This window comes from Stylophora pistillata, chromosome 4 (genome assembly GCF_964205215.1).
Source record: "Stylophora pistillata chromosome 4, jaStyPist1.2, whole genome shotgun sequence".
Lineage (NCBI taxonomy): Eukaryota > Metazoa > Cnidaria > Anthozoa > Scleractinia > Pocilloporidae > Stylophora > Stylophora pistillata.
In genome coordinates this window covers 10,101,782-10,172,591 of record NC_142522.1, presented here as the reverse complement: position 1 = coordinate 10,172,591, position 70,810 = coordinate 10,101,782, and the positions used below count along the sequence as shown (strand labels likewise).

Below are 70,810 nucleotides of genomic sequence, written 5' to 3'. Positions count from 1 at the left end.
TACCGGATTCCTTCGCCTTAGGAGAGGAATAAACAGAAAGCTAATATTTTTTTTCGAATTGTGCATTTAATATCCTTTGTAATGATGTATATAGTGTGTGGTTGTTTCTTGAATATCAGACGCGTGGGAAGTTTTTTTCATATAGGAGCCCGCGAAAATGTGTGGGGGTCAAAGATTCCCTAATGTGTCGGTACGGACTGAAGACTAGTCATTATTTACCGTCTAAGGAGGGGGGGGGGGGGGTTTGGAGCATTTCTTTGCAGGGTTTCTATGGGAACGGAGGAGTATCAGTCGTCACTAACAAAGCATAAAGGATGGACTAAAGAAAATTGAGTGTTTCTTGTGTTTCATTCATCGTCGATCAGGTTAATGTTTAGATTTCTATGCAGTCTATTGGGGGGATCATGTAAAAATCTCATTGTGACACGACAAAATCCTCCCTGCCCCCCTTAAACTCATTCAAAATCGCTCAAAAATCACTTTTAAGGCAAAAGGACGACTGTACACCACAGATAAGGTGATTCAACGTTTATTTATCATGGATTTTTATACATAGTTAGCAATATATCGCTATAGATAAGGCAAACGGTGAATCTGGTAATTTACTATAAAATTACAATCGGCTACACAAACAGAATGTGTGGACCCCCTGTAATTAAATTCAGGAAATTCGCACAAAATTGCGTTTAGCGGCTATTCGAGATCAGTCGAGGCACGTAATTACCGCTCAGATCGAACCCAAATAGGTCAAATAGGAAAAACCGAAAATTAAACCGCACCGGATATCATACCCGAAAACCCGTCGGTATTTTTCGGGAAAACCGAAAACCAAATGCTAAAAAACGGAAAATCTGCAAGCCGCAATGAACATCAAAACCGAAAAATCGAAATTTTTTAGCACAAAAATCGAAAAACCGATCTAAAAAAATAGCTAAAACCGCAAAACCGAAAAATCCTGATGCCCCCCTCTCATTTGTATCTCAAGCCCATGACCAGGCTGAAAGAACATCACACATCTTTTCATGTTTACTTTTGTGAAACCTAAAATCTCCTCTTTAATTTGTGGCTTGAATTGTGCCCTATTTTTTAACCAATGATGTTCTTTCTTTTTTAACCATGATTTGTTATTTTTTTTTCACGGAAGATTAGAATACTAGCAGGAGAGGTTTATAGTGATCAGAACATAAAAGGCTGAGCCTCCCGGTTAATTAGCTCAATTGGTTAGAGCGCCGGATTGTGTTGTGCGGGAGGTCGAGGGTTCGTGCACCGGCCGGATCAATACTCATGGTCTTAAAATAAGTGAGGAAAATTTGCTACCTTTCTATAATCAAGAAATGGATAAACATTTTAGTTTTCTCGGATAAGGACGAATAAACGGAAGGCCCCGTCTCCTGCAGGGCTAGGGGTAGGAGACGTTAATTTCCCACGCACGAGATTACTGTGTCGTGGATGTCCTCCCCTGGGGTGGGATGGGGGGTGTTGGTCCTGAAAAGCCTCTATGGGTAGTAGTCAATCGACCTATGTATGTATGTATGTATGTATGTATGTAGGTATGTATGTATGTATGTATGTTGAGCTACAGTCGTGGTAAGTGTAAATTCCATTACAGATTCGTCATTCATGACTGGCGTTCATGACTGGCGTTCATGAAAATTTTAACCCAGATTATCACTGAAAGCTTTGGTTTCTTGAAAAAAAAAAATTGAGGCTATTGATACTTCTGGTCCTGTGAGTTACTTTGTGTTAGCACAATGTATACTTTATTGCAGTATTTTGTTTCCCAATTGTGGATTCCCAACGATGCATCATTTATTTGCTGCTCTTGAACATAACTGATGATAAATATCATCAAATTTACTGAGGCCACTTTGTAGAGACTATTTCAGAAATGTTCTAGGTAGCTACAAAAACGAAGACCCCGAAAACGAAGACCTCCTACGACAACGAAGACCCATTAAGAAAAGAAAGATCTAGACCCAATACCTGTGCCTGAACCGTCATGCAAAAAAAATTGAGGCTATTGATACTTCTGGTCCTGTGAGTTACTTTGTGTTAGCACAATGTATACTCTATTGCAGTATTTTGTTTCCCAATTGTGGATTCCCAACGATGCATCATTTATTTGCTGCTCTTGAACACAACTGATGATAAATATCATCAAATTTACTGAGGCCACTTTGTAGAGACTATTTCAGAAATGTTCTAGGTAGTTACAAAAACGAAGACCCCGAAAACGAAGACCTCCTACGACAACGAAGACCCATTAAGAAAAGAAAGATCTAGACCCAATACCTGTGCCTGAACCGTCATGCAACATATCTACCTCGCCGCAATTTCCGGGTGCATTCTTTTCTGCTTGTCGATACAAAATAACTGACTAGAAAATCAAGAGAACTAAAACGTCCTGTTTTTATTGGGTCTTCGTTTTCGTAATGGTCTGCGTTTTTGTAATGGGTCTTCGTTTTCGTAGGGGGTCTTAGGTCTTCGTTTTCGTAACTACCAATGTTCTACACTGTATAAGGTATGCAAGTTAAAATAAACCATTTGATGATAGATCCTACTTTTGATACTCATCCCTAATTTTATCCTTACAAATGGTCTTGTTTGAGTTTAAGTAGCCTTTATACTGTTCCAAAAATAAAAAGCAATTGTCAAATTGTTTTCGTATTTTTCAAGGTCCATCAGTTTTTTTAACTTGATTCTGTGGTGGAAATCATGGAAAAAGATGGACAACCATCTTATTCAGAATGACAAGGTGAGAAATTTATTAAGTAATAGATCACTTTTGCATTATTATCAACCAATGCTTGACTGTTTACATTGGAAAACAACAAAAATGTCGTGGAAAAGGTGGTGAATCATGATGTTTAAATTAGTTAGAAAGATTATACCCCTTGTTCAAACACACAGTTGAAAGCCTGTTATGACTATGCATATTCAGTCATAATCCACCGATGTTTACTTTTGAAGACCACTTTGATACTGAGGCTTTCATTTAATGAAATCGCAGTTCCTAACTCTGTTGCCAAAATCCTACTCCCTGTACTCATGATCTTTTTGATCTTCTCTCCCAAGTGTCTTCTAAAGAACCAAGGGCACAAAAGCTGTGTAACTTGTGAGTCTTGCACTCAAGACTTTGGATGTGATTTCTACTAGTATACTGAGTAATTCACAGTAGTGATAAAATGTTCTAAAGAGTCTTTGTATGGGTTACTTGCTTGTGTATTGTTGACAGTAGTGTAAGACCTGTTTGTATTACAACTGTGCTAATTTTCCATTGTCCCAACTTTTATATCTGTTGTCAAAAGGGGAAGAAAGCAAGGGCTTCTGCATACTTGGGTCTTAGGTGAAACAGCTCATGCGGGCACTAATTCCAGAACCTGAATTTATTTTTCATTAGCTTCAACATTTACCACTTGACATTGCAAGCTGAATAACGATCTACTAACCATGACAGAATGCACAGATACAAAACTATCATAAATTACACCATACTTACAATTGCTATTTTAAAATACCGGTAGTTCACTGTATTGATCTTTGCATTACACTCAAGACAGTGAAGAATGTGTTGCATCAAGAAAAATACATCTACTTGTACGACAATGCTCTCTGTCCGAGTTACTTTCACTAACTTTCTAAAGTAATTTATTACCAGATACAGCATTACTATTTGTAACAAAAAAAAAAAAATTCTTTTGATCATGCTGCTTAACACATCAAAGCTATGGAAATGTTCTACATGTGAATGTCAAAGTCTGATCAAAGATTCTTCATCAAAGCCCATGTGGTTGGCTATTGAAAAGTCCAAAATTTAAGAGTTATTGGCTTTTGGCTGGTTGTTTAATAGCACCACCTAGTAAATAAAGTCTTGATAAATATTAAATATCCACCCCAATTAATTACTCTCTACCCTAAAGATTTACAAGAAACATAACCCAGTCATTGTCGTGATGATTTACAATGATTGATTAATTTAATGTGAACATTACTTACTATACCATATTCTGTTACCTTTTTTTTTCTTTTTTGGCATTGTTGTATGTAAATTCTTTTGTTTTGCTTTGTTTTGTTTTTTTGTTTGTAATTGCTTTGTTTAGCATTTTGTATCTTTATTTTTTGGTTTGTTCTCCCCCTTTACTTTTGTGGTTTTTGTTGTTATGAAGTGTAAAACTGTAATATGAAACATGCCAATAAGAGAAAATCAATATTGAGCATATGTCTCCTCTAAAAGAAAATTGGAAAAAGCAGCATAATATCATGCAGGGCAATGTTTGCTCTGTGAAATATAACATTGCCATTTGCAAGTCAGAGTGTGACTGTTTTTGACTTGTCTTTAAAAACTGGGAGGATGTAATAATTTTAAAGGTTTGCCTACAACCTTGTTTTGTTGTAAATGTCATACACTATCAATGGCTTTAAGCATACCATGTCAATGAAAATTAATCACTTCATTTTCTGTGGCTTTAACCATACTGAGATACAAGAAGTCTGTGCAGAAGTTATATGTTACTGTCTCATAAGCTGTGGTCATTAGTATGACCTGCTTCTTGTGTTTCCCTTGCACAAATATACTGCAGTAGGCTAGCTAAGGTTATAATATGTAAATTACTACATTTCTGTACAATTTTTTTTTTCCTGGCAGTCAAAAGACCAAAATATTCGGGATAGCTAGCTCTTTGCTTAATGATTTGCTGTTCCAAGCTTACTGCATAATTTTCCCTCATTGTACTGTCCGTAGATCCCATGGCCAGTTACAAATATTGTTAGCCACATCATACCTGTTACAAGCAACAAGAGCTTCTACAAAGCCTCTCATTGAGGGTACTGTTGAAAAGGTGCTTAGTATACCAACAAGACTCTCTGTAGGACTTCTTCCTGCTTTGTAGTCAGTTTCTATCAGGTCCAAATCTTCTCCTGAAACATTGAAGATTTGCCCAACAGAGTGCCAATTTCTTTTGCTCTGTTTCTCCAAGTGATCCAGCTTCTTCTGGACATGATGCAACAGTATTTGGTTTTCATGGTTATGAAGCTGTGACATTTCAGAGACTTTACAATCTAAGAGTTCAATGGAAAAATGAGTCAGTTAATAGTAAGAGTAATGGCAATTGAGCTAGAGTTGTAACATGAATTGTTTATTTTTTGTTTTTGGAAAAAGGCATACTGTAGTGTTTCACGGTCTGTGAAACATTCGGATTCAACCACACAAAACAGATTCAACTCGACCATGTGCTCTTTTTAATTAATTCCCCCTAATCCCTTTCGGCCATATACAATTACATGCATAGATACTACACATACCCTAATTGACAAGAATTCCTAAGAAATGCTAAGCCTAGATTGGGAATTTGCTTATTCTTTAGAGTACAATGTTTGGCAGTGAAGGAAACTTAGTCTTGATTGAGTAGGAAAATTACATGAATTGAGGGGATGAAATTTCTCCCAATTTACCACTTGTTCATGACACTACAATAGTGCATTTCATCACATCAAACACCAAGCTTAGAGGAGGAGAGTGCATTTAAGAGAAGAAATGCAGCATCAGAATGACTAATGGCACACTTATTCCATGAACTGTGTTGTGTAACAACAAGAATAAACATGTTCTGAACTTTGTTTACCAAAAGGCAGGATGTACAGTGAGGTCCTCACCTGATGGAATCAGATCAATTTTTGGCTGATCTTGTCTAAGGTCACCTGTGAAAGACTCATGCTCAGCAGCCTCCAGCACATCTGAGAGAGAAAAAAAAACCACTTGGTTGTCCTTTAATATGATATAATGCCTTTATTTAATATATAACATCTATTTACATCCAGCAAATTGGTAATTAGAATATTATGTAAGGTCCCAAATTCTGAGAATATCATGGTCACTACACTTGATCTTTAATCAAATTTGACTGAGAAAATAAATGATTTAAATTGACAACTGTACAACTAAAGAAAAGGTTTTTAGCATTTATTGGATAACCCTATTCTAGGAAAGGATCGAGAGTTGTAGTTTGGAAGTGTCAGCCAAGCGCATTCAAGTGGTTTAATTTAAAAATTTCCAGGTCTCACTGTTGTAAATAGCAAATACAAAGGTCTGCTAAGCCTGGGTCAAGACGTTATTTTATATACTTATAAAATGATCTATTGGTGATTGTGATAACAACTAAAAAGCTACATAAATAGACAATGTGTCGGTAAAACGTTCAGTAGCCAGCGCTGAAAATTGTCTCATTTTCAAGGCTACAGAAAATGGGAGTAATTTTCTTTTCTTCTTTCTTCCTTTTTTTTTTTTTTTTTAAATTCAATATAGATATGAAGAAGGAAGGAATGACTGACTCTTCACCTAATGGAATTAGTCCATTATTTGGCCTGTTATTCATAGCTTGTCTAACGGGAGACTGCTCCTGCTCATCTGCTCCATTATCTGCAAAAAAAGGACAGTGATTAGTCATTTATAAGTTCTGAAAATAACTGACCCTCTCTCTTTTCGGCTTAGCTCTCAAACACTAGCTTCAGGAAGGTCCTGCCAGTAACTATAAATGGTGCCTAACAAAACCAATAAATGCTGGGAATTTCTAACGAAAATTGAGAGGCTCTTTACATCTGCACCATGCCAGAACATGATAAGTCAAGAATGTGCACTTCTATGCTAAATATGGAAAAACTTGAGCGGGTTTCTTCTTTAGTGTGAATGCCTCTCCAGCACTAACTGAGCTCTCACCACTATCAACTAAGTACCATGGCCAAGTTGTGAAAGTAAGTCCAACCAGCCATACCTTGAACAGTTCCACCATTGTCCTCTCTTTCCTCAGGTCTTATCACGCATAGTGGCACATGTTCAGGTGAACCTACGACTGACAATATATATGTCGACTTATCACTATAAATAGCTGGTTTGCCAATTGGTAAAATGGTGTAATACCACAATTTTAATTTAATTTAAATTTAATTTAGTCCTTTAATGTTCACTGCATTAAGTTTTGCAGTGGGGAAGGACTGGAAAGGAACATAGGAACCATTTGTGCTAATCCACCCTCCCACCCATCCCACCCCAGGGGAGGACATCCATCACACAGTAATCTCGTGTGTGGGAAATTAACGTCTCCTACCCCAGCCCTGCAGGAGACAGGACCTCCATTTATTCGTTGCTATCTGAGAAGACTAGAATATCTAACCATTTCTTGATGTTATAGAAAGGTAGTAAATTCTTCTCAATTATTTTAAGACCCTGAGTGTTGGTCCGGCCGGGCTCGAACCCTCGACCTCCCGCACAACAGTCCAGTGCTATCCATTGAGCTAACCGGGAGGTGGTGTGATTTGTACTGATAGCTAAGATCCCTATAGCTAGAGTAAATCTGAGAAGTAGTTTTGTTTTATCACTTAAACATGGTTCAATTATCCCTAGTTAATAAGGGGTGCTAGTTGATATATGCCATCACCCTTCAAGAGATCGGTTCTTTAGATTACCCTTGAAGCATCTCTCCAAGAACATTCTATTCATTGGTTTCTTTTCGTTTTTGTTTTGTTTTGTTTTTTTTGTTTTTGTGTGTTTGAGAGAGAGAGAGAGTTTGAAATAACAAGGGGTTTTAGTTTAAATGTGTGAGTCTCACATCCATTTCTCAGATTAAATCGCATTACCTCTCACATACAATCTGCCTTGGATTTTCCAAACCAGTTTTTATTCAGGGTGGGTCTATTTTAGAAACTCAAATTTTATCTTTGAATTTATCATTAGTAATTAAACTTTCAACTCATGACAGTGTACTGAATAAATTTCCCTTTAACCTGGAAATAAGTCAAATGTTTTCAAAACAAAAAATCGTTGTGTTTTCCACTGACAACTGAGGAATCATTACTGCATGGACATGACTTATCAGGTTACTACAATGTGATGTTGTGTTGCAAATTATTAAAAGGAATTCAGTGCCTAAGTTCATGCTCTAAGAAAAAAAGCTAAAAACAGAGTTTAAATAAGACTCCCTCTTACCTTCAGATTGCACTGGTGAACTATTCCTATGTGTGATGTATCTTTTAACTCCAAATACAACAGCAAAAATAAGCACTAGGGTAATCACTATGATTATTCCACCTATTATTTTTCGCTCCCTTGCAATATTTTCAGATGACGACGTAGGTCTCCTAATATTATCACTTGAAGTACTGTCTGTTTGATTTGCTGCAAAATTGTGACCAGGAAGAAGAGGATCTGCAGGTGACGTAGCATAAGTTCTAACAACACTAGCTTCTGTAGAAGTTTCTAAGGCTTTTTTGCAGAGTTTGTTTCGGTGGTTCTTGGGACACTGCCAGTCCTCTCCCATTCCAATTTCTTTACATTTCTTCATTCTTCCAGTTTTTTCGACATTGGGACAACAAAAATAGCATTCTTGACAGAAACCATTGTCATCGAGGAAATGTCTTTTTGGGCACTTGGTTCCGCATTTACGATTTTGCGATGGGGTGCACTGCCGGATGACGTTCCTTAACCCACAGTCATGGCAGGACCTGCAACTCTCAATGCCATGTTTGTCTGAATATGTCTTGTTCTGTTGGCACAGTTTGCATTTAATAGTGGTGTAGTTAGTGATCTTGGTACCACATTGTGGTATGAGTCCTAATCCTACCGGGCATTCAGGACAGGCTATACACTCCATTTCAGCCCCTGGATCATCTGGGTAATACATCAGGAAGTTTCGCGCCAGAGAACATCTTGTGGGACCCCCGGTTACAAATTGTGGCCACAAGACTGATACCAGGATTAGCTGAAATAAGGGAAAAACATGATGAGAAACACAATTAAGAGATTATGCCATTAAATGCAGCATAAAATTACTTTTTGCCTTGAGTCATAAAAACATTTTGGAAAAAAAATTTTGATTTAAATATGCTTTATTCCAACCACATCTGCCCATCAAGGTGTAGCCTGAAGAACAGGCATATGTTGTATTTTACAGGCGAATGGAGTCAACAATGTTGAAATCAATACCTTCCTTTAGCTTCCATTTGCATGAAAGCATATGGTATGTTATACATATAACTGGCATTTCTTGAGAGAAAATGTTGCTTTGTCATAATAGTCATATCTAATTTAAGTCCTTCATGTGGATTGTAGTCTGCGTCGTTCTCCACTGTTGTCTTCATGGCTTGATTGCCACACTAAAATTAAGGCATTCTCTGTACACAGGAATAAAAGAATAGACTACAATAATAACAGGGCTGGACACTAATGGTAGCCCACTAGCCACAGACTAGTAGAAATTCAGTTTTGGCTAGTGGTTTTCAATTTTCACTAGCCAGTTTGGCTAGTAAACAGACTGAAATTGTCGTAACATCTAAAAACGTCTAAGATGTCACTAGCCACTTGGCTAGTAAGTTGAAAAGTTATTGTCGAGCCCTAAATAATCTAGAAACAGTGAAGTCAATGTGAAATTTAAAGCATATCCTAGAGAATCAGAAAGAAAGTGATCACTTTTAGCCAACAAATCATAATGCACCTATAAGAGTTCAATTTGAATTGTTCTTAATCATTTTATATTAAACAATTTTATCCACGTATTTCCATATAATAATTATGAACCTCTGCACCAACTTGTAAACAGTTTTGTTTGGCGCGAATTGTAAAAAGGTTTTTATTAAAATTTTGTACCTTCTAGAGAAGAAAAGAATAGAAAGAGAAACGCTCCTGAAAAAAATACAATTTTGAGAGAATTTGCAAAACTTTTTTGGCTCGGCATCTAGCATCTCAAACAACAACAGATTGCGCTGTGCGAAACCTGCCCCTTGAGGGACCTGGCACAAAGTTGGCCAATCTCAACATTAATTTGGACGCATTATTATTAAAGTTGTGTTAGCAGACATTTCAGACTCATACGGTTTTGTCAAACACTAATTTTGAATACTGATTGTTGACTGCTAACAAGAATAGGACAATCACAAGACTTTTGGAGGGTATATATACAGCTTATTTGTGGCCTGAGCAGCATCATTTGCACCCAAGTGGAGCGAGGGTGCAAATGATGCTACGACAAAAGTCTTGTGCACATGCCCGACAAAAGTCATGTGATTATTATTATTATCAATACACAAGCCTCCCAGTTATCTCAACTGGCTAGAGCACTGGACTGTTGTGCGGAGCAACTTGTGGCTAAGCCTATCAGATGGAGTAGCTCAAGTAACGAATCGTCACCGGACACTAATTTTATACCAGAGCCCCGCACGGAAACATTACCGACATCAAAATATGCTGATGACTGCCAACTGCACACATCTGACGTAGACCCAGTAGCCTTGGAACAGCGGATCAATCATGATGTACAAATAGCAAACAAATGGTTCGAAGACCATGGGATGAAAGCCAACCCCGCTAAACACCAAGGGATGGTTCTTGGCAAAACCGATTACCCTTTCTCCTTCTCAACCACAAGATGCCAAACACTTTTTTGGAATAATTCTTGATAATGAACTTAACTTCAAGGAACACATATCCTCTGTATGTAAAAAAATAAATAATCAGTTCAGTGTCCTCAAAAGATTTGGCAAACTTATTTCTACCGAAATTATGCTTCGCCGTTATAAAACGTTTGTTACCCCATTTTCACTACTGTTCTATGATATGGCACTTTTGTAACTCAGAGGACTCTGTTAAACTGGACACCTTAAATAGACGTCTTTTAAGATTTGTTTTAAAGGACTGGGACTCGAACTACGATGATCTTTTAGACAAGGCAGGTGTGTGTGGTTTAGCCAACAGGAGGATACAAAATATGATGATTTGTATATTCAACTGTCTCCATCTTGGTAAATATCCGTGCTATCTGACACAACTAATCAAGCTAAGATCTACTGCTTACTCCCTAAGGGGCACGAATATTTTATCACTTCCTAAGCCGTTTACAACCACATACGGTCTAAATTCTTTTAGCTATTCATCCGTTAAGTATTGGAACTCCCTCCCTGACCACTTTAGAAAAACTGTAGACTATAGCGAATTTAAGAGCAAACTGTCAGCGCACAATTTCTGTTAATATTACATTTATATCACATATTATTATATTAACGATTATTATATTATTATATAATGAATTATTTTTATCTTTTAACCTGTTCTTGCTGTAATTTTAATTAGGATCGGAGACACTAGCTTATAAGCTAATCTAAAATCCGAGGATAAATAAAGTTTATGTATGTATGTACCGTATTTCTTCACCTATAAGCCGAGCGATTTTTTCAGTTTTCGACCCAAAATTTTGGGAGATTTTTCACGGAGAACGGGGTTCGGCTTATAGCCGAGGGTTTTACATTTTAAAAATATACAGTTGCTGAATAACTTTACCCCCCCGGCTTGTAGTCAAGTTAGCAATGAAGCAGAAGTAATAAAACACAACAAAAATAACTTCTGAATATTGGTTATTCACTTTTATGAAATTGGTGGCTCCTAAAGGAGCCGTTTGACGGATACGTGCAAGGGCTTTCAACCCAATGGTTTACTCGCCATCCGTTTCGTTTTCGCTGTCTGTGTCGAACTCGTTCTCTTCTATGTATTCATCATCTACTTCTGGGGTTTCGTCAGAGTAGACCACGTCGTCCTCTGTTCCGTCCAAGGCATTGGAAATACCGCAGGTCTTGAAGGATTTGACAACCATCTCTTCGGGTATCTCTGCCCATGCTTCCTTGATCCACCTGAGGACAAGATTTCTGCTTGGCGCCTTCTTCTTCCCAGCTGGGGTAAACTCAAATGGCCCAGATGTCATCCACGCCAAGTACTTTCGGCGCACATTATCTTTAAATGGCTTGTTTAGGCACTTATCCAAGGGCTGTACAACCGGGGTTAGGCCACCAGGGATAACTGCGACGTCAATGTTTCGCTGCTTCAGGTCATCTTTCACGGAATCGGTCAAGTGAGCTCGGAATGAGTCCCACACCAAAAGGGAACGCTCGGCACGGGGCAAACTCTGTCGAATCCATTCTCGGATGCCCTGTTCATCCATCCACCCTTTCTTATGGAAGGAAACACGAAGAGGATGCGGCACAACCAGATCTCTCGGTGTACGGACGCCTTTGAAGATGACTTTCGGTGGCACCTTTGCTCCATCGGCAGCAACAGCAAGAACGACGGTGAAGCTCCGCTTTTCCGCTCCGCAAGATTTTACTGGCACTGTTCGGCTTCCACTGAATTCCAGTGTTCGGTTCGATGGCAGCTCAAAACGCATGGGTGTCTCATCCATGTTGTAGATGCGGGATAAAGGGTAGTCGGCGCGTCTTCTTGCTGCAATGACGAAGCGATGAAAGCACACAATGTTCTCTTCGAGATCGGCGGGCAATCGCTGGGCCAGAGTTGTTTTGGTTCGCATGCTGACCGAGTGGCGTCGTTTCCATTTCTCGTACCATCCACGGGAAGCTTTGAAAGCAGGATCATCGGAGAGCTCTTTAGCTTTAAGGCGAAGGATCAATCCACTCACCGCAATACCTACGAAAAATAAAATAACAATCTTATTTTGCTGCGAGATAACCGTAGATTCGTGACTGCAGCACTCTTTTCGTGACATGTTATGAAATTGTCATGACAACAACATATTTCTGACCAATCAAAGTCTCTGTTTCCCACGCACTGAAAGACGATATCATTCAACTCTTCAAAAACTCTTAAAATTTTAGACAGAAAAGTAAATACCAACCTTGTTCTCTTTGCTGTGAAAACCACTCCATCACTTGCTGGTCTAGTTCGGGATATTTCGGAGTGAAACGGCCCATCGTCGCACGTTTTGCAGACATCTTCAGCTCTCCGGAAAGAATAGTCGCCTGGTCTCTTCTCCAGCATCGTACCATGGACTCGCTTAGTCCATATTCTCGAGCGATTTCCGAGTTGTTTTCTACCGCTTCAGCTTCCGCGATAACTTTTATCTTGAAAGCCATACTATACGAGGAACGGCGTGCTTTAGGCATGATGATAAAAAGTGACAGCGACGAAAGGTATACTCGATAGATTGATACTTTGAAACGTTTAACTGAGATTATTATTGTTGTTGTGGTTAATCTGTTGTCGCGTGGTAGTATTTATACAGTTCGTTGGATCAATTGATATTCATATCTCTTGATTGGTTCGCTTTTTTTCTTTTGTGTTTATTGTAATTCATTAGGTTTTGTGTTTAGTGAGTCAATTTCTTATGTTTTCCGTGAGGTTCGCTTGCTCAAATGGCCAGTTACAATCAATAATTTCGCTCTCGGCTTATAGCCGATGGTTTTACCTTTTTTTTTGGGCAGCTTGAGTGTAGCGTAAAGACCCTGAAAGTCAGGGTCTCGGCTTATAGCCGAGATCGGCTTATAGGTGAAGAAATACGGTATGTATCAAAATATGGACGAAAGCAGGCACAGGTCGAGAGAGACAATTTACGTTAGTTGGGACAAGATAGTTTTTTGACATAATATTTCGACATCTGTTTAAAATGATGTAGATTGATGTAGACTGGTAGCTTTGGTTGTATATATAAGTTTTAGGCTTCTATACACTTCGCATGTTTGGTAACAAATAATTAAAAGTCAACTAACCGACATGGAGTAGTTTTTTCCTTGCCAAAAAAAAAACAAAAACTGTGACCCTCCCCCGGCTGTGTATAAAACAGGTTTGACCCTCCCCAATTTGTAAAATATTTACTAATGACCCTCCCCTCCGAAGCCCCGGCTCACCCCCCCCCCCCCCCAATAAAAAACGTACCTTCCCTAAGAGCAACAGATATTGGGCTCCGCAAGTATCGTCAAGAAATCTGAATCGGATAAACCGAATCACCTCATAACAAGATTGCGAAAAGGGTCACAGCTGTTTGTACCACTGAGAAACAGGGAACAGATATTGAGAAATACTCACGTTGATGGCGCTCTTCATAGTCTTCGTGGCGCCAGGGTTGTTCCCGCTTCGTTCATTGCCCTGTGCAAAGAAAATAGCACTCATGCTAAGCCAATCTATGCTGAAAGTCTGCCAGTTGAGAGTTATTATGCTGAATACGCAATTGTAAAATTCAAGGAGCGAGCACTCGCTAACTTACCATTGTGTACTACTAAGCTTGCGCCTTTTCCTAATCTGAGTCTTGAAAATTATGGCAATCTCGGAGGCAGATGGTTTCGTTGATAAAAACCTCTTCACCGTAAGGCGAGAACCTACAATATATTGCCGTTGGACCTTGATAACAGTCTTAATTAAATGATTGTGAATGGTTTCACCATGTTCCTTCATGCGAAGTTGCAATAAAACAATGACGTCAGAAGTGATTAGGAAGATTCCACGGCCGTTGTCATATGTCACGTCCGCAGTGTAAGTTCCGCTTTGAGTCAAGTCGCAAGTTGACGGAAGTATCCTATTGTCCTTGTCCTGAATCCACAATTCTTCATCAGGAATAAATTGTAAACACTCTGATTTCTATTCCTTACGATTCGCATCAGATCATCGAAGGTTGACTCCGGACATATGTAAATGATGTGGACGGGTATTCTGAAGTTGCTCCGACACCCCAATTTCGTCCGTTGTGATTAGTTCGCATCGGTCTTACGGAAAAGAAATATTGTAGAACACTTTTAGCTGGATCATGTCGTAGTACTAAACGAAATCGAATAAACGACGACATGTACAGGCAGCAAAAGCGCGCAAACAAATACAAAGTAAGCTTAACACGTACGCTTGCCTTTTCTTCTTTCAACTGCTTTTTTAGTCACATGACCAAAACGATCGCCTTTGTCGCTAACGGCAACTGTTGCGCACGTGTTTTGGCAGTTCATACTTTCAGAGTAACGTCATACATCCTGGGAGAAGACAAAACATATTGCAACTAACTAAATGTGATGAACACTGTGGCTTTTAGAAAATACACAACAGTTTTGCTTTTAAAAATATGCTTGTTCGACAGTTCTTATGTCATCTTCAGTACTAGTTGTAATTTACATTAGGGCATCACTACGGCTGGCGCTGCTACGGCTATCGTGGTTGACGAGGCTTGGGGAGAGTACGTCGCCGAAGCCCGCCAAAATTCAACTTTTAAGCAACGCGAACTACAAACCTAGTACGGCTGAGAAGTTTAAAACCAATAAATTAAGCGTCTTCGCGGTAGTTTTTGCACGTCTAAAAACTCAAAATGACTTCGTTTAAAGGAACGAGGGATTCTAACGTTTGGAAAAAAAAATTGTAAGCGTTCCTGTGCACAGTGAATGAGTGAATTAAAATATTTAGCTTACGTGTCGTAAAATTGCCAGTTTGGAGCTTATAAACACCAAAGCAAAGTTTCTTCACGGTCCCTCATAACCCTCGTCATTCCTCGGCTTCAGCTATTTGAATTTCAAGTAGTCTTTGAGGTTTGAAAAGGAAAAGTTAGACTTTCTCCCTACACATTTCTCCTTGCGTTCGCTGCGTTCTCCATATGCACACTGCTTCGATTCTTCGACAAACCCGGCGGCAAAAATAAAGGCAGATTCACTCGGTAAGGGACAGCAAGCTTGATAAATAAACCCGATAAGCTATTTTTAAAGATGTTAAGTGTATTTCAATAATTAAAATTGCTCAGGAGAAAGTATAAAGCGAAGAAAGAAGCGAGATAAGTTCACGTACCACAGACTACGCCGAAACCTTCCCACTCGCGTAGAAGGATTTCCCGCTACGGCTGGATGGGAACCACTGACATGCGCAATGACTCGTTTCTGGACAATTTTACTTCCGGTAGCCGTAGCAGCGCCAGCCGTAGTAATTTGCTTAAACTCCCTATTAAGTGCAAAGTTGCAGACAAAATGCTAATTGGACATAACAGCAAAGGAAATATGAGAATGTAAGCAATAAGAGAGAAAGTTCTAAATTAACATGATAAAGTTGATGATTTCAAGTGGGTTCCTTCCCACAGAATGTAAATAGCATTTTTTATTTTACATTGGAAAGTGGTGGATGCGTTGGTCGAAGATGCTAAAGCAGTCACTAGAACCTTAAGTTCGGCATTTCTGAGAATTTGTTAATGTCTGGAGATGTGAGGTCCTATCACTGACCAAACTCTCACGCATGCCTGTGGAGAAATGCTGAGGGATTTCGCCGAGACAGCAGGCATTACAGCCCGCACCGAAAGACTTGTAAGCCACACACGGACGGAGCCCACGAAGGATAAGATCTTTCACCCCAAACATATTACCAGTTTCAAAAGATGAGAAAAACTAACTATGTTGTTACAATATTCAGTTTGAGCAAATTAAAACATGCTGCTTCATCCGATCAAGATGGAGGCCATATCGCCAATGTATTCGGACTCGCAGTGAGCTTTTGGAATTCAGAGTGAAGTTTAAGAATTCGGAGTGAGATTTTAAAATTCGAAGTGAGTTTCAAGTAGAATTAGTGGGAGTGAGTTTTTAGAATTAGTCGGAGTGAGTTTTTAGAATTAGTCGGAGTGAGTTTTTAGAATTCGGAGTCAGCTTTTAGAATTCGGAGTGAGCATTTAGAATTCGGAGTGAGCTTTTAAGAATTCGGAGTGAGGTTTAGAATTGGGAGTGTAGTTTGGAATTCGGAATACACTTCAAGGCCACCGTAACTACACCCTTTGAACTATCAAATTTTGACTATTTGGGTAATTTCAATTTCAGATTTTTATATGTTATGTTCAAATGTTTTAGGGGTGTTTCAGACCGTAAAGTAAATTAACGTGAAGCGAACCAACCGCATTCAAATATTTATAAATTGCGATGACGCTGAAACTATTCGGTATCGATCGTAACTACGCTTTCACGCATTAGTCTCTTAACCTCTTTTGAGACAGCTTTATAATAAAGAAATATTCCCTGAAGGAAAAATACTTCTAACAATGCAAACAGATCGATGATTGCAAAGAGGCACCCGTTTCATTATTTTGCACACTCGTACTCACCTCACGATAAGCGTGTTCTCAAACAGAAAAAAAATATCGTGTTTATCAGCTGTTTCAGCCCTCTTTTGCATGATGTCGAACGGTTTTGATCACTTTATGACACTAGAGGCTCACAATACCAAATATTGGTGAGTTGATGCTGTTATTAGTTGTTTTTTTTTTTTTTTTATCTCGTCTGTTATAGTTATGATAACGGTAAACCTGGGTAGGATGGTTATGCAACTCAATAGGATCAGTACTGCATTTTTACCGGCTTCCTAACATTCTTGCTGGAGTTTTTTTTTTTTTTTTTTTTTTTTTTTGCCCCTTGTGGTTAGCATATATATCATAAATATTGCACGTGATGCCTTCAAAGACAACTTCGAGTAACTACTCCGTCAAACAAATATCGACCCTGGTTTTAGGTCGTTTTTATGTTAAAATAAAAAAGTGTTTTGAATAATCCAGGGCTAATAACCTATGCCGAAGCCTGTTTTCAAGCGTTCTGTCGGTAAAAGGGATCGAAATAGCAGGGGGCGGAGGATTGATTTTGGTCAGTCGGATCAGGTACACGAGCCGACCCAGACCTCTCCCGCTTTTCACTCCTCTGCTGCTATAGCCCAGTGTATATTGTCGCAATTCATTTTTATCACTGAACGCCTGAGAACAGGCTACCTATTTTGAAACAAAATTTTTCAGAGATTTCAGCTTATCGAATAAGTCACTGATATGGCAAGGCACTGCTCCATCGAGAACTCTGTAGAATAGTAAAATAATTTTATAGACCATACGATAACGGACCGGAAGCCAGTGGAGCTATTTTAGTATGAGGTTCATACGATCAAATTTCCTGGAATACGTATCATTTCGAAATGCTTGAATGGATTGAAATATTGAAAGTAAACGTGTACATAGACCATATAGCAGTGAGTTGCAGTTATCTAATTTCGAAGTAATAAAGGCATGAACAACAATTCTAGCACTCTCTTCATCAATTTACCCTCTGACTTTGGCGATATTTCTTATTAGATAATGAGAGGACTTACAGATTGATTTTATGTGCACCTCGAGGCATGTCAAGGCTAAAACAACTGTAAAAAAATGACGCCAAGATTATGTGCCGAGATGGTACAACGGTCATGTTGCCAATCGAAGAGACTCTAAAGTGAACCTTGGACGATATCTTGGGCTGAAAAGAACAACTTTAGTCTTGTTTTGATTTAATTTGAGCTTGTTGTTACCACAGAATAAAAAAATATGATAATGAGCTTCTTGCTCAGTATGGTGCAGCGGAATGAAAGACTGATACATCATTACGTCTAGCACTAATGTATACTTCAGAATTTTCAAAACTTTAACACTGTTCTGAATAACTTTGTAAGATTATGATATATTGCAGATGAATATAAAACACTTATCTTTTAAATCATGACATTACTTCGACACAACGAGCGCTCTGATTGGTCAAAAATCTATCGTTCCATAGAAAACTGAAACATCTTCCCGTCCTGTCGAACCGAGCATCGAAATAAAGGCCTAAAACGTGGGAGCAATCAGTTAGTTTGTAGTTAACCTGCATTTTGAATGCGCTTCGTGGTTTACAAACTTTTCTCGTGTTCTCCTTACATCCCGCGTGGTTTATCAGCCAGTAAACTGATACAAAGTGTGTTTTTATCGCAAAATTAAGCAGTTTCTAGCACAGTTTGACATTGTAAAATTTGCATTGACAAGGAATCAAATTACATGTAAACTAGTTTGATATTATGCTGTAAGCAATGAAATGATTAAAAAAAATGCACTTTGTAGTAATCATTGAAACAGGCAAATAATACAAAAACATAAATCATCCAAATAGCTCAGACAGTGAGGGAAAAATATATGAAATACTTCTTAACACATTAATTGGTGTCCACGTTGTTAATTGTTCATTCGCCAAACTGACCATCGAAATTCGAAAAGTGAAGTTGTTTCAGCTTTGTTTTCTTATTCCATTTTGTTTGTTTTTGTTGTGAGCTTGTGTGTGTGTGTATGTGTTTATGTGTATGTGTGTGTGTGTATGTGTGTGTGTGTATGTGTGTGTGTGTATGTGTGTGTGTATGTGTGTGTGTGTGTGTGTTTGTGTGTGTGTTTTCAATAAATAGAAGCACTCGAGGCTGTCTAACGGGTATGCCGCGACAAGGAATGACATTTTAGAAGCGTGTGACGTCTACTATGTGAGGCTAGTTTTGGGATGTCACGAAACGCATAGGGGTAGGGATAGGCTAGTTTTGGAATGTCACGAAACGCATAGGGGTGGGGATAGGCTAGTTTTGGGATGTCACGAAACGCATAGGGGTAGCGTCGTGAGACATGCAAATGAACGGTTAGGGAGAAGACTATCCTCAGGCTGGTTGATGGGCCATTTCTGGTTGCTCCAGTTCTGTACAGTTGTTTCGATAAATAACCAGGCTTTGTTACATTAAAGCTGTGACATGAGAATACGGTGAATATTATCTAAGGTCCTAAATTCTTAGAATACCATGGACACTAGATCTTTTATCAAATTTGACTGAGGAAATAGATTTTCGAAATTGGCAATTGTCCAATTTAAAAAAGATTTTTAGCACTGATTGGATAACTCTTTTCCAGGGTATGATCGAGAGTTGCATTTCGTGAGTGTTAGCGGAGCGCATTCAGGTGGTTTAAGTTAAACATTTACAGGTATCACTGTCGTAAATAGCAAATGCAAAGGTCTGCTAAGGGTCAAGACGTTATTTTGTATACTTTTAAAACGGCGATCTATTAGCGATTACGATAACGACTAAAAAGCTACATAATAGACAAAGTGTTGGTAAAACATTCAGTAACCGCCGCTTAAAATTGTCTCACTTAAAATGCCATAAAAATGGGAGTAATTTTTCCTCTTTTTTTTTTCTAAATTCAAGATAAATATACAGAAGGAAGGACTGACTCTTCACCTGATGGAATTAGTCCAATATTTGGCCTGTTATTGATGGCTTGCCGTCTAACGGGAGACTGCTCCTGCCCATCTGTTCGATTATCTGTCAAAAAAAAAAAAAATTAATAATGATCAATTACTCATAAGTTCCGAAAATAACTGACCTTTACCTCTTTTCCGAGCTTAGCTCTCAAACACTAGTTTAACTAAAGAAGAAAACAGTCACGCCAGTAACTATAAATGGTGCCCAACAAATACCAATAAATGTGAGAATTTCTAACGAAATTGAGAGGCTCTTTACATCTGCGCCATACCAGAACGTGATAAATCAAAACTGTGCACTTCTAAGCCAAATAAGGAATGACTTAAGCTGGGTTTTTTTCAGTGTAAATACCTCCCCAGCACTAACTGAACTATCACCACTGTCAACTAGGTACCATGTCGAAAGTTGTGAAAGTAAGTATTACCAACCTTACCTTGAACAATTCCGCCATTTTCCTCTCTTTCCTCAGATCTTATCTCATATAGTGGCACATGTTCAGGTGAACCTACGGCTGGCAGTATATATGTCGAGTTATCACTATAAATTGCTTGTTTGTTAAATGATAAAATGGTGTAATACCACAATATCAAGTGATTTGTACGATTAGCCAAGATCACCATAGAGTAGATCTGAAAAGTAGTTGTGTTTTATCACTTTAATAAGGTTCAATTGTCTCTGGTTAATGAGGGGTGTTAGTTAGTCTGTGCCATCACCCTTCAAGATATTGTTTCTTTAGTTTACCCCCAAAGGATCTCTCCAGAACCGTTCTATTCATTGTTTTTTCGCTTTTTTCTTTTTTTTTTGTGCGTGTTTGAGAGAGTGTGTGTGGGAGAGAGAGAGAGAGAGAGAGAGAGAGAGAGAGAGAGAGAGAGAGAGAGAGAGAGAGAGAGAGAGAGAGAGAGAGAGAGAGAGAGAGAGAGAGAGAGAGAGAGAGAGAGAGAGAGAGAGAGAGAGTGAAATAAGGGGTTTTAGTTCAAATTTGAGTCTAACATATTTTCCCAGAATGAATTGCATCACCAATCAAATACAAACTACCTCGCATTTTCCAGACCGGTTTTCTTTTTAGGGTGCGTTTATTTGATAAATTCAAATTTTATCTTTGTATTTATCACTAGCATTTAAACTTTCATGACAGCGTATTGAATAAATTTCACTTCAATCTCGAAATAAGTCAAAAGTTTTCAAAACAAAAACCCATTTGTATTGTCCACTGACAACGGAGGAGACATCACTTCATGGACATAACTTATCGGTTACTACACTGTCATGATGTGTCGCAAATTGTTAATAGGAATTCAGTGCCTAAGATACTGTCTTCAAAAAGTTAAAACAGTGTTGTCAAATATGGTTATCTCTTACCATGAGATTGTTCTCCTGAACCATTCCTATTCGTAATGATTCTTCTAACTCCGTATACAACACCAACAGTAACTAGGGTAGTCAGGATGATTATCATTACTATGGTTGAGGATGATATGTTTGCCTTCTTTTCATTTGTTAGCAGTAAAGGCAACGCAGTGTTTTCAGATGATGATGTAGTTTTAGGATGTTATCACTTGAAGTACTTTCTGTTCTATTTGCTTCAAAATTGTGACTGGGAAGATAAGTCCCAGGCGGAGCATAAGTCGTATCAACGCAGGCTTCTGTAGAATTTTCAAAAGCTTCTTTGCACAGTTTTGTTGGTTCTTGGGATACTGCCAGTCTTCTCCCATTCCAATTTCTCTACATTTCTTCATTCTTCCAGTTTCTCCGACATTGGGACAACAAAAGTAGCATTCTTGACAGAAACCATTGTCGTCAAGGAAATGTCTTTCAGGGCACTTGACGCCACATTTACGATTTTGAGACGGGGTACACTGCTGAGTGATGTCCCTTAACCCGCAGTCATGACAGAACCTGCAACTCTCAATGCCGTGTTTGTCTGAATATGTCTTGTTCTGTTGGCACGGTTCACATTTAATAGTGATGTAGTTAGTGATCTTGGTACCACATTGGGGTACGAGTCCTAATCCTAGCGGGCATTCAGGGCACGCTTTACACTCCATTTCGGCTCCTGGATCATCGGGGTAGTATATCAGGAAGTTTCGCACCGGAGAACATCTTCTGGGACTCCCAATTACAAATTGTGACCACAAGACTGATACCAGGATTAGCTGGAAAAAGGGAGGAAAAACATTATGAGAAACAAAATTAGAGGCGCGGCAGTAAATTTAAGTGCTTTGTTCAATTACTGCGCAGTAATGCTTTGCTTCCGTGGCGGCATGAGGACACAAGTTCATAACGTTTATTAAGTGATGATAATTCAGGTCGGCAGGTGATGAGTAAAATTTTTTTTTTAAGCAGATGTTGCATCTTTTACTTGCGCTGTTGTAGGGTGATTTTGATCAAAGGATGCCCCATGAAATAAAGTGGGCAACGTTATTTTCTTCAAGAGTCCAAATATGTTTGCTGAGTTCAGTAAAATTTCTGTGTTTCACATGTCGGAATGATGCGATGTGGTTAACAATCTAGTTTTAAAGCCGTTTTCTGTGAGTCCGATGTATGTTTCAGTAGTGCTGTTGTCCTTACTGACGTGCAACGGTGGCTAATTCGCTCCAAGTTAACACTTGTCAAGCACTTTACAAGAATCCGCGATGGAAAAGTTCAATATTGGCTACTCCACAGCATCCGTAATCGACTGAGTGGTTTAAAGCCATTAAAAACCAACAATAGCACAGTTTAATTTGCTTTGACATCGAAGAATTCTACCCCTCCATCAGCCAGGACCTCCAAAACAGAGCACTCGACTTTGCCTCAGCCTTCGACAACATCACCGACAGCGAAAGAAACATCATAACAACTGCTAAAAAGGCTCGATCCTTACGCATAAACAGCAACCTTGGTAAAAGAAGGGCGACACAACATTTGACGTCACAATGGGCAGCTCCGACGGCCCTGAAGCATGCGAGTTAGTGGGAAGTTGCCTTCATTCCCACACAAAAAACACAGAAACTCCACCGAACTCAGCCAACATATCTGGACTCTTAAAGAAAGCAACGTTTACCACTTTATTTCATGGCGCATCCTTTCATCAAGATCACCCTACAACAGCGGAAGTAAAAGATAGAACCTCTGCCTGAAAGAAAAGCTACTCATTATCTGCCGACCTGAATTATCATCACTTAATAAACGTTATGAACTTGTGTCCTCATGCCGCCACAGAAGCAAAGCGATACTGCGCGATAGGGACCTTAAGCAGTCAGGACGGCAACGCCAAGGAAGAATCCGATTAAAAAATGAATTTCTACTCTTAGTTAGAATTTCTAACATGGCTGCAGGAGCTTACTGTCTCATATGGCGCCACAGCTCAACTTCAGCATGACGTATAAAAGTAGCGTTGAGTTCCAAATGAAAATTAAAATAGTTTGCCGTCGCGGTTTCGGTTCGCAGACGACGCAAATTTTGGCGATTTCACGTTGTTGTTTTGCATAGGACGGCTAAGAAATGTACAAAGTTTCAAAACGCACGTGCTGAGCTATTGTTCTGCAATTAGATCTCTTGTTTTTCCACGTCCTCGTTGCCGTCGCCGTCGTGGTTGCTTAAGGTCCCTAATAATTGAACAAAGCACTTAAATTTACTGCTACGCCTCTTATGCAAATCTGTATAGTGTATAAACGATGGTTACGAATATTCTTGTCAATAAAATCCCCTGATGGGTGAGCAATCACGAAACAGTTTTGTTTATCAGGACTTTATTTACTAGGTGGTGCTATTTAACAACCAGCCAAAAGCCAATAACACTTCCAATTTTGGACTTTTCAATAGCCAACCACAAAGGCTTTGATTAAGAATCTTTGATCAGACTTTGACGCTTACATGTAGATTATTTCCATAGCTTTGGTGTGTCAAGTGGCATGATCAAAATAATTATTTTTCTGTTATAAATGGTAATGCTTTATCTGGTAATAAATTACTTTAGAAAGTAACTGAAAGTAACTTGGACAGAGATCTTTATTATACAAGTGGATGTATTTTTCTTGATGCAACATATTTCTCACTGTCTTGCGTGTAATGCATAGATCAATACAATGAACAATTTATTCTATTTAAGTATAATTATTTGGGGTGTACAGGGGCAGGGTTTCCCTCGTGTACAGAATTTGTTTAATTGAAATTAGCCTGTATCCGTAATTGGATCCTCCTTTGTCATCCGCTAAGTTGACTTCGGTCGTGTATCTTTAATAGATCCATAGTTGGGTTTCATATCGGGTTATAGGCTTCCCCTACCCTGTCACCTTGAAAGTTAAATTTACCGGGAGACCACGTCTCAGATCACGTAAAATCACATCTTCGATTGCCGTGTTGCCAGCATGGTTGTCCTGATAGTCTAGTGGTCATCACACCTGATTAGTAACAGGAGGGACCTGGGTTCAAATCCCGCTCAGCGCAAATTTTCTTTCAAACAATTATTCTATATATATAATATATAATCATTATTTAAGTACTTAGATTTACTCGGTACCGAGTCACCTGATAAAAATCGTCTCTCTTTGATGAAAAGTAATTAATCCCACTGGTCAAACGATTTTCCTCACTCATGAAAAATATCGTATGACCAATCAGAGGCTGATATGATTCTTTTCACAAATGAGAAGAATCGTATCGGTTTTCCCTCCTTCCTTTTGCAACGTTCCCTGCTTGCCCAGAATCATGGCTTCAAGGTTTGCACACATTAACTCAGTAAAACAATTTATCGAGGACCAAGAAATAGAATTTATCTCAAGGTTTTTTTAATGTTCCTCGACCACATTTCATTCACCTTGTTCGGCCGCAGATTATTTACATGGGCTGCAAGCAACGTTGCTCTGTGCTGTGAAGCAAGTTTTGTTTTCATTTTCCAGCCAGAGTCGCATTTTTGGTTTCTTTTAAGCTAATTCCGTCGCTTTTAAGTCTTATATTTCCACTATTGTCCAAATTGATTGTTCTTAGCTTCGTATGTTTTGTTCTCATTAGAGCTTTAAACGGTCTACCTCAATTAGGACGGACTGGAAGGTGTAGGGAAACATTTAAACAGCTTATTATCGACCTCTGCACGAACTTGTAACTGAGTTTCGTTTGGCATGAATTATAGATAGGTTTTCGTTAAAATTTTGTACCTAGAAAAGAAAAGAATAGAAAGAAGAAGGTTCGTAAAAATACAATTTTGAAAGAATTTGCGAAAATTTTTTGGCTCGGTTCTAGCATCTCAAACAACAACAGCAGACCGTGCGAAACCTGCCCCTTGAAGGACCTGGCACAAAGTCAGCCAATCCCAACATTCATTTGGACGCATTGTTATCAAAGTCGCGTTGACAGACAAGCGGTAGTATCAAACAATCATTTTGAACACTGATCTTTGACTGCTAACAAAAACAGATAAGCAGTATTACACAAGTGCAACAGATACTGGGCTCCAAAAGTATCGTCGAGAAATCTCAATCGGATAAACCGAATCAGTTCGTCACAAAATTGCGAAAAGGGTCACAGCTGTCAGTGCCCACGAGAAACAGGGAACAGAAATTTAGAAATACTCACTTTGATGGTGCTCTTCATAGTCTTCATGGCACCAGGGTTGTTTTTGCTTCGTTTGTTACCCTGTGCGAAGAAATTAGCACTCATTCTTAGCCAAGCTTTGCTGAAAGTCTGCCAGTTAAGAGTTATCCATATGCTGACTAAGCAATGGTAAAATTCAAGGATCGAGCACACGCTAACCTACCATTGTATACTGCTATGTTTGCGCCTTTTTCTTAGTCTATATCTTGAAAATATGGCAATCCCAAAAGCAGATAGTTTCGTCGATAAAAAACCTTTTCACGATAAATTGAGAACCTGGAAAATATTGACTTTAGACCTAGATTACAGTCTTATTCAAATGACTGTGAATAGTTTCACCTCTGTTTAAGAAGTGATTTATGCGAATTTAATTCCTATGGAGGTTGCAAAAAAGAACAAATGACGTAATATCACTATCTAGAAGATACCACGGCCGTTGTCACGTCCATGATAAGTTACGCGTTGATCTAAGCTAATTTTAGCATAACTACATCGTCATACTTGTATCTTGCGAATCAAAATGTTTGCTTATATCAAACAATTAAAGACACCCGTCGATAACGGAGGAAGGGATCTTTAGCTTTTCATCTTCCCAACACTGGGCAGAGGAAATTAGAGATGAAGTCAACTTCGATCTTGCGTAATTTCAGAGTAAGGTCATACATTTTGTAGGCAGACTAATTAGCATTGTGTTCATTATATGCAGGTAACCATAGTTAATAGACATCCCAAAAAGTTCTGACACAATCTCATCTTCCAAGAAAGTGTGATCATTTACAAAAGACATCTCTCTTCTTTGACTAGTTCAGAATTTTTTTTTTCATAAGTATTTTTAGAAGGGTGTCAGGCGATACAAGGCTATTATGGTAAAAGGAGTTTGTTACATCTATGAGAGCTAGCGAGTGTGCGCTGTAAGCTGGCTAGTGATGAAATTATTTAACTTACAGGTGCAAAAATCATGCCAAAGTTGCAAGAGTTGCAAGATTGAGATGTATGTATTAAGTATAATTGCTCAGGTGTTTATAGAGGGGTGTGCTCTGATTGGCAGAGGATCACATCATATCTTCCTATAATCACCCTGCACGAGGTGATTTATGGCAGGGGTGCTAAATTTAAAATGGCTGCCCTGGATTTTGTCGATATTTCCAAGGAAGTGATAAAAAGGAAAAAATTCAATCGCAAAGAGCAGAAAAGATGCTACTGAGTTTGGCAGCACACTTTTCAGATTAAAGTAAATTGTAACGTTTTTGCTGATCAAATTGAATAAACCTGTGATAACTGCCTGTTTTTCTTGATATGATGAGTAGTAAACACAACTGTAATAAAATATGTGCCAAGCTCTAAAAACAGAATTTAAAAGCACCGGAGCAAATATACTAAAATAACTATTTGCCTCAGGCTCGTTGAATACTTTTGACCAATCCCTTCAACTTCGAATTCATTTTGGGGATTATATTTAACAACATTCAATAGTTCACTGCAAACACAATAGATCACTGCAAACACAAGAAGAATCATGTTAATAGTAAATAAACAGTGCAATAGAAGCTGTAGCAAGTCAAGTTAAAAATTTCAGCGTTTCATTACGCTTGCTTATAAAAAACTTGTGATCTACTCTATGTCTGTCTGACTGTGCTGGCTTCCTCGTTGTTTGGACGCAAACTGGGTCCCTAATAGGCCAAAGTGTTTTACCGACCTGGGCAATTTCATTGTCTCGTTAGTAACCTAAACCTACTTCACTTAACACGAATAGCACTCCAAGAAGCCATATATTATCTAGGGAATGAATTTAGTGTCTAAAACCTACCACAAAGACGTTCGACAATCTTCAAATCCGAGCTCTTCTTCGAGAGGAACACAGGACGTGGAGAACTAAGGCTAGTCAAGGAGAAATGGGGGGAGGGGGCGGTAAGGTAAATCAACGTTTCCGTTTCCTGTTGCTGGATTAATTTGCTTTTCTCAAAATTATATCAAAGCTAACATTTAAGACTTCGGAACATGCAATCTTAGAAAGAATTGTGCTAAATTTTCTTTTCGGTGGATAAATGTTATCGTATGACGTCACGAAGAACAACAAGGAGGGTCCCCAATAGGGTTCTTCAATCCCGCCATCCCGACTGGAATTTTCCCTCAATCCCGAGATCCCGACGGTTTCTACCGGCTAATCCCGATCCCGGTCATATTTTCTTAATTCCTTACCTCAGCAAAAATGATCCTTGAAGTTCCGTTTCAGATTCCCTCACAGCAGACCCAAGCACTGACTGATACGTTGAATCAGCTGTATCTCTCTACACTAAAACGATGATTTAGTTCATTTGTTTTTCTTGACTGGTTTTAAACGAGTTTCGTCAGTCCATGAGTCATTTTTATGGTTTTTCTAATTTGTTTTTTTTGGGTTTTTTTTCTTTTTTTCTGTTTGCCTCTTTTGTTCGATAACGCCTGCCTTCTGGATCACTTCGATCCCTGAAAAAAGTGTCTCTCGGAGATGATAGCGATCAGTAAGGAGCATTAAGGGTACATATCACGACGTACCACGGCAAATTCACTGTACACTACACCTATGGCAAGTCACCGTGAATTGCAACTCAGAAGACAGTTTGCTCATTCACAATTTTCAGCCATAGCAACGATCATCTGGAAATTCTATAAAATCGAGTACAATTGGGCTCAACAGATACAGAAACATATATTCTTTTCGACCCCAGTTTACATTTTCCGGCTCAAAATGCCGTAATCACCGGTAACCAAAGCGGTCTATAAGAGGTTAAAATAAGAGCCTGTATGGATTTCAATTTCGAACGAAAACTATTTCTGTTTTCCTTTGAAAAGCTACGATAAAGTTCGAAACTCTCTGAGCGGTTTTCTTTTTTATGTCGCCGAAACGCTTCTGTGAGCCATTTGAGCGATTTTGACGCGTATAAAGAGTACGCGTCTCTGTATTGTATCTTTCAAAGGAAAAACAGAGATAGTTTGAATTTGAAATCCATACAAACTCTTATAGTGCGCTTTGGTCACCTACGGCTAAATAATGCAACGCAGCTAATAACATCGACAACATCACGAATTGTCGATGTTAACCGACATCGCTAGGGCGCGTTAAAACTACGCAAACGATAACTTCGCGTCGAATATCCCACGCGCACCGATCAGGATCTGTATAAACTTGACACTAGAAAGATCACGGTAAAAAAATAACGAAGATCCCAAAGACATTGTCATCATTGCGGCCAAGGTGTCCAAGGTTCACGAAAATAGACCACAGGTCACCATAGGGGTCACAGAGCAGCGTGATAGGGTCGTGGAAAACGTGATGTCAACCAGGTCACTGTTCGGCTATTTCCGACCATTTCCGACGTTAATAAGATGAGTTAGCTAAGATGACAGCTTGATTTTCTTTGCATATTTCAGACTCTAAAATTCCCGAATCACGGTTTCTTTGAAGCGACATTTCCCGATTCTCGCCTGTTAAAATCGCCAAATCCCGTGTCCCGGTCCAAAATACAATCCCGAATCTCGTCCCCCTTTTCCTTCAAAATATCGAATCCCGGCCTTCAAATAAGCAAAATCCCGGATCCCGATAAACCTATTGAGGACCCTCAACAAGGGGTGATTGAAAGACAAACATCATGGTCACGTGTTGTATCGTTCTTCGGCAAGATCTTGACCTTCACTTTCTAAAGCGGACAACACGGTAAGTACTGTCTGTTCAGTTTGTTCGGTATTATAGTAATTTTGCAACTCATGAATCGATTTTAATTCAGTTCGAAATGTTTTAAGCGTAACCTGTTATACAGAGAGCTATCTTCTCGATGAATCTCTAATATTAACGTTGTGGTCGACTAAATAATTATGGAGGAAGTAAACCAGTGGTATCAAACGAGTCAAAAGAAAAGATCCAGAGAATCTGATATATTTTAAAGATATCTCGGTAAACACTTGCGTAGATCTAACGCTTAAAAAATCATCCACTTGAACTTTATTTCTTTGACTAAATCTGATGGCTCCAAGTGGGCTGATTTCGAACGAACACCAAACCGGAGTTAGCGCCCCCGGGTGCGCTGTTGAAAATTTGCTTTAGAAGTATGTACATACTGAAAATTTGCCTAAGAAGTATCGACATGGGGTATATGCACTGTTTCCGTTTTTCATTGAAGTATTCTATGCATAAAGATCCAGAGAAAAAGAAAAACCAAGCTCGATTTTCGCTTTTCATCGAATCCGGTCTTCTATCCGCGGGCTCGTTTCCCGACCAGCGTTTAAACGAAAACTTTTACGACAGGGAGTTATCATTTCAGTTTCATAATTACGTGTCTATGACTTTAATAATACTGAGAGTGTTCACATGGTAGGTGTGTTGTGTTTAAACTAGTAAATGTAACAACTTCTTATTTTTTTCAGGAAAGTAGAGCTTCAGTATTCATTGCTTTTATCTGGATTTCAAGAAACTTATAACCGAAGGTAATTGTAGTAGAACTGTATGTTTGTCAGGCAGTTGTCCTTTGATTTTAAACCAAATGTCAGAAAGAGTAATAACGAAAAGAGTGTTGATGTGGGCGACTGAACCGAATTCGTTTGAATCAATTAGTCACTTGGTTAACTGCTGGGAAGTTAGATTATTCGTAGAACGAATAATCAATGATGTGTCAAAAGTTAAATTCAGTTAATAGTGGTGTATAACTTATGTATTCTTCTATTTATTGTCATGTGTTTCTATTTCTGTATTTTTATCTCATACAGTCATTTCTGCTTTTAAATTAATGATTTAAAATTTAATTTCTGTTTCTTGTATATTTATTGAGTCTTTTGTTGAACCGAAATCTATGTAAGATGTTTCAGCGTCCACACACTGCCCGCCGAGACTAGCTATGCTGTATGTGGGTAGTGGTTGATTATGTTAAGTTAAGTTTAACGCCATTAGAATAAAGGAATAAGGAATATTTTCTTCGTTAAATAACATGAAGAGCGATATGAGTTCTTTGTAGGAACTGTGGTAAAAATTGAAGAACAGCTCCCCAAAATATTTCTGTCGGCCGACAGTCGGCCAACTGTCGGCGAACGAAACACAGAAAATACAATGAAAACAAATTCAGAAACGCGTATATGGACTGTCATCTTGGTAAGTTTGAACGTTCACAATTACCTCAAAATGAGTTTTGACAAACACTAGGCGATAGAGGTAAATTTCCAGTGTGAGGCATTATTGGGTATATCGATTGTCATTTATGTGAACTTGATGTATAGTATCTGACTGACACATTTCGTTCTGCTGAAATTGGAAGAGTTTTATTAATAAGGGTAAATTTTTTCAAAGACTCACAAAATTGCAGGAGCCCGTGTTTTCGATGTGTTTCGGTTGTGTTTTCGTTGTGTTTTCTATGTTTCGTTCACCGTATGTCGGCCGACTGTTGGCTGACAGATATTTTAGGGAGCTGTTCTTCAATTTTACCGGAACTGTAGTGCAAAGTGAGAAGTTTGGTCATGCGCGCTGGTATACTCTTTCCGTGAGGTTTAAACAAATATGACCACTGTTGAAGGTCGGAAGCAGATATATGAATAAATTTTTTCAACTCAAATACAGAAATTTCCGAAGTCAGTTCAGTTCGGCACAGCGATTCGACCAACACAATACATTGGCTTTTCCCAGTTACGAGAAATCTCACGAAATAAGACCAAAAACACATCGGGTTCAAAGTGTATAGGAAACAATTTTTTCCCCGCTAATTCTGGTCGTTGGTAATGTAAGGAAAACGACTGTGAAGTTTTAAGATCTTGAGAATATTTTGAAACCCCTTTTTTTCGTTCAAAATGCGCGCTACTTTCATCATAAAATTGTCCCAGAGATCGCGCGGCCAAAATGACGTAAAAAGATACTTTCTGGAGAATCCAGTCTGACTACTTTCCGAATCTCTAGACATAACCAAAATAAACAGTGCGGGTCGAAAATTAGCGTTAAATCACTCGCACATTCGAAGCCCAGAGCAAGAGAAATTAGGAGGCGCCTGCGCGACAGCGATGTTATCAAACATTGTGACGTAACAAGCATCGTCCCCAGTTTCCCGGCACACATTTATATGGAAATTAGCGGTATTTCCGCCGCAAAAAAATCATCCAAATTCTTTTTTTTCGCATTATCGAAACATTTTTCATTTATTACTTATATTTAGAAAGAAAATACTTAATAAAAAGATTGTGTCATATACACTTTAACAGGAACAGGAAGTGATATAAAGATCGAGCGAAGGAATGACTTTTACAGTCCGACCAAAATTGACCCTTTAATCCACAAAGACTCGCTCAAAAATTCTACTTAAGTTGATTTCGGGAAAGAAACATGGATTAAATTTTACCTGAAAGATTATTCTTACTTTTATTTTGGTTCTCCCGCTTTAAATAACCGCGCGCGTTCAAGACAGGTGGAAGACAATACAAACAGGCCGTTGAGAGGGTCTCGATGGGGGGGGGGGGGGGGGGGTAAGAATATCAGTTGTCAGTTAAAATTTTGGCTATTAATCAGTTGGTAGTTAAATTTTCGACCATTTGTGAGTTGTCAGTTAAATGACTGCTACTGATTAACTTGGCAAGTTTATTATTACTTTCCGACTCTATAGTTTGGGCTGAAAAGCACATATAGCGTAAACTTGAAAATTTAGTCGAAAACTGATACATTAAGAGCTGCTTTTTCTCAGTTCGGGCAGTTCTGGAATGAAACAGGATCTTTCAAATGACTTTCAGTCATTGTTTAAGTCAGTTACGACTCTTCTGAACGCAAACTTCTGTTTTCCCGTGCGCAACATTTCCTTTTAACACATTGACACCTGAACCGCCCGTAACCGCCTGAGCCACGCGATTGCCTCGCACGAAAACGCTTTCCCCCCTACCTCCCCTACTAAGTGGAGTTTTTTGTCCAAATTTCCTCTTTGTTTGGAGATTAATAAACCAATCAGAATCCGTCGTTTGCGCATATATTTTGATGGCTTTAGAGGGTACTAGAGGGGCATTATTCTACGAGTCTTCACTAACCGCCGCCTGGTTAGCTCAATTGGGAGAGCGCCGGACTGCTGTGCGGGAGGTCGAGAGTTCAATACCGGCCGGACCAACACTCAGGGTCTTAAAATTAACTGAGAAGAACATGCTTCCTTTCTTTAACATCAAGAAATGGTTAGATATTCTAGTCTTCTCGGATAGGGACGAATAAATGGAGGTCCCGTCTCCTGCAGGGTTAGGGGCAGGAGACGTTAATTTCCCACGCACGAGATTACTGTGTGATGGATGTCCTCCCCTGGGGTGGGATGGGTGGGTAACAGGACCCCCGTTGATACCAGTGTTTACTACACTGAAGGGGCTATCCTGTATAAATATAGATGTTTGTCTGTCTGTCTGTCTAAATGATCAAATTTGAAATTAGGGCGTCCGCGTGGCCGACCCTCAAAATTTCAAGTCGGATTTTTCGTTCATTTTCCATCGAGTTAGACCTTGCGGAACTCAGAATGTAAAGTAACAATGCTATAGAATACCCTGCTTGGAAAAGAATGGATATCAAGGTCTTAAAGGTGACAGAATAAGCTCTCGAGTCAACGACACTACGATTCTCTAAGGCGATGCGAATTATGGACGTAAAGGTAAAACCGAACTTTCGGACTTCAAGCAGGGCCTAGCGACAATTTGACGACTCGATGGTCCGGTAAATGTTATGTTCGAGTAACATTGTGTCCAAAAGGTATTGTTTAATAGAAGATTTTGCGTCAAATCGAAGTTTTTTCAGAATTTTCAACATAACGCGCGCAATTTCTGGTCATCAAAGCGGGTTTTGCTAAAAGCAGGCCCGCGGCCCAGCGGCCAGCGGCCCGCGGCACACGGCCCGCGGCCTACGGCCTTGTGGTCTGGCAGCCCGAAGGCCCAGCGGCCCGCAACGGCCTGCGACTCGGAGGCCCGGTGGCCCATTCCTGATTTTCCACAGTCTTTTTGTCCAGCAGTAAATCCACGCGCATGCACGGATCGACAATGAGGGTTTGTTGCATGTTGTTCAGATAAAAACGTTTTAATTCTCTGTTCATTAGTCTCTTTACAGAAACCGATAGCACAATAGAGGAATCTCATTATCGAACGATGAAAGTTATTTTCAAACCATACTTTGAAAGTGAAAATATCATAAGTAATGTAATATGTGAACTGCGAATCTTTTCTATAGGGAGACATGTCGATCTATTTACAGGAACTCCACCCCAAAAAGAAAGCGTGTTCTCAAACATTGCTTTTCGGCGATGTAAGTACCGTATTCATTCGAATATGGTAAGCGCCCTGGACGCTTATTAAATTTTTGGTCTTCAAGGGCGGTGGGCCCTTATTCGAGGCTGGGCACTTCTTAAATTTGCACCATTTTTAGTAAGTAGCAGAATTTTAACAGTTCATTGAAAGCTAAGGTAAATTACTAAGGAAACTCTGTGTTCGGGTAAGTCTCTTAGTGGTACCTACTCGATTGCAATCTCATTGTCACTAAGGTCAACGAGCGAAATCTACTTCTCAGTCGGGCGACCGATCGATTTGCCGACGTTACGCTGTCGGACATCGAGGAGGCAGCTCCTTATTCGTGGTTTGCGAAGAAATATGGTACATTATTTCGGGTGTAAAAGGAGTACTTTTCGATCATTGCGAAAAGTGAAAAAAATCAAACCCCGCCATCAAGAGATTCAAATTTTCTTGTTTGTGTTGTGCTTCAATTTTACCCTTGGTTCATATTTTCTTTTCCTTTGTTGTTATGATATTTTCACTTTCAAAGTATGGTTTAAAAATAACCTACATCGTAATGAAAGTCCTCTACTGTGCTATCGGTTTCTGTAAAGAGACTAATGAGCAGAGAATCAAAACGTTTTTTCCGAATAACATGCAACAAACAGAAACAAGGATTCAAATGATTAAATGGTAAACGAATTCAAGCTCACTGTCATCCATTTTGCACACCCAAACTCGATGTAGATCTGTGCATGCTCGTGGATTTACTGCTGGACAAAAATAACTGGGGAAAATCAGGACAGGGCCTCCGGGTCGCAGGCCGTTGCGTGCCGCTGGGCCTTCGGGCTGCCAGGCCACTGGGCCGCGGGCCGCGGGTCTGCTTTTAGCAAAACCCCATCAAGGCAAGTAAACAACGATCTAAGCATGATGAATTTTACCGCGTGGGCTTTGTACACTTAAGAAATTCGTACGTTTTTCGCTAATAACAGCAAATAAAAAACTTTTTTGAGTAAATCTGTCGTCCCGAAATATTCCTTGGCCATTTTAGTCTTGCTTCCTATTGATAGATTCCAAGCAACTTGAGATCTCTTCACCCACGGACAAATTTGCATATTCCCTTTTGAAAATGGTCTACAGGCTCATTTGCACACATGCGAAAATATTTTGCGATGTTTATCTTTCATCTTGATTTTTGAGTTAAAACGTAATACGCAGCTATCGCTTTTTTCGTCGGAAATAAGTTCTTTAATTAGTCTGTTTTCACTGGAGCTTTTTTTGGAAAAGATGATTTCTAAAAATTTACTGCGCAATGTGTTTGCTTTCTTGGTTTCTCCAAAATTTTGACTTTTCGTAGGCACGTGTTACACAAGAAGATCATCAGAAAGAAAACAAACTTGTGAAAAGTCCTCTAACACAATATATTAGATTTATGTTTTGTTTTACAAAGCTTCGATTGCGGTTGGCTTCGATGAAATGATCGGAAAGGAACGCTTTTTCGTCTACTTTTCAACTAGGTTATTGGCGAAAGCATCCCTTAGAAATCCAGGCGAAAATGGGCGCGAAATGGCCGCCCAGATCTAGACACCGTAATTGGGGTAATATCTTCATCCTCTTGGTCAGAAAAGTCGTTTTCTGAGTCTGTGTCATATTCGTCTGCATGTGTTCGCACCTCAGCAACTGTCACTTCAACGATACGGTCATCAACAAATGTGATATCTGTCACATCTCCACCTTCCGAAGTAGCTTGAACAGCTCAGCCTTTGTCGCTGCTGAACCCTACTGACTGATCTCCCGAGTTAAAATCGTTACCTAGTCCCGCCAATAAGTCCACTTTGGTTTAATCTTGTTGTTTCGTGTAGACGGCCGGTGGTAGAGCTCCTGCCCTGTCCTTGGCAGTTTCCTCCCGAACTGTCCTCTGCCTCAAGGGACGATACTTTTCCATAAATTCTTTCATAGCACTTTCAATAGATAGATAGATAGATAGATAGTTTATTTAAATATACCTGGCAGCCTCGCGGCTGAATTGCGTATATTACAATAATGTAATTAAATAAATATATTATATAACGTATACAAGAATATTCAAAATTATAACAATTAAAAAATCTATGAGCTAAAACCTATCTATATTTAAAAGCTATATTTACATCATCTACATAGGTTTCTAGGAAACGGTCGTTAAATTAACTGTTGTTATTATATTTAATGGTGGAGGCCATCATGAAGGTGTTTTTAAAACGGTTTGTCCTCCACCGGGGGATTTCGAAACGCCTGTTACGTCTTAAATTGTGCTTTGGATGGTTGGCACAAGGCAACAATTCACGAAGCCCGTGATTATCTTTTCCGATAATGTTGCTAAAGAGATTGCGGCAAATGTCTTCCAATCTCGGGGTCGATCCCTACTGAGGGTAGAGGTCGCATAAAGTTTACATTTGCAAACTACGTGCTGGTCTGAGGGACAAGATAGTAGGATTTTTCATGAGTAAAATACTTGGCAGCCCATTTCGTTACTCTCTTCAACGACTTCTTGGTAATTAATCCAAAGTCTTGGGAATACTGTAGTGCGGTGAAAGTCTCATGCTTAAAATGTGAAACTGCATCTAGATTCTCCACAACTACTCTGAGTAATGTGCCCAATTCAATATCTTGGAGATAATCGTTGTTAATTGAGGCTATACTGTTGTGCAGGCGGTGCATTCCTTTTTCAAGAAGTTTAAGTGAGACTTGAGTTTTATGAGACACAGTTCCTTCGGGGCCGTTTTTTGCTGTGGTTTCCTTTATACTGTGCCGTTGTCTCACTTCAGAAAAGGTCTTTGTGATGTTGTCATTTACATTTGATACTTTGTCTACGGCATCTTGAAGAGACAATTGTGCTTTCTCTATGTTTTGGGCTCCGATACTAAAACTGTTATAGAGACCTCCAAGAACGACACAGGACCACTTCTAAGACTTCTAAGAACGGCACAGTACCACTGAGTACGACACAGTACGACACAGTACTACTGAGTACGACACAGTACCACTGAGTTCGACACAGTACCACTGAGTACGACACAGTACGATACAGTACGACACAGTACCACTGAGTCCCGACACTAGTTTAATGCAACCTGTAGCCACATCCGATATAAATAGAGCCTTCTCCATAGAACAGATGCCATGAACTTGCGTAAAAGAACACGTTTCATCCGTTCCTTCACTTGCTCCTTCCTGACCAGAGCCCATTAAGGTTTTAACGTTTTTCTCAGAAGGACTGAAGAACTTTACCTTTGAAGTTGAAGTTCATTTATTTGTTTAAGCAGGTTGATTAATTGGCAGCTGTAATAGCTGATGTGGACCTGCTGTCCTAACCCACCCATCCCACCCCAGGGGAGGACATCCATCACACAGTAATCTCGTGTGTGGGAAATTAACGTCTCCTGCCCCAACCCTGCAGGAGACGGGACCTCCATTTATTCGTCCCTATCCGAGAAGACTAGTATATCTAACCATTTCATGATGTTATAGAAGGTAGCAAATTCTTCTTAATTATTTTAAGACCTTGTGTGTTGGTCCAGCCGGGACTCGAACCCTCGACCTCCCGCACTACAGTCCAGCGCTCTATCCATTGAGCTAACCGGGAGGCGGTTCGATGCCCCGAGTCAGTGAACGCTATCCCGTCTTCAAATTCACAGTCTTTTGATTTCTCTACAAGACTCCGAGTTGTTCTTTAGAAGTTGGCTAACTTCTAAGCTTGAAAGGTCGCAAACGACGGTAAAGGTCGCCTGCTGCAAAGTAAGCTCTTCGAGAACTTCCATAGATATGATATTCAAAATGCCAGTCGGGTAGGTCACGAGTCTGACTCCGGTACCAGCAATGCCAACTCCATTGTAGTGCCGTAATGTCACTTGTATAATTCCTCTTCGGGCATCGCCTTGCACACAACAGAATGTTTTCACTTGCAGCACAGACTGAGGTTGGCTTTTCTAAAGAAGGGCGAACTGAACAAGCTTCGAGTTTCCGAATTCAGCGGCTTTGAGTTTCCGAATTCATCACTTTTGAAGTTACCAAGGAGGCGATAAGAACAAAATGGTATATCATTGCGATTATTACTGTGAAGCCATGAGGTACGTAACAAATGCTGCATAATGTAACTCGAGCCAGCTAAGAACCTCTCTAAAATCACACAAAACCAGAATATGCCCAGCAGACAAAAATCATGAAATAAGACCAGTCAGTCGCATCACTGCGACTCTATAAGATTTCACTTTTCACAGTCATATTAATTATGCCATTATAATCTACATAAAACATAATCTACATGAATTAAAGAATGAGAAAATTCTGAAAGAGCTTCTAAGTCGGCATCCAATGGAGTGGGCGTTTTATAAAAAAGAGTAGGCTATTAACTTATATATATATATTGAGCACTCTAACTAGGATGAGTCATTGCTCTGCAATTGCGCATGCTCGCTAGTGTACTCTAGTTTGAGCACTCTGGCATGGCTTAGACGATACCACAAAGGTTGGATCGTTTGGGGTGACCATATTGGTTCTCCTCCATCCTAGCATTAGCACTGCACTGATGAGGCCCAGAAGGCCGAAACAGTACTGTCTGCAGTGCACACTGTTTCGACCTATGTGGGTCTCATCAGTGCATTGCAGACACTGGGCCAAGCTCTGGAATAAACCATTGCCTGGGCGCTACACTTGTGGGACCAAGTGCAGACATGTTGCCATGCGAGAGTGCTCAAATCACAACTAAGGTCAATACCAAATACCAAACCACTCCAATATCAAATACCAAACCACTCCAATATAATACTGTTTAATTCGCTTCCTGTTCTAGCCAGCATGGTCGGAAGCTCCAAATTCCATTGCATGTCCGTAGTTAACGTAAAATCATCGCTCTTGCCGCCTGATTTCGGAGCCGTGTGATAAAGTTTCACATCAGAATCTCCGAGGTGATATTAACTGGACAACTCCTTTAGACTAAGGAACGAAGTAAGGTGCTTTTTCAGCGCCAGTACGGTTTTAACATCTTTGATAGGAATGCGGCTTCTGTGACGCTCAAATGCCGTTTCCGACTCGATTCCGTAAAAGCTTACATCAGCTCTTAAAATACCAGCATTCACGGCCATCGCGTAAGTTGACGATCGAGTTGGGCATCAATGATCATATAACTAATATGTGACACATGACCTTGATGTGGATGGCACATGCGGTAATTATTAACACTCTGGAGTACTCCTACTTATATGTAATAGAAAATGTACTTTAATTGAACAAAATAAATCAACTGTCCTTATTTTACATCTATTTTTTAGGATATTTTGGGCGATCCGGACTTTTGTCAGTTGTCAGTAAAAGCCCACCACAAATGTCAGTTGTCAGTTAGTTTTTCAGCAATTTGTCAGTTGTCAGTTAAAAAATTTGACCATTTGTCAGTTGTCAGTAACCATTCCAGACCCTCTGTTGGGACTCACTCAAAGGTGACCACGTTCGTTTAATAGAAGTGACTGGTTAATAGAGGTGAAAATTACAGTGATTTAGGGGAAACAAATTCGGGACTTTGTCAACCGACTGCTTCATACTGTGACGGCTAGAACGGTTCGACTGTTCGAGAGCAACAGATTATAAATTTCCAAGAGCACATCTCTTGACCAGAGTAAGTCAAGCAAATGACTAAAGGGTGAAAGTTTCCAAAGAAACTGTGGTGCTGCGCGTGGGTGGGGGTAACAAGGTAATTTGGTAACAGCAACTAAGTTGAAATTGTAAATTGGCCACCGTAACGAGTTAAATACTGAGCTATTTTAAAAAGCTTTTTAACTCGTTACGGTGGCCAATTTACAATTTCAACTTAGTTGATAAAGCCAACTTACTAAGTCAAGAAAAGCCAAATACATCCGGCCAATTATCCTATTGGAATCGCTGGAAATTGTAGTGAGTTACCCGCCTTGAGAATCAACATATTTCTCGAGTAAGTCGCTTACGTAAAACGCTTCAATCGTCAGGGCCGTCCTGTTATAATCTCCAGTATAAAAGGCGTTTTGCGATTCCCAAATGTAAGACCGAGCGTTCTTGCAGAATTTTCCACTGCGTTAAGGAAAATCTCTGCGTTCCGCTAGTTCAGGACTGTATAGGACTGTATCTTTCTGGTTTATCAAGTTTATTTACGATCCGCATACGCCTCTACAATTTCCGTACAATCTACGTTCAGTCGATCTCAATGTCTATTCCGAATGCCCTCAATTACAACATGTTATCTCTATTACCAAACTAATCCTTACCCACACTAGTCCCTACCCAGACTAGTCCTTATCCAGACTAGTCCCTACCCAGACTAGTCCCTACCCAGACTAGTCCCTACCCAGACTAGTCCTTACCCAGACTAGTCCATACCCAGACTAGTCCATACCCAGACTAGTCCTTATCCAGACTAGTCCCTACCCAGACTAGTCCCTACCCAGAGTAGTCCCTACCCAGACTAGTCCTTATCCAGGCTAGTCCATACCCAGACTAGTCCCTACTCAGACTAGTCCTTATCCAGGCTAGTCCATACCCAGACTAGTCCCTACCCAGACTAGTCCTTATCCAGACTAGTCCCTACCCAGACTAGTCCATACCCAGACTAGTCCCTACCCAGACTAGTCCCTACCCAGACTAGTCCATACCCAGACTAGTCCTTATCCAGACTAGTCCTTATCCAGACTAGTCCATACCCAGACTAGTCCCTACTCAGACTAGTCCTTATCCAGGCTAGTCCATACCCAGACTAGTCCATACCCAGACTAGTCCTTATCCAGACTAGTCCCTACCCAGACTAGTCCATACCCAGACTAGTCCCTACCCAGACTAGTCCCTACCCAGACTAGTCCTTATCCAGACTAGTCCCTACCCAGACTAGTCCCTAACCACACTAGTCCCTACCCAGGCTAGTCCCTACCCAGACTAGTCCCTACCCAGACTAGTCCCTACCCAGACTATTCCCTACCCAGACTAGTCCATACCCAGACTAGTCCTTACCCAGACTAGTCCATACCCAGACTAGTCCATACCCAGACTAGTCCATACCCAGACTAGTCCTTATCCAGACTAGTCCTTATCCAGGCTAGTCCATACCCAGACTAGTCCCTACCCAGACTAGTCCTTATCCAGACTAGTCCCTACCCAGACTAATCCTTATCCAGACTAGTCCCTACCCAGACTAGTCCCTACCCAGAGTAGTCCTTACCCAGACTAGTCCATACCCAGACTAGTCCATACCCAGACTAGTCCTTATCCAGACTAGTCCCTACCCAGACTAGTCCCTACCCAGAGTAGTCCCTACCCAGACTAGTCCTTATCCAGGCTAGTCCATACCCAGACTAGTCCCTACTCAGACTAGTCCTTATCCAGGCTAGTCCATACCCAGACTAGTCCCTACCCAGACTAGTCCTTATCCAGACTAGTCCCTACCCAGACTAGTCCATACCCAGACTAGTCCTTATCCAGACTAGTCCTTATCCAGACTAGTCCATACCCAGACTAGTCCCTACTCAGACTAGTCCTTATCCAGACTAGTCCTTATCCAGACTAGTCCATACCCAGACTAGTCCCTACTCAGACTAGTCCTTATCCAGGCTAGTCCATACCCAGACTAGTCCTTACCCAGACTAGTCCTTATCCAGACTAGTCCATACCCAGACTACTCCCTACCCAGACTAGTCCAAACCCAGACTAGTCCATACCCAGACTAGTCCTTATCCAGACTAGTCCTTATCCAAGCTAGTCCATACCCAGACTAGTCCCTACTCAGACTAGTCCTTATCCAGACTAGTCCCTACCCAGACTACTCCCTACCCAGACTAGTCCATACCCAGACTAGTCCATACCCAGACTAGTCCATACCCAGACTAGTCCATACCCAGACTAGTCCATACCCAGACTAGTCCATACCCAGACTAGTCCATACCCAGACTAGTCCTTATCCAGACTAGTCCTTATCCAGGCTAGTCCATACCCAGACTAGTCCTTACCCAGACTAGTCCTTATCCAGACTAGTCCCTACCCAGACTAGTCCATACCCAGACTACTCCCTACCCAGACTAGTCCATACCCAGACTAGTCCATACCCAGACTAGTCCTTATCCAGACTAGTCCTTATCCAGGCTAGTCCATACCCAGGCTAGTCCCTACCCAGACTAGTCCCTATCCAGACTAGTCCCTACCCAGACTATTCCCTACCCAGACTAGTCCATACCCAGACTAGTCCTTACCCAGACTAGTCCATACCCAGACTACTCCATACCCAGACTAGTCCATACCCAGACTAGTCCATACCCAGACTAGTCCTTATCCAGACTACTCCTTATCCAGGCTAGTCCATACCCAGACTAGTCCCTACCCAGACTAGTCCTTATCCAGACTAGTCCCTACCCAGACTAGTCCATACTCAGACTAGTCCCTACCCAGACTAGTCCATACCCAGACTAGTCCCTACCCAGACTAGTCCATACCCAGACTAGTCCCTACCCAGACTAGTCCTTATCCAGACTAGTCCCTACCCAGACTAGTCCATACCCAGACTAGTCCCTACGCAGACTAGTCCCTACCCAGACTAGTCCATACCCAGACTAGTCCTTATCCAGACTAGTCCTTATCCAGACTAGTCCATACCCACACTAGTCCCTACCCAGACTATTCCCTATCCAGACTAGTCCATACCCAGACTAGTCCTTATCCAGACTAGTCCATACCCAGACTAGTCCCTACCCAGAGTAGTCCCTACCCAGACTAGTCCTTATCCAGGCTAGTCCATACCCAGACTAGTCCCTACTCAGACTAGTCCTTATCCAGGCTAGTCCATACCCAGACTAGTCCCTACCCAGACTAGTGCTTATCCAGACTAGTCCCTACCCAGACTAGTCCATACCCAGACTAGTCCTTATCCAGACTAGTCCTTATCCAGACTAGTCCTTATCCAGACTAGTCCATACCCAGACTAGTCCCTACTCAGACTAGTCCTTATCCAGACTAGTCCTTATCCAGACTAGTCCATACCCAGACTAGTCCCTACTCAGACTAGTCCTTATCCAGGCTAGTCCATACCCAGACTAGTCCCTACCCAGACTAGTCCTTATCCAGACTAGTCCCTACCCAGACTAGTCCATACCCAGACTAGTCCCTACCCAGACTAGTCCCTACCCAGACTAGTCCTTATCCAGACTAGTCCCTACCCAGACTAGTCCCTAACCACACTAGTCCCTACCCAGGCTAGTCCCTACCCAGACTAGTCCCTACCCAGACTAGTCCCTACCCAGACTATTCCCTACCCAGACTAGTCAATACCCAGACTAGTCCTTACCCAGACTAGTCCATACCCAGACTAGTCCATACCCAGACTAGTCCATACCCAGACTAGTCCTTATCCAGACTAGTCCTTATCCAGGCTAGTCCATACCCAGACTAGTCCCTACCCAGACTAGTCCTTATCCAGACTAGTCCCTACCCAGACTAGTCCATACTCAGACTAGTCCCTACCCAGACTAGTCCATACCCAGACTAGTCCCTACCCAGACTAGTCCATACCCAGACTAGTCCCTACCCAGACTAGTCCATACCCAGACTAGTCCCTATCCAGACTAGTCCCTACCCAGACTAGTCCATACCCAGACTAGTCCTTATCCAGACTAGTCCTTATCCAGACTAGTCCATACCCAGACTAGTCCCTACTCAGACTAGTCCTTATCCAGACTAGTCCTTATCTAGACTAGTCCATACCCAGACTAGTCCCTACTCAGACTAGTCCTTATCCAGGCTAGTCCATACCCAGACTAGTCCCTACCCAGACTAGTCCTTATCCAGACTAGTCCCTACCCAGACTAGTCCATACCCAGACTAGTCCCTACCCAGACTAGTCCCTACCCAGACTAGTCCTTATCCAGACTAGTCCCTACCCAGACTAGTCCCTAACCACACTAGTCCCTACCCAGGCTAGTCCCTATCCAGACTATTCCCTACCCAGACTAGTCCATACCCAGACTAGTCCTTACCCAGACTAGTCCATACCCAGACTAGTCCATACCCAGACTAGTCCATACCCAGACTAGTCCTTATCCAGACTAGTCCTTATCCAGGCTAGTCCATACCCAGACTAGTCCCTACCCAGACTAGTCCTTATCCAGACTAGTCCCTACCCAGACTAGTCCTTATCCAGACTAGTCCCTACCCAGACTAGTCCCTAACCACACTAGTCCCTACCCAGGCTAGTCCCTACCCAGACTAGTCCCTACCCAGACTATTCCCTACCCAGACTAGTCCATACCCAGACTAGTCCTTACCCAGACTAGTCCATACCCAGACTAGTCCATACCCAGACTAGTCCATACCCAGACTAGTCCTTATCCAGACTAGTCCTTATCCAGGTTGGTCCATACCCAGACTAGTCCCTACCCAGACTAGTCCTTATCCAGACTAGTCCCTACCCAGACTAGTCCATACTCAGACTAGTCCCTACCCAGACTAGTCCATACCCAGACTAGTCTCTACCCAGACTAGTCCATACCCAGACTAGTCCCTACCCAGACTAGTCCTTATCCAGACTAGTCCCTACCCAGACTAGTCCATACCCAGACTAGTCCCTACCCAGACTAGTCCCTACCCAGACTAGTCCCTACCCAGACTAGTCCCTAACCACACTAATCCCTACCAAGGCTAGTCCCTACCCAGACTAGTCCCTACCCAGACTAGTCCCTACCCAGACTATTCCCTACCCAGACTAGTCCATACCCAGACTAGTCCCTACCCAGACTAGTCCCTACCCAGACTAGTCCTTATCCAGACTAGTCCCAACCCAGACTACTCCCTACCCAGACTAGTCCTTACCCAGACTAGTCCATACCCAGACTAGTCCCTACCCAGACTAGTCCATACCCAGACTAGTCCCTACCCAGACTAGTCCTTACCCAGAGTAGTCCCTACCCAGACTAGTCCCTACCCAGACTAGTCCATACCCAGACTAGTCCCTACCTAGACTAGTCCATACCCAGACTAGTCCCTACCCAGACTAGTCCTTATCCAGACTAGTCCCTACCCAGACTAGTCCTTATCCAGACTAGTCCCAACCCAGACTAGTCCTTACTCAGACTAATCCTTACCCAGACTAGTCCCTACCCAGACTAGTCCCTACTCAGACTAGTCCTTACCCAGACTAATCCCTACCCAGACTAGTCCTTACCCAGACTAATCCAATTAGCCCCTAGCAATTAAACCCACACCCACTATTGGTGGAGCACGTGTCGCATATTTCTATGTGTCACAGGATGTTTCAGCCCAAACGTACGCCCTAAATTCCTCTAGATAATTTACTTGCGTGTATAAGCTAATAATTTACCGATTATTTATTTTATCTATTTGTCTTTTTTTTGCTATTACTGATTGTGTAAAAACACTTTTCACAACAAGCGTTTCAAAAAATGTTTTTTTGTAAGATCATGTATTAACAACGAATTTTAGTGAACGGTGAGTTTTGTAAATGAGATCGATGGCGTTGTACATATTTTAACAGTTCGAGCTTTCATTATACTTATAAGACATTATTATTTATTTAGGACTTTATTGCTATCATTAAATTATACTCGCTATTATAAGATATTATTTTATACATCATTTTACTACATTATATTATATTTTATACTATATTTTAAATACACAATTCACCTTAGTAGCTGCAAGCTTTTTACAGATAAACTATCTATCTATCTATCTAAATAATATTTAATCGAGCGGTTGTAAACGGCGAATCTAACCCAGTTCAATTTAAAAATCCTCAGATTGACGCTGTCACATTGGATTCAATCGAGTAAGTTGGAAAACGGTGGTAATGGACAACGAAGGAGGACTTATGGTATCCGCTATAGTTCTTGGTGTTGTCGCCTACCTTCTGAACACTAGCCGTGGCTTACAAGCCACGAAGTTAGGCGAAGAATGGTTGATCTTTCTAACCTCTAATGTACGGGTAAAAGAATACCACTGGTTTCCCCTGGTTTACCAAGCAACAAATAGGCTAATGCTCGATGTCGCATACAAGGTCTCTAATTACACATCTGCAGAAAGGTACGCGAAAGAACTTCTTATCATACATCACGCCTCTGGTGACACACTTAAGGAAGGGAAGCTAAGCTTGGTACTGGGACAGATATATCTGAAACAAAATGAATTTGAAAAGGCTAGAGAATACTATCAAAAGGCAGCTGATATAACAAGGAGTATTGGAGACAAACAAACAGAGGCGCAGTGTTACATGATGATAGGAAAATTATTTTATTCACTGTGTGAATATCACAAGGCTGAGGAATATTACAAGAAAGCACTGACAATCACTGTGCCAAAAGGCGACAGAGATAACGAAGCAACCATTTACGGAAACCTAGGTAATATCCTTCAGTCGCTTGGGGAATACGACAGAGCTAAAGAATATTACAAGAAAGCACTAGCGATCAGAAAGGAAATTGGTAACAGAAAGGGAGAAGCAGCTGACTACGGAAACTTAGGAACATTGTTTCACTCGCTTGGTCAATACAAAAAGGCTCAAGAATACACCGAGAAAGCACTAGCGATCAGAGAGGACATTGGCGAAAGAAAAGGAGAAGCAGCTGACTACGGAAACTTAGGAACATTGTTTCACTCGCTTGGTCAATACAAAAAGGCTGAAGAATACACCGATAAAGCACTAGCGATCAGAAAGGAGATTGGCGACAGAAAAGGAAAAGAAGCTGACTACGGAAACTTAGGAACATTGTTTCACTCGCTTGGTCAATACAAAAAGGCTCAAGAGTACACCGAGAAAGCACTAGATATCAGAAAGGAAATTGGCCACAGAAAAGGAGAAGAAGCTGATTACGGAAACTTAGGAACATCGTTTCACTCGCTTGGTGAATACAAAAAGGCTCAAGAATACACCGAGAAAGATCTAGCTATCAGAAAGGAGATTGGCGACAGAAAAGGAGAAGCTGCTGACTACGGAGACTTGGGAACATTGTTTCACTCGCTTGGTCAATACAAAAAGGCTCAAAAATACACCGAGAAAGCACTAGCGATGAAAAAGGAAATTGGCGACAGAGAAGGAGAAGCAGCTGACTACGGAAACTTAGGAACATTGTTTCACTCGCTTGGTCAATACAAAAAGACTCAAGAATACACCGAGAAAGCACTAGCTATCAGAGAGGAGATTGGCGATAGAACAGGAAAAGCAGCTGACTACGGAAACTTAGGAACATTGTTTCACTCGCTTGGTGAATACAAAAAGGCTCAAGAATACACCGAGAAAGCACTAGCAATCAGAAAGGAAATTGGCGACAGAAAAGGAGAAGCAGCTGACTACGGAAACTTAGGAACATTGTTTCACTCGCTTGGTGAATACAAAAGGGCTCAAGAATACTCCGAGAAAGCACTAGCGATCAGAATGAAAATTGGCGACAGAAGGGGAGAAGCAGCTGACTACGGAAACTTAGGAACATTGTTTCACTCGCTTGGTGAATACAAAAAGGCTCAAGAATACACCGAGAAAGCACTAGCGATCAGATAGGAAATCGGCAACAGAAAAGGAGAAGCGGCAGACTACGGAAACTTAGGAACATTGTTTCACTCGCTTGGTGAATACAAAAAGGCTCAACAATACACCGAGAAAGCACTAGCGATCAGAAAGGAAATTGGCGACAGAAAAGGAGAAGCAGCTGACTACGGAAACTTAGGAACATTGTTTCACTCGCTTGGTGAATACAAAAAGGCTCAAAAATACACCGAGAAGGCACTAGCGATCAGAAAGGAAATTGGCGACAGAAAAGGAGAAGCAGCTGACTACGGAAACTTAGAAGCATTGTTTCACTCGCTTGGTGAATACAAAAAGGCTCAAGAATACACCGAGAAAGCACTAGCTATCAGAAAGGAGATTGGCGACAGAAAAGGAGAAGCAGCTGACTACGGAAACTTAGGAACATTGTTTCACTCGCTTGGTGAATACAAAAAGGCTCAAGAATACACCGAGAAAGCACTAGCCATCAGAGAGGAGATTGGCGACAGAAAAGGAGAAGCAGCTGACTACGGAAACTTAGGAACATTGTTTTACTCGCTTGGTCAATACAAAAAGGCTCAAGAATACACCGAGAAAGCACTAGCGATCAGAAAGGAAATTGGCGACAGAAAAGGAGAAGGAGCTGACTACGGAAACTTGGGAACATTGTTTCACTCGCTTGGTGAATACAAAGAGGCTCAAGAACACACCGAGAAAGCACTAGCGATCAGAAAGGAAATTTGCGACAGGAAAGGAGAAGGAGCTGACTACGGAAACTTAGGAACATTGTTTCACTCGTTTGGTGAATACAAAAAGGCTCAAGAATACACCGAGAAAGCACTAGCGATCAGAAAGGAGATTGGCGACAGAAAAGGAGAAGCAGCTGACTACGGAAACTTAGGAACATTGTTTCACTCGCTTAGTCAATACAAAAAGGCTCAAGAATACACCGAGAAAGCACTAGCGATCAGAAAGGAAATCGGCGACAGAAAAGGAGAAGCGGCAGACTACGGAAACTTAGGAACATTGTTTTACTCGCTTGGTGAATACAAAAAGGCTCAAGAATACACCGAGAAAGCACTAGCGATCAGAAAGGAAATTGGCGACAGAAAAGGAGAAGCGGCTGACTACGGAAACTTAGGAGCATTGTTTCACTCGCTTGGTGAATACAAAAAGGCTCAAAAATACACCGAGAAGGCACTAGCGATCAGAAAGGAAATTGGCGACAGAAATGGAGAAGCAGCTGACTACGGAAACTTAGGAGCATTGTTTCACTCGCTTGGTGAATACAAAAAGGCTCAAGAATACACCGAGAAAGCACTAGCTATCAGAAAGGAGATTGGCGACAGAAAAGGAGAAGCAGCTGACTACGGAAACTTAGGAACATTGTTTCAGTCGCTTGGTGAATACAAAAAGGCTCAAGAATACACCGAGAAAGCACTAGCCATCAGAGAGGAGATTGGCGACAGAAAAGGAGAAGCAGCTGACTACGGAAACTTAGGAACATTGTTTCACTCGCTTGGTCAATACAAAAAGGCTCAAAAATACACTGAGAAAGCACTAGCGATCAGAAAGGAAATTGGCGACAGAAAAGGAGAAGGAGCTGACTACGGAAACTTAGGAACATTGTTTCACTCGCTTGGTGAATACAAGAAGGCTCAAGAATACACCGAGAAAGCACTAGAAATCAGAAAGGGAATTGGTGACAGAAAAGGAGAAGCAGCTGACTACGGAAACTTAGGAACATTGTTTCACTCGCTTGGTGAATACAAAAAGGCTCAAGAATACACCGAGAAAGCACTAGCGATCAGAAAGGAGATTGGCGACAGAAAAGGAGAAGCAGCTGACAACGGAAACTTAGGAACATTGTCTCACTCGCTTGGTGAATACAAAAAGGCTCAAGAATACATCGAGAAAGCACTAGCGATCAGAAAGGAAATTGGCGACAGAAAAGGAGAAGCAGCTGACTACGGAAACCTAGGAACATTGTTTCACTCGCTTGGTGAATACAAAAAGGCTCAAGAATACACCGAGAAAGCACTAGCGATCAGAAAGGAGATTGGTGACAGAGAAGGAGAAGCAGCTGACTACGGAAACTTAGGAACATTGTTTCACTCGCTTGGTGAATACAAAAAGGCTCAAGAATACACCGAGAAAGCACTAGAAATCAGAAAGGATATTGGTGACAGAGAAGGAGAAGCAGCTGACTACGGAAACTTAGGAACATTGTTTCACTCGCTTGGTGAATACAAGAAGGCTCAAGAATACACCGAGAAAGCACTAGAAATTAGAAAGGAAATTGGCGACAGAGAAGGAGAAGCAGCTGACTACGGAAACTTAGGAACATTGTTTCACTCGCTTGGTGAATACAAAAAGGCTCAAGAATACACCGAGAAAGCACTAGAAATCAGAAAGGGAATTGGGGACAGAAAAGGAGAAGCAGCTGACTACGGAAACTTAGGAACATTGTTTCACTCGCTTGGTGAATACAAAAAGGCTCAAGAATACACCGAGAAAGCACTAGCGATCAGAAAGGAAATTGGCGACAGAAAAGGAGAAGCAGCTGACTACGGAAACTTAGGAACATTGTCTCACTCGCTTGGTGAATACAAAAAGGCTCAAGAATACATCGAGAAAGCACTAGCGATCAGAAAGGAAATTGGCGACAGAAAAGGAGAAGCAGCTGACTACGGAAACCTAGGAACATTGTTTCACTCGCTTGGTGAATACAAAAAGGCTCAAGAATACACCGAGAAAGCACTAGCGATCAGAAAGGAGATTGGTGACAGAGAAGGAGAAGCAGCTGACTACGGAAACTTAGGAACATTGTTTCACTCGCTTGGTGAATACAAAAAGGCTCAAGAATACACCGAGAAAGCACTAGAAATCAGAAAGGATATTGGTGACAGAGAAGGAGAAGCAGCTGACTACGGAAACTTAGGAACATTGTTTCACTCCCTTGGTGAATACAAGAAGGCTCAAGAATACACCGAGAAAGCACTAGAAATTAGAAAGGAAATTGGCGACAGAGAAGGAGAAGCAGCTGACTACGGAAACTTAGGAACATTGTTTCACTCGCTTGGTGAATACAAAAAGGCTCAAGAATACACCGAGAAAGCACTAGAAATCAGAAAGGGAATTGGGGACAGAAAAGGAGAAGCAGCTGACTACGGAAACTTAGGAACATTGTTTCACTCGCTTGGTGAATACAAAAAGGCTCAAGAATACACCGAGAAAGCACTAGCGATCAGAAAGGAAATTGGCGACAGAAAAGGAGAAGCAGCTGACTACGGAAACTTAGGAGCATTGTTTCACTCGCTTGGTGAATACAAAAAGGCTCAAGAATACACCGAGAAAGCACTAGCGATCAGAAAGGAAATTGGCGACAGAAAAGGAGAAGCAGCTGACTACGGAAACTTAGGAACATTGTTTCACTCGCTTGGTGAATACAAAAAGGCTCAAGAATACACCGAGAAAGCACTAGCGATCAGAAAGGAAATTGGCGACAGAAAAGGAGAAGCAGCTGACTACGGAAACTTAGGAACATTGTTTCACTCGCTTGGTGAATACAAAAAGGCTCAAGAATACACGGAGAGAGCACTAGCGATCAGAAGGAACATTGGTGACAGAAAAGGAGAAGCAGCTGACTACGGAAACTTAGGAACATTCTTTCACTCGCTTGGTGAATACAAAAAGGCTCAAGAATACACCGAGAAAGCACTAGCGATCAGAAATGAGATTGGTGATAGAAAAGGAGAAGCGGCAGACTACGGAAACTTGGGAACATTGTTTCACTCGCTTGGTGAATACAAGAAGGCTCAAGAATACACCGAGAAAGCACTAGAAATTAGAAAGGAAATTGGTGACAGAAAAGGAGAAGCAGCTTGCTACGGAAACTTAGGAACATTGTTTCACTCGCTTGGTGAATACAAAAAGGCTCAAGAATACACCGAGAAAGCACTTTTAATCAGAGATGAAATTGGTGACAGAGAAGGAGAAGCAGCTGACTACGGAAACTTAGGAGCATTGTTTCATTCTCTCGGTGAATACGGAAAGGCTAAAGCATACATGGAGAACGCACTTTCGATTAGAAAGGAAACTGGCAACAGAAAGGGAGAAGCAGCTGACTACGGAAACTTAGGAGCATTGTTTTATTCTTTCGGTGAATACACAAAGGCTAAAGATTTTACTGAGAAAGGGCTGGTAATCACAAAGGAAATTGGTGACAAAAAGGGAGAAGCAGCTTTAAACGGAAACTTAGGAACATTGTTTCATTCCTTAGGTGAACTTGAGAAAGCCGAATTGTATTTTCGCGAGGCTTTCTTAAAGTGCAAAGGCATTGGAGATAGTATGACCGAGTTTAAAGTTGTTTGCGGTCTAGCAGTTTTGAAGTTAGCTCAGTTTAATCTCGAAGAAGCTTTTTCGTATCTTTTTCAATCTATTGCAAAATTTGAAAAATTGCGAAACTTTGTCAAAGGCAACGACTACTTCCAAATATCTTTGTTGGAGAAGCATGGCGTCTTTCCCTATGACACGCTCATTAAATTGCTCTCTGTTAGCGGAAATTTTACAGATGCTCTTTACGTTGAAGAACTTAGACGAGCAAGAGCTCTAGCGGACTTGATGACATCTCAATATTCTGCCAAACAGTTGCAGTTTTCAGGCGATCCGCGATCATGGTGTGGAATCCATGATATTATAAAAGGAGAAGCCAGCTGTAATTGTCTTTACCTTTCGGTTGATGATGAAGATGCACGGATTTGGATTCTGAAAACAAGCGGAGAGATTCATTTCCGAAGAAAGAGATTGGATTCAGATCGTTTTGGAAATGCCGGGTCAGTTCCTGACCTGAAAGTGTTTTTTTCGGAAAGTTTCCTCCACTTTGGCATTCTACCTAGAGATGTTTGCGAAGATCGCTCTTTAAATGACGAACGTGTTTTAACATCATCTGATGATGTCAACCGATCGTCTTTAACACACAATAATATGAAAAAAAATCTTCGTTTGTGCTATGAAATAATCGTCGCTCCCGTGGCCGATTTATTGAACGAGCCTGAAATTATCATTGTCCCTGATAGCTGCATGTACCAAGTGCCATTTGCAGCCTTAATTGACGAAGGAGGAAGATATTTGTCTGAAAAATTCAGGATCCGTATTGCTCCTTCTCTGACCACCCTCAAACTTATTAAGGACAGTCCTCCTAACTACCACAGTCAGAGTGGGGCTCTCATAGTGGGTGAACCTGAGGTGAGCGAAGTGATTTACAGGGGGCAACGGATTATCCTCCAGCCATTACCAGGTGCAAGAAGAGAAGCTGAGATGATTGGAAAAATGCTTGGCGTCCCCCCATTGTTAGGGAGATATGCAACAAAAGAGGCGGTTATTGAACAGATGAAGTCAGTTGCGCTGATACATTTTGCTGCTCACGGATATGCCGAGAGAGGTGAAATCGCGCTTTGCCCTGTTCGTACTACTAATGATATTCCACAAGAAGAAGAATACCTCTTGACGATGGCTGACGTGTCAAAAGTTCAACTTCGAGCTAAACTGGTTGTTCTAAGTTGCTGTCACAGTGGACGCGGAGAGACTAAAGTCGAAGGAGTCATTGGAATCGCTCGGGCGTTCTTGGGATCCGGTGCTCGCTCGGTGTTAGTGGCGCGGTGGGCCTTGAACGACGAATCGACAGAACAGTTCATGAATACTTTCTACGAACTCTTGTTTCGTGGTAAGAGTGCCAGTGAGTCTCTTCACGAGGTCCGAAAGTGGATGAGAAATAACGGCTTTCCTGAAGTGGAGAAATGGGCTCCGTTCATGCTGATTGGAGATAATGTCACATTAAGGTAGGTTTTTAAAGAAATGAGTCAAGTTTGTATTTAAAAAAACCGCAATGAAAATGACACTTAGTATGGGAATCTTCTGAGGCCTAAATGCACTGTTTATAACATGTCAGAAGGAAACAGAATTTAAGTGTGAAATCACCTACGTTGGAAGAAGTCAGCGAGGACTCTTATGTTTTTTTCTTTTTTTATTGTGCTTTTCCATCGAGTGTGAGGAGTGTAAAGGGAGACATTGAAGTGCATTTTCTTAAGTTCGGAGGATTTAAAAAAGCCACAAGGACACAAAAGTAAAATTCAGTGGTCCTCTCCCAAATCTAACCTCGTTTATTTCATGCAAAGAATGTGAGCTCGTTACGGTAAAGAGAGGATTTGTGCTGTATCCCATATAGTTCCGCCATGTATTCTATTATTGTTGAAAAGACGAAGGAGACAAAATGAAGACTGGTTTAATAACGACAGGCAATGAGTTACTGATAGGCATTTACTTCAAGGTGAGCTTCTCCAAGTAAATTATCTCAAATTCTGCGTGGAAACTCCGATCCTTGCCAAAGGCATCTACAGTATCCGAAGTTAACAGCGACTGAACCTGTCAGTCGTAGCAGCATAAATTTTTTTAACCAACTTATTGAATTAAACAATTTTCTTACTGAGGAAGTAATTCAAGATTAACAAGTACCTTTGCTCAAGTTGTAAATATTATCTTACAGGAAAGAAGACATAACCTCCAACGCTCACAACTGATTTGCAAATCCTGTTTCCGGAAGAAAGCTGACTCTCAGTCAAGACGCTAATCGTTGCCTCCACCGTATGAAACGGAACATTTCGTGTGATATAACAGAATGATTTTTTCAGTTAAGCAGTTATAAAATAGAATTTTGGGCTTTCTCCTTAGCAGACGGGCACGCCTTGTCATTTAGATGTCTGGAGTAATCTTCGTGAGGGGACCTTCATTGTAGATATATACAGCCAAGGAAATAATTAACATTTGAATAATCTAAAAAGGTTTTCATTATGATTTATGAGCCAGATAACCTTCTTTAGCCTTGCTTTTAATGAAAACAGTTGTTCATATAAATATTTAGTGTAATGAAGTTTTTTTGGAGGTTTTACAAGATATATTTTCATTTTATAAAGAAGAGGCCTTGAAAGACTGGAACGAACTTTGGGATTGATTCTTCGAAAAGGTATCGTTCATTTATTCAGCAAGTCATTGTAGACTTTTTAGAATACTTCAGAAGTTAACCTCATCTGAATATCAATGTTGGGGCCAAAAATGTAATTTTTGTCCATCCAACTGCCATTTTTTTTTGTTTTTTGACCGTACTCGGTCAAATTTGAGTTTCCAGTATCTCGAATGAAAGATAGTCATTGTAGACCCCTTTGTAGGACTAGTTACAAGAGGGGAGCTGATCCCAGTCGTATATATCAAATAAGGGGGACAGAAATTCAATTAGAATGTTCCATCATCAAAATCAAATTTTGTTCAACAGGTCACTGGACTATTCTTGTAATCGGTTAGATTTGAATTTCCGGCATCTTGAGTAGAAGATAGTCATTGTAAGACCTTTTTAACTCGTGAATTGCCCGTGCGCAAGAGCGAGTTGTAGGTATGATGTGATGAATGGCGCTCGCTCGCTCGCTCAATTGGTCGATTCCTGTAAACTTTTTTCTATTTTAGGCTTTTGAATGCATTTGATAGTTTTTGTCGAGTGATAAACAAACGAAATGGCGACCTTTGTTGCTAAGAATAGTGTTCGGGCGAAAAAGAAGCCAATGACAATCTTGAAAGAGTAAAAAAGTATACGTTTTTCATTAGTGAATGAATTAAAGTTTGCCCAATCTCCGAATACACTTTTATCTCTTGCAGCGTATATTTCATTTATGGCATGAATACTTCTATTTTTAAATGTACACATCCAGGAAAATGATTATTGTGTCCGAAAAAATAAAAATAAAATAGAGATGAAAAGGTAAGACAAACTCAGAATATACATGAGAACGTCGCATTTGAACCACCGACGTCGCTACCCTGAGAATGTCAGCTACCGCATTGCTCTTTACCATAAGACCACCGAAACACCTTGTTACCCTGGGGCGAAACTTTATCTAGATATAAATTTTACATTTAAAACGCTAATCTTTTGGGAATTTCAACCGCGGGCTCAAATGACTCGAGTCGCTGCTCGCCATAGTTAGTCCCCTCTCCTAACTATGAAGTAACGAAATGTGAAGTTGAGTGTGATGAATACTGTGACATTCAAAGTTTATCAGAACTTTTTAAGAAAATACACAACATTTTAGGTTTAAAAACATGCATGTTCGACAGTTCTTCTGTCATCTTCAGTACTAGTTCTTATTCACATAAAGTACAAAGTTGAATTTACAGCGTACACAGAATGCTTATTGCACATAACAGTAAAAGAAACACGAGAATGTAAACAAATACAGAGAAAGTTTTAAGTTGACACGATAACATAGATGATTCAGAGTGGGCTGTTTCCACTGAATATGAATGGCTTTTTTTATTTTACATTGGAAGGGGGTGGAAACGTGATCCAAGACGCTGAAACAATCATTAGAACATAAACCGGTGCATTGCTGAGAATTTTCGTGTAAAGGTTTGAAGATGTGAGAGGACCAAGTGCTCACACAGGGGACCCACACAAGCGGCCGTGTCTGGTCGTTTGTTCGAAATATAAAGAAATGTATGGGAGAATATTGAAGAGTCGTAATATCGTAAACTTATATCAAGAAATGTCTATGTTAAGGCTTATAATAAATGTAAACCTACGTCACTTGCTGTCTATTGTCGTTTCTGTGATTCTAAGTGGCGAATTTGAGCGATTTGGTAGAATTTGCGTTGACTGTTACATATATCTTATTAACCAAGCGCGAGGGCCGTACTGGGAGAATATCGGCCCGAGGTCTTGACAGTACGGACCGAGCGCAGCGAGGTCCGTACAAAAAGGTTTGAGGGCCAATATTCTTCTAGTACGGTCCCGACCAAGCTTGGTTAATAAGAGATTTATTATACGACTGAAGTTCAAAGGGAGACAAGTGCGGCATCATTTGGGACCATTCGGGACAGTGCCCGGTCCAATACTGAGAGAATATTGACCGGCAATACAGCATTTTGATTGGCTGATTTTAGTTATGGGCCTTCTGACAGCCCGAGCCGTGTAATAATATACTGTATACTTTACTGTATAAGAAGGAGACAGTAAAGTAACAGTGAACGCAAAATCTACCAAATCGCTCAAATTCGCCATTTAGAACTACAGAAACGACAATACACAGCAAGTGAGGTAGGTTTACATTTAATTTGAGCCTAAACATATACATTCCTTGTAGCGAAAAGCGATACTCAAGTGAACGGAAGTGTTGGGAGGACGAAAACGAGACAAAGCTGGAAGTCTGGGTATGAGACTCCAATTGAGACGGCCATTTTAAATCGTTTTGACTCCGTTCCTAGCTTTGGGAGGTTGTAGCAGTAGCTAACTCAAAGAAAAACAGAAAAATTAAAGCTTATAATGTTCACTTTATCTCAATGGCCAGGAGTACTGACTTTTGTTTCAAAACAAAGTATGTGAGTATGTTTTTGCGCTTCAGATGGATGATATGTTGCTTTCAATGTTTTGTACATGGTTCATCACCCTTTGGAAAATTAGTTTCCCACGAAACCCCCCTACCCCTCAGAAATTACTGCCCTTGAACCCCCCTCCCCCTCAGAACTTGCAATGATCTTCCGTGGGGGGTATGGATATTTTCTGGAACCACACAATTGGTTTTGTTTCGGGGAGTTTTTGACTGGAGGAACTTGTAAAGCGCTGTGTGGTTTCTATTTGGGCAGGTGATAATTTGATCTAAAAGCCTGTACATAACATCTAAATGACATTTAGCCCTTTAACCTCTAAGAATGATTGGCCTTTAATTTCCCCTTACAGTATCACCTTTCCCCAGTAAAGGTCATGAGAAGAAGAAAAATGATCACTAATTGAGAAGCTCTTGACTGTCAAACAAATTCTATCTGATAGCAACAGGGGAAATGTGTAGAGAACAGTTGGTAGAATATTATGAATATCAATGTAAGGGTTTAAATGGTTAAGCCCCTGTAAATGCGACTATATAATTATGTGCAACAAAGTGGTTCAGTTTTCTCATCATCTCATCTATTTCTCATCTTAGATTTTGTGTTAACTAGCTCCTGTGAGAGGCTGGCCCTTCCCCATGTATTGAAAGAAAGCCTATTAGTTGTTGTCTTGTTTAGTATGGTTTGTGACAAGTTCATACATGTAGTTCAGCTGGCTGATGGTGAGAATAGTGTTTCCCCTATCTGAAACTGCCCTTTAGGTCTGACTGAAAAACTCCCCAAGTTTCTTTATTGTGTCTAACAAACAATTGCTTGCCTCATTCTAATTGAAGCTAATTGTTTTTGTTTCAGGGAGCAGAGTACATAAGAAATGTGCACAGCTTATTGTGGTTTCTATTTGTGTTACTAGTAGGTGAGGAAAAAGCATGAACATTACACTTGAATGATATTTTAGACTGCTGTAAATAATGCTCTCTCTGCTTACAACACAATGGTTAAGTCAATTGTCATCTTAGATTTTCTCTTAATTTGTGCCTCTGAGAGGCTAGCCATGAAGTTTACAAGTTGTTGCATTACTTGGTGTGGTTCATGATGAGTTCATAGTTCAGCTGATTGATGGTGACGATAAACTTCGCCCTTATCTGAAACCACCTTAGTGGTATTACTGAAAAAGTCAGAATTCCTTTCTCTGACAGTGTCTAACAATGAGTTACTTGTCTTACATGTAGGTACGTTGTCAAGACCCAACCAAGCAGGCTTTTCTGAGGTGAGGAGTGTGTGATGAACTAGGTGGCAATGTTTTGTGTTGTCGAGTTTGGTGCAAGTGATGACCTCCAGAATAGGGACATAAGAAAGTCACCCAGTGACTTGATTAGAAAATCTGGTTTTACCTGATGCACTTCTTGTAACTTGTATCCTGTTTTCAAATTGTTTTGTACATCTTATGATCTTGAAACTTGAAATCTCTTTAATTTGTGGCTTCAATTGTACCCTCTTTTTTTAACCAGTCATTTTTCTTTCTTGTTTTAACTATTATTTTATATCTGCTTTCATGGAAGATTAGAATACTAGCAGGAGAGGTTCAGTGACCAGAACATAAAGAGGCTGAGCCACTTAAGTGGTAATATAAGTGTAAATTTTATTACAGATTCCTAGTTCATGACTGGCATGCATAAAAATTTGACTCAAAAAAAAATACTGATTCTGTGAGTTACTTGTGTTAGCATAATGTATGGTTTATTATAGAATTTTGCTTCCCCAATTATGGATGTGGCCACTAATGCATTATTTATTTGCTACTCTTGAACATAACTGATGATAAATATCACCAAAATAACTGAGGCCACTTTGTAGACTGAGACTGTTTCAGACATGTTCTATAGGCGTGCAGGTGAAAATAAACCAATTGATGGAAGCTTTGACAAGAACAGATTAGAGTTCTTGGGTTTGACGATAGATCTTACTTTTGTTACTCTTCCCTAGTTTTATCCTTTCAAATGGTCTTGTTTGAGTATTATAATACAGTCTTCCTGTAGGCATTAGATCTGCTTGCACCAAAAGTGATTTAAATGGAAACTTAAGACATTTTTATTCAGGAAGGCATTTTGTTAGTACAATTAGTTTATATTTAGATTTTCATTTAGTTTCTTTTTCTGCAAATTACTTTTCTTATCCTCAATTGTAATTGTACAGTTTTCTTCTTTGATTTCATAGTGATTGTAAATGGTTCTTATTTAATTTGTATTTATTGTAATGTTTGTAATGTGCATTTGATTATAGTCTTAAAGAAAATGTGCAATATAAATATTGAATATTATTATAATGGTTTATACATATTAAGTTTGTGATGTCTTTCTATATACTGAAGTGATAGTATGGGGGTGAATAACGAGAAATAAAAATTTAGGAGACTTCAGCAGTTGTCTCTCATAGCGTAGAGCTCTATTGTAAAGTTGGCTTTACAAAGTTTAAAAAAAAAATGTGAAATTATTTTCAATTGTTTTTCTAGGTCCAACAAGTTACTTAGCTTGAATTTGTTGTGGAAATATTGAAAAAGATGGAAAATTAATTTTTTCAGAATGACAAGGTGAGAAATTTATTAAGTAAATGATTATTTTTGCACCATTGTCAACCAATGTTTGATTGTTAACATTGGAAAACAACATTGGAAAAGGTTGTGGATCAATGGTGTTTATGTTAGTCAGAAAGATTGTACCTCATGTTTAAAACTACAGTTGAAAACCAGTGATGACTATGTATATTCAGTCATAATCCACTGATGTTTACTTCTGAAGACTACTTTGATACTGAGGCTTTCATCTAATAAAATCAAAGTTCCTAACTCTGTTAACATTACCAAAATCTTACTCCCCTGCTCATAATCTTCTTTAACTTCTCTCCTAGGTGTCTTCTAAAAAACCATGGACACAAAAGCTGTGTAACTTGAATGTCTTCCAATTAGACTTTGGATGTGATTTCTACTTACTTGGTATATTGAAATATTCGCAGATATGATGAAATGTTCCAAAAAGTCTTTGTATGGTTTACTACTTGTGTATTGTTGACAGTAGTGTACAGTCCTGTCTGTATTACAACTGTTCTGATTTTCCATTGTCCCAACTTTTACATCTGTTGTCAAAAGGACAAGAAAGTAAGAGCTTCCAGCATACTGGGATCATTAGTGATACAGTTCAAGCAGGCACTAATTCCAGAACCAGAATTTATTTTTCATTAGCTTCAACATTTACCACTTGACATTGCAAGCGGAATAATAATCTACAAACCTTGAAAGAATGGCACAGATACAAAAATTTTCTAAATTACACAGTTCTTAGAATTACTGTTTTTAAAATATATACCATTGTATTGATAAATGCATTACACTCAAGACAGTGAGAAATGTTACATCAAAAAAGATACATTTACCTGAACAATAAAGATCTCTGTTTGAGTTACTTTCAGTCTAAAGTAATTAATTTTATTACCAGCATTACCATTTATAACAGAAAAATAATTCTTTTGATCATGAAACTTAATTGACACACCAATGCTATGGGGTGTCAAAGTCTGATCAAAGATTCTCAACAAAAGTCTGTGGTTGGCTATTGAAAAGTCCAAATTTGAAGTGATGTGGCTTTTGGCTGGTTATTAAATAGCACCACCTGTAAATAAAGTCCTGAAAAATATTAAATATGCACCCCAATGATACTCTTTGGCTGAAAATATTAGAAACATAACCCAGATGTTGTTGTGGTGATCAATAGCGATTTAACAAGTATGTTAATGTTACTTACTGTACCATGTTCTGTTACCATTTTTTTCCTTTTTGGTTTTTGTTATGTGCAGGTTCATTTGTTTTTGTTTTTGCTTTGTTTAGCATTTTGTATCTTTTTTGTTTGGTTGTTTCTTCTTTTACTTTTTTTGGTTTTTATTAATATGAAGTGTAAAACTTTAATACAAAAGATCCTAATAGGAGAAAATCAATATTGAGCATGTCTCTTTAAAAAGGATTGGAGAAAAAGCAGCATAATATCATACAGGGGAATGTCTGCTGTTTAAAACAACATTGCCATCAGCAAGTTAGAGTGCGACTCTTTGACTTGTCTTTTAAAGTTGAGAATACAATAATTCTAAAGGTTTGTCTGCAACTTTACTTTGTTGTAGAAATGTTATCCACTGTGACTTTGAGCATACTGTGTTAATGAAAATTAATCACTTCATTTTCTGTGTCTTTCACCATACTGAGATACAAGAAGCCTCTGTGCAAAAGTTATATGTTGCAGTTTCATAAGCCCTTGGTTATTACTATGACCTGCTTGTTATGTTTCCCTTGCACATACTGCAGCAGACTAGGTGAGATTATTTACTAAATGATAATAATATATATCGATTTCTGTAGCGCATTTCCATGCAAATGCTCTAATGCGCTTTACAACACTGTGCGGGCACTTTTCCTGACTGCCAGTGGCAGCTTACAATAAAGGAGAAAATTTTTACAGATGCCCCCTCCCCCCCATTCCCAGTAAACAGGCCCGACCACATCACAGTAATCTCGTGATGTGGGTTATTTAATGTCCCCTGCCGAAATTAACTAATTGATAGGTGCAGGAGGCGTCCTTTCCGAGAAGACGAAACAATGTGAGTGAAGCTTCTTGCTAAAGGACACAATGTCAAGCCCCAGCCATGACTTACCCGGGCCATCTGGCCCAGAGTCCAGCGCACTGACCACTGGACTACTCGCGCCTCACCCTACTACTGTAATATTTCTGTACAATTTTTTTTTCCTTGGCAGCCAATAGATCAAAATGCATCAGGCTAGCTAGCTAGTTGCTTACTGATTTGCTGTTACAAGCTTGCTGCATAATTTTCCCTCGTTGTACAGTTCGTAGATCCCACGGCCAGTTGCAAATATTGTTGGCCATGTCATACCTGTCACAAGCAGCAAGAGCTTGTACAAAGTCTCCCATTGAGGGCACTTTTGAAAAGGTGCACAGAGTAGCAATGAGACTAACTGTTGGACTTCTTCCTGCTTTGTAGTCAATTTCTATCAGGTCCAAGTCTTGCTCTGAAACTTTCAAGACTTGCCCAACGGAACGCCAGTTTTTTTTTGTTGGTGTCTCTAGGGGATCCAGCATCCTCTGCACATAGTGCAACAGTATTTGATTGTCATGGTTGCACAGCTGTGGCATTTCAGAGACTTTACAATCTAAGAGTTCAATGGAAAACAGTCTTAATAAGAGTACTGGTAATTGAGCTAGTGTGATTGTAACATAAAATTTCCTATTTTGTAGTACTAGTAGAATGTATTATTAAGAATACAATCTTTGCTGGGAAGGAAACTTAATCTGGGTAGTCTTGGAACAATACAGGGTATGAGTTTACTTGATGATTTTGATGATGATTTACTTAACTCAGCTTGGTTTTACAAGATATATAGGTTAAATTTACATAGCAACTAAACACAGTACAGCAAAGGAATAAGGAGAAAAAACTTAGCAATAGAGTAGTTAGCTATATAGTTAGGATCATCCAAATAGCAAAGGCTAATCTAGTGGATGACCCCTAATTATAAGATATAGTTAAATACTAAGGGCAAAATGAATAATAATTTTTTTTTCTTTTAATAAAAAGTATTACTTCATGCACTAAAGTAGATAATTAAAAAGAGCAACAATTAAGTATACAGTTCTTCAGGGTTTTGCAAAATATTCTAAGAGAATTTGAATTAATTATACTTGTAGGTAAGGAATTCCAAAGGCGAGGGCCAGTGAATTTTAGGGACCCGGTAGGCCATATTGAGTAATATTAACTGAGGCTACATAAAGATTTCTGTTACATGATTGCCTTGGTGAGTAGGAATGAACAGAAGATGTAAATTTGATTTATCTATTGAAACAAGGGGGTAACAGTCTATGTGACAACTGATAAACAAAAGAGAGGATCTGTAATTCAATAACATCATTGAGCTTAAGAAGATTGAGGGATTTAAACAGAAGCTCAGAATGGGATTTTGGTTCAGAGAAAGATATTATTCTGATCGCTTTTTTGTTCGGATAATAAATAATTGTGTTAGAAATGAGGGAAAGGTTAAACCCCAGACATGGATGCCATAAGTGAGGAATGGATAGATAAGGGAGTAATAAAGCATGACAAGACTATATATCTTTGTTGACAGAGTGTCTCACTTAAGACAAGATACCAACAGTTTTGCATAGTTTCAAACAAAGCTCATTAATATGACTTTTCCATGTTAAGTTAGAATCAAATGTTATGCCAAGGTACTTAGTGGATTCAACTTGTTTAACAAGTACACCATCAATTTTGATTCTTAATGACTGATTAGGTTTAAGTTTACTGGAATGAAAAAGAATAAAGTTAGTTTTAGAAATACTAAGTGCAAATCGATTACATTTGATCCATTCAGCAACAGATTTAAGTTCATGATTTAGGGTTGTTTCAAGGTGACTAAGGTTTTTGCTAGAAAAATAAATGTTAGTATCATCAGCAAATAGATGAAATGTTAGTAAGCTAGAAGTATTGGGCAAATCGTTTACATATAATAAGAATAAAAGGGGTCCTAAAATAGATCCTTGTGGGACACTTTCATTTTACCAACCATTCATGAGGCTATAGTTGTGCATTTCTCATCACACCAAGTTACAATCTGTGACAAAATTGTTGACAAATTGATCTTTTTAACCCCTTATTACATTACTTCAATTTTTTTCTCTTTTGTCCCTGTTAAGTCAACCTATTTGTCCCTCCTCCTCCCCTCCAAAAAAAAACAAACAATGTACTGTTATTTAATGAACTTTTAGCTAAAATTGAATGGGGGAGGGGGGGGGGGCTGTTAATGACTTAAGAGTGCGGTAGAAACTGTTATTCTTCACATAAATAGAGCCCTTTTTACATGATATGTCAATCAGTTTTGATGCTGAGGGAAAGAGGAGGAGAGTGCCTGTGAGAGAAGAAATACAACATCATGATGGCAAACTCAACATGTGATCTATGCATTTACAGAGGTAAACAAGGTAGTTAACTTTGTCTAACAAAAGTGGGATGTTCACCTCACCTGTTGGAATCAAATCAGTTTTTGGCTGCAGGTCTTGTCCAAGCCTACCAGTGAGACACTCCTCATAGTCATCAGCCTCTAGTGCATCTGAGAGAGAAAAAAAAATAACCACTTAAATATCCTTGACTCCCAGAAGTGATTAACAGGTAACTTCTAATAGAGTCCAGCACAGTAATGAGAAAATACAAACTTAACAGGTAGAGGTTGTTACCTCAATCTAACAGCAAATTCTCTGAACTAAACTACAGGGAAATTCTGTGGAAGCTTGAGGGAAGAATCAACTATCAGATCCTGGGATTTTAGGGGTTTCAGGATCAGTATTTTCTATTGCTACTTTTCCATACATTTTTAAGTTTCCACTTAAGATGTCAAAAATCAAGAGCATATTTCATTCTTTGTTTCTATCCTACCAATGAAATAAATTTTGCTTTCTACACATTTCAGCTTATCTGAGATCAGTCAAAGAGAAGTGTGGTTAAGAAATGTATGTCTCTAAATTGGTCCATTTCTCCAAAAGGCTTGTTCGGTAGATTGTATGATACACAAATATTGATACACAAGTCAAATATTGTGTATTGGTAGTCACTACCTTCTACAGTTTCTGTTGAGCCTGCATCTCTATCATCAGAACCTCTCACGTCTCTCAGGGGTATACTCTCATTTGGATTTGTAACTGCAACATAGCATTGCTGTGTTATTGTATTTATTTAATTTCTTTCACCAGAGTATGGTGAGGGTCGCACAACAGAGCGAGGATCCAAATTAAGTGCGCCCAATATCCCACCCATCCCACTCCAGGGGAGGACATCCATCACACAGTAATCTCGTGTGTGGGAAATTAACGTCTCTAACCCCAACCCTGCAGGAGACGGGACCTCCATTTATTCGTCCCTATCCGAGAAGACTAGAATATCTAACCATTTCTTGATGTTATAGAAAGGTAGCAAACTCTTTTCAATTATTTTAAGACCCTGAGTGTTGGTCCGGCCGGGGCTCGAACCCTTGACCTCCCGCACAACAGTCCAGCGCTCTATCCATTGAGCTAACCGGGTGCTGAAAGTTTGTATGAATTGTTTATTCATCAATAAAGTACACCCTCGATGAAGGTACAAATGAATTCAATGTTACTTGGAAATTTCAGAATGGGAGTGATTACCCATTCTGTACCCAGCTTAAATGGTTCCTTGCTAAAAAAAAGTGTCAAATGGAAGAGAGAGGTTACTGTGCTAATTTATCAGGGAAAGAGATGGTTGTGGTCCTTCAGATCAGATTGAAAAAGAAATAATTTTGGACATGGGATGGTCATCTTATAATCACTACTTGCTTAGTCTTAACTGTGTATATCTGTATGAAACCTCACTTAATCATGATAGTGAAACTTTTTAAATGATAAGAATTGATCAAATGTTGCTTCAAATTTTAACAGGTTTCAATTTGTTAAAGAAAATCCAGATGAACTTGACTCTTTGACCTAATACATCAGAGAGGAATATTATTGGACCAGCAGACTCAATTTACTCAAAGGACCTATAAATATAGTACAACAAATCCTTAGGCAATAATAGATATAGAAATACCGTCAGGATGTGATTGTTTCCAACAGTAGTAGAAAAATGCTGCCAAAACAAAAACCAGAGTCGTAGCCACAATGGTAATCAAGGCTATAGATGTAGCCGACACTTTTTCCCCTTCTTCTTGTGTTGACCTCTTGTATATAACTGCCTTTGTTGTTGCTGGAAGCGAATGTTTTTTTTCGGATTTGAGTACAGGCTTCTTAGTGTCTTTCGTTGACGTTGTACCACTTAAATTCAAGTTAAAGTCATCGACAGGTGGGTCAACAACAGGAGTGGGTGTGGTTACGTCATAAGTCGCTGTTGTTTTTGTAGCATTTTCCGCAGTCTCCCTTATTTCCTTGCAGAGGCTATTCTGATGGGTCTCGAGGCACTGCCATTCCCTACCCATTCTAATGTCTTTACAGTTTTTCAGTCTGGCAGATTCATGAACGGTGGGACAGCAAAAATAGCATTCCTTGCAAAAACCATTGTGGTCCAGAAAATGTCTTTCAGGGCATTTGTTGCCACATTTGCGGTTTTGATCAGGGGTGCACTGCCGAATAATATTCTTTAATCCACAGTCATGACACGATCTGCAACTCTCAATGCTATCATGTTTGTCAGAGAAAGTCTCATTCTCTATGCAAGGTTCACTTTTAATGGTGGTGTAATTTGAAATTTTTGTACCGCATAGCGGTGTGAGTCCCGTTCCTGCTGGGCACTTGGGACATGCTATGCACTCCGTTTGAGCCTCTGGAGTATCGGGAAAGTATCGTAAGAAATTTCCCAACTGGGAACATCTTGCCGGCTTTCCTGACGCTAACTGTGACCACAATGCTAATAACAGGATCAGCTAAGACAGGAGCCGAGAGAGAAAAATATCAGCTCTTTGCCGTTTTTTTAAATATATCATGTCATTGACCACATCGTTGTGAATATATACGGATCATTTAAGACCTTCCCCAGTTTTGTTTGTTTGTTTGTTTTCTTCGTTTTTACCGGTCGGTGGAAATCTATCGACGCGGCCGAAAAAAGGGCGCTATAACCAAGTTTGAGTGCGTTTGTCAAACACCGGCAAAAATCAGTAATAGCGCACAAGGTCGCTAAAAATCTTCGTTAGGGAATGTTTGTGCCCCGAAGGCCCCCATCACCATAAAACATACGTCTTATGTGAAGACTCATTGCAGGGGCTATTTTTGGTCAGGTTTTCACCACATAGCTCCTGACAGTAGTGTAGACGGATTCTATGTCAAATCGGGATGCATGTCAAGTTACTTAGATTTTAGCTTCGGCATAAGGGTTTGCCTAACAAATACAGCGCATCAGACGTGAGCAGGTGACATACGTAAATTTAATTACTTATGTCAGAAGCCAATAATCGAATAACCTCTTAGATCAAAAGGCTGTGTATATTCTAAATGTTCCATTTCCATTCCCATTGAGAAACAATTCGAATCAAATCAGTTTCTTCAATGGTTGTCGTGGAAAACGTTTTCGGTCAGTGGACATGTATTCACGAATGAAAGCTTACGCACAGGTATCTTCAACTATTCACCTTAATAGCGCCTTTCATACCGTGCGTGTCACCATTATTGAGTTTGCATCTTTTGTTAACCTGTGGTAAGAGATAAAATGAACATTCACACTTAACTTGATCTTGCCGAAAGTATACCAGAATATGGTAAAAAACTGTTCATCGAGCAAGTGTGAAATAAGTGCGAATCATCAGTTTATGCTTGCCTACCGTTTGTGCTCTTCCACTCTCGATGCTGAAAACTATGGATTTTTTTCGGTCAGAAAACACAAATTTCCGTGGATGGGAAGCTGTTATAATTATAAAGCCTTTCTTTAGCCCTAATGAACGGTCTTAGTGGCAGAAACAATTATTATTCTACAGAAGTCGAGAAAGTTCAATAAAGTACACTCTTAAGAAATAGGGGATTCCCCGTTCCAAGGAGGCCAGGAAGAGGTAAAGCAAAACTACTATAGTAGGCTCGCTTTTCGGCTCGTTTCGAACGAACACGGTCCCTTGCAGCTTCATGTGGAAGAAACTTATACTGAAATAGCCAACTGTATTTGTAGTAAGTGTTAAGATCATCGAGGAAAGAAAAAAATGTAGAATCACTATAACGCATTGACTACATGACGTAGTCGCGTCGGGGATTCCCCGTCCCAGTGAGATGCTAAGTGCCATGTAAATTGCCATCACGGTCATTAATGCAACATTGTACATCTCTAACGTATCAAAATAAGATTTCCAGATATCAAACGGAATGAAGCGTTCCATTAAATCGGCTTGAACGATCTTTTACTTTTTTTTTTTCCAACTTTCCTCGATCGGTTTAACAATTGTTTTCCTCGATGTTAAGATAAGAAGTTGCTGCGTCATTACGACAAAGCATTATGCAAATTTTAAAAGCTTTCGAGTTGCGGTCAACTACTGCGCAGACTTTATTCTTTGGGAATGTGAAGGCCGTAAGTCATACTTAGAAAGAAAGAGAAAAAATAAACAAATTGATTATTGCGACACTTTTTTCGAATGTGGCAAACGGTTTTGATTACTTTATGAAGTTAGAAGCGCATAGATGTGGCACTTACTAGAAGGGACCGGTTCTTATTTGTCACTGCGCCAGAGGGCTGGCCATTATATATTACGCTAGTAAAAGTAGCATATTCTACTGCCAGCATTGCTCGATTTTATTTTTCCAAATTAGGCTTAAAATTATGCTCGTTTTTGAAAATTTGGCTACTTTTTCTTTTTAAAAGTATGCTTTTCAAAACAGAAATACAAAACGAGTCTAAATGATATCTTTGTGGTGATAAAGCATGAAATCTCCATTATTTTGAGTTACACTCTTACTCCGATAAAAAGTCATTATCTATTCCATTTAATTCCAGACTAGAGGCAGTGACTCAGTCACTAAACGTTCGATCTTCTGAGAATTTTGTTGACTGCCGGGAACTGGAACCGACGCAATCTGTATTTGGTTTCAGTGTGCCCAGTCCTCCTGACGACGAACGACTCAGTGCTAAGTATCTAGTAAGAAATTGCAAAATCCAAGACACTGAACTATGAATCGAAATTGAAAATAATCAATCTTAGAGATCAAACAAGTCATTATTCTAGTAATTTTCCCTTCAAAAAGCTAAACATATGCTGATTATGCGAGCAGTTCTACCAATATAAACATACGCATGTTACGCATGTTAAGGACACTTAGTAACTGATGCTTGCCTTCTTGTAAAAGAAAAAGAGCATCTGCTTTCAAAAGATATCAGTGGAAATAAAGTTCAGACACACGTATGGTCTACTGCCACTGGTGTCTGAATAATTGCAAACTTTAATAAACTGAGGCTGGCGCCTCGCTTCCTGTAATCTCCTTCACAGTCGAGACCAAACAACGGCCTTCTCACAGGCTAAGACTATGCTTACTGCAGTTCCTTAGTCAGAGAGAAAATCAAAATCATTCAATAACAGCTACTTTCATCACAAATCTTCTTCCACATAATTCTGCAGTGAGAGGCAAACTGCGGAAACTCTATTTATCTCCAATAGCCTCTAACAAAATACATTTTTCGCTCTCAGTTCTTCACTTGGGCGTAACAACGTAGGCTCCTTATTTCGTAGTTGTCTATCTGGCCCCGGTTGTTCAAAGGATGGATAACTTTTTATCCGCTGGTTAAATCGCTATCCAGCGGATAAATTTTATCCATGACGTCATATCGGTTGTTGAAAGCATGGATAGCGCTATCCACTCGCTATCCAGCGGATAAATTTATCCATGGTTAGGTAGGTAGTATAAATTTTATCCACCGGATAAACACAAATAAAATGGCTGCTCGACAGTTACATCTTCATCGCTGTAACCTTCCCGAAAATCAACTTCAAAGAAAAAAGAGAATTTATCGCCGCCAACTCGATCCGTTAGAAACATATACAGACGCTGAATTGAGATCCAGGTATCGTTTTGGACGAGAGGCGATACAGTACATCGTTGGCCTTGTTGCAGACGATATCGCTCCCCAAACAAATTCCAACCGTGCTGTTCCTGCTATAATGCGAGTCCTTATCACCCTCAGACTCTTAGCTTCGGGTTCGTTTCTTCAAGTACTAGGTGACACTTTTCAGGGATTTGACAAGTCGACAGCCGGGTAGTTCGCCGGGTGACAAAAGCCTTGACTGCAAAGTTAGGCGAATTCATAAAATTCCCGTGCACTCGTGCGGAACGAGACGAAATGAAGCAAGGTTTGTTGAGAGTAGGTGGTTTTCCCTGTGCTATCGGGTGCATCGACGGTACTCATGTCAGAATAAAGGCCCCTCACGAAAACGAGCCGGACTTCGTGAACCGGAAAGGATTTCACTCAATCAATGTCCAGGCAATCTGCGACCATTGAGGTAAGCAAGTTTGTGTTGCTCTCATTATTTGTATAGCAAAGGGTAACATTCCGTTTAACTCAAACTTTACTATGCTTACTATCTCATGTGTATTTCAGTTATTATTTTGTCCAAAATATGAGCATGAAAGCCGAAGAATTTCGCTTTCAAACTGTAACGCTTTTCTGTCACGTAAGGAGGAATGTGCGAGTGATTGGCTTGAGTAACGCATGTGATCAATCGTGTGATCCCAAGATTCACGCATGTACACAATTTACGACGAAACGAACTGAACTGAACTGAACCGAACTGAACTGAACTAAACGATTGAAATAATCGAGTTTTCGAACCGTGAGACCTCCCTTTCCATTCTGGAACTCTCAACTGTAATCGATCTTGTTTGCTAACAAGTGTTGAGCCTTCGAATGGTGACACGACCGTATGGAAAATATTCATAGGTGATCTCTTGAAATATTTTCCAACATGGAAAATTTTCAGTGGACTGTGTTGAATTGAGTGCTGAAACATAACATTACAGAGCATTCTATAGCTAAGTAGCATTGTTTAATAACATGTAATTTGCTGTTACTCAAAGAAACATGTCAAGAAATCTCTTGGAATCTGCCATTTCTAGTAAAGGGATAGATTGTAGTTAATTGAGGTTGGTTATAAGCTGTGGTTTAAATACAAGCGGCAATCCAGTTTCGAACACTTCGTTTTGACAAAATGAATTAAAAAAAAACCTTACGATTACAGCTCCAAATTTAGGGTCTGTGTGTATGTTCACAGTACGAAACTTTTATGGGAATACAGTTTAAGACTAGGAAAACGTACACTTGCACTATAAATAGCTAATTTTTTTCACTGGGAATGTTGTGTTGGACGTAAAAACCATTGTGATGCATTGAATGTAATTGAATTTTGTAGGAATGTTTACAAATGTTGTGGTTAGATGGCCTGGCTCTACACTTGATAGCCACATTCTTCGAACGTCCGCCATAGGGCGTGACCTGGAAGGGACTGGTCCGGCAGATGGTGTACTACTTGGAGATAGTGGATATGCATGTTCCCCATTCCTCATGACTCCCTATCTCAACCCCAAAACACCCCAAGAGGAACGTTTCAACAGAGGTCACAAAATAACGCGATGTACCATCGAGCGAACTTTTGGGGTGTTAAAAAGGAGATTTCATGTGCTACACTCCGAAGTAAGGATGGCTCCTCA

At 40.1% G+C, this 70,810-nt stretch overlaps 3 protein-coding genes, 2 long non-coding RNA genes, 1 other non-coding gene and 2 pseudogenes across 23 annotated transcripts; 5 read left to right on the top strand and 3 right to left on the bottom strand.

Annotated features, from left to right (window-relative positions):
* The first annotated feature begins 1,553 nt into the window (after nucleotides 1-1,553).
* LOC148732415 (uncharacterized) lies at nucleotides 1,554-3,275 on the top strand. The gene is made up of 3 exons (XR_015999576.1): nucleotides 1,554-1,587; nucleotides 2,677-2,755; nucleotides 3,076-3,275. It is a non-coding gene; the product is annotated as an uncharacterized LOC148732415 (long non-coding RNA).
* A 96-nt stretch (nucleotides 3,276-3,371) lies between these two features.
* On the bottom strand, nucleotides 3,372-14,784 carry LOC148732414 (uncharacterized). Of its 2 annotated transcripts, none has more exons than XM_088755771.1 (7): nucleotides 14,028-14,784; nucleotides 13,850-13,909; nucleotides 7,979-8,750; nucleotides 6,768-6,845; nucleotides 6,335-6,415; nucleotides 5,653-5,733; nucleotides 3,372-5,058 (listed from the first exon to the last, which is right to left on the bottom strand). In XM_088755771.1, exons 1-7 carry the CDS (start codon nucleotides 14,028-14,030, stop codon nucleotides 4,724-4,726), a joined length of 1,410 nt encoding a protein of 469 aa, XP_088611897.1. In that variant the 5' UTR covers nucleotides 14,031-14,784; the 3' UTR covers nucleotides 3,372-4,723. The 2 variants fall into 2 exon arrangements, with proteins under 2 accessions (XP_088611897.1, XP_088611898.1); XM_088755772.1 differs by lacking the exon at nucleotides 14,028-14,784 and adding an exon at nucleotides 10,217-10,475.
* Nucleotides 14,785-19,594: 4,810 nt separating this feature from the next.
* Nucleotides 19,595-22,038, bottom strand: LOC148732413 (uncharacterized; annotated as a pseudogene). Its single transcript, XR_015999736.1, has 3 exons — nucleotides 21,188-22,038; nucleotides 20,262-20,339; nucleotides 19,595-19,888 (listed from the first exon to the last, which is right to left on the bottom strand). The product of XR_015999736.1 is annotated as an uncharacterized LOC148732413 (transcript).
* A 7,714-nt stretch (nucleotides 22,039-29,752) lies between these two features.
* Nucleotides 29,753-54,843, top strand: LOC148732412 (tetratricopeptide repeat protein 28-like). Of its 2 annotated transcripts, XR_015999550.1 has the most exons (3): nucleotides 29,753-29,857; nucleotides 45,421-52,999; nucleotides 53,704-54,843. XR_015999550.1 is itself a non-coding variant. In XM_088755743.1 (2 exons), exons 1-2 carry the CDS (start codon nucleotides 51,228-51,230, stop codon nucleotides 53,735-53,737), a joined length of 1,806 nt encoding a protein of 601 aa, XP_088611869.1. In that variant the 5' UTR covers nucleotides 48,328-51,227; the 3' UTR covers nucleotides 53,738-54,843. The 2 variants fall into 2 exon arrangements, 1 of the variants encoding a protein (XP_088611869.1); XM_088755743.1 differs by lacking the exon at nucleotides 29,753-29,857 and having other exon boundaries at nucleotides 48,328-52,999.
* A 1,436-nt stretch (nucleotides 54,844-56,279) lies between these two features.
* Nucleotides 56,280-60,040, top strand: LOC111319966 (uncharacterized). 13 transcript variants are annotated; one of them, XR_015999586.1, is made up of 6 exons: nucleotides 56,280-56,301; nucleotides 57,438-57,498; nucleotides 57,815-57,852; nucleotides 58,145-58,206; nucleotides 59,095-59,172; nucleotides 59,490-60,040. It is a non-coding gene; the product is annotated as an uncharacterized LOC111319966 (long non-coding RNA). The 13 variants fall into 13 exon arrangements; XR_015999584.1 differs by lacking the exon at nucleotides 56,280-56,301 and adding an exon at nucleotides 56,417-56,578 and having other exon boundaries at nucleotides 58,150-58,206; XR_015999583.1 differs by lacking the exon at nucleotides 56,280-56,301 and adding an exon at nucleotides 56,417-56,578.
* LOC148732411 (small nucleolar RNA snR60/Z15/Z230/Z193/J17) lies at nucleotides 57,666-57,739 on the top strand. Its single transcript, XR_016000895.1, has one exon. It is a non-coding gene; the product is annotated as a small nucleolar RNA snR60/Z15/Z230/Z193/J17 (small nucleolar RNA).
* LOC148732410 (small nucleolar RNA SNORD24) lies at nucleotides 58,358-58,430 on the top strand (annotated as a pseudogene).
* LOC148732409 (uncharacterized) lies at nucleotides 59,792-67,238 on the bottom strand. Of its 3 annotated transcripts, none has more exons than XM_088755773.1 (6): nucleotides 66,955-67,210; nucleotides 66,766-66,825; nucleotides 65,235-66,063; nucleotides 64,247-64,330; nucleotides 63,658-63,744; nucleotides 59,792-61,791 (listed from the first exon to the last, which is right to left on the bottom strand). In XM_088755773.1, the coding sequence occupies exons 2-6, from the start codon at nucleotides 66,781-66,783 to the stop codon at nucleotides 61,409-61,411; spliced, it is 1,401 nt and encodes a 466-aa protein (XP_088611899.1). In that variant the 5' UTR covers nucleotides 66,784-66,825; nucleotides 66,955-67,210; the 3' UTR covers nucleotides 59,792-61,408. The 3 variants fall into 3 exon arrangements, with proteins under 3 accessions (XP_088611899.1, XP_088611901.1, XP_088611900.1); XM_088755775.1 differs by having other exon boundaries at nucleotides 65,235-65,685; nucleotides 66,955-67,149; XM_088755774.1 differs by lacking the exons at nucleotides 63,658-63,744; nucleotides 64,247-64,330 and having other exon boundaries at nucleotides 66,955-67,238.
* Nucleotides 67,239-70,810: the final 3,572 nt, after the last annotated feature.

What these genes read in the sequence shown, in the direction of transcription:
- LOC148732414 (XM_088755771.1), bottom strand. An exon ending in CTATGAAGAGCGCCATCAAC is followed by an intron (nt 8,751 to 13,849) that starts GTGAGTATTTCT and finishes CCCTTATTTCAG; the next exon opens with CTAATCCTGGTATCAGTCTT. An exon ending in TAATGGACTAATTCCATTAG is followed by an intron (nt 5,734 to 6,334) that starts GTGAAGAGTCAG and finishes TTTCTCTCTCAG; the next exon opens with ATGTGCTGGAGGCTGCTGAG.
- LOC148732412 (XM_088755743.1), top strand. Translation starts at nt 51,228, where the DNA reads ATGGAGAACGCACTTTCGATTAGAAAGGAAACTGGCAACAGAAAGGGA. An exon ending in GGAGATAATGTCACATTAAG is followed by an intron (nt 53,000 to 53,703) that starts GTAGGTTTTTAA and finishes ATTATCTTACAG; the next exon opens with GAAAGAAGACATAACCTCCA.
- LOC148732409 (XM_088755773.1), bottom strand. An exon ending in GAAACAATCACATCCTGACG is followed by an intron (nt 64,331 to 65,234) that starts GTATTTCTATAT and finishes GCTATGTTGCAG; the next exon opens with TTACAAATCCAAATGAGAGT. An exon ending in AACTGATTTGATTCCAACAG is followed by an intron (nt 61,792 to 63,657) that starts GTGAGGTGAACA and finishes TTGAACTCTTAG; the next exon opens with ATTGTAAAGTCTCTGAAATG.